Source organism: Megalops cyprinoides, chromosome 9, assembly GCF_013368585.1.
Source record: "Megalops cyprinoides isolate fMegCyp1 chromosome 9, fMegCyp1.pri, whole genome shotgun sequence".
Lineage (NCBI taxonomy): Eukaryota > Metazoa > Chordata > Actinopteri > Elopiformes > Megalopidae > Megalops > Megalops cyprinoides.
This window is the reverse complement of record NC_050591.1, coordinates 34,283,473-34,355,561: the sequence shown is the minus strand read 5'-3', so window position 1 is coordinate 34,355,561 and position 72,089 is coordinate 34,283,473. Positions and strand designations below refer to the sequence as shown.

The 72,089-nt window shown below is 43.4% G+C and overlaps 2 protein-coding genes across 3 annotated transcripts in view; one reads left to right on the top strand and one right to left on the bottom strand.

Moving 5' to 3' along the window:
- The window catches only part of LOC118783357 (homeobox protein PKNOX2-like), a 61,273-nt gene extending 39,086 nt beyond the window's left edge, over positions 1 to 22,187 (bottom strand). Inside the window, exons 1-2 of one of the 2 annotated variants that reach the window (XM_036537183.1) lie at positions 22,110 to 22,187; positions 3,250 to 3,332 (exon numbers count right to left, since the gene is read on the bottom strand). The gene's annotated coding sequence lies outside the window, so the exon portion shown is untranslated. Of the gene's footprint in view, positions 1 to 3,249; positions 3,333 to 18,025; positions 18,072 to 22,109 lie in introns of those variants that run through there. The other variant, XM_036537184.1, reaches the window with a different exon arrangement.
- A 21,744-nt stretch (positions 22,188 to 43,931) lies between these two features.
- Positions 43,932 to 71,573, top strand: LOC118783833 (HMG box transcription factor BBX-like). Its single transcript, XM_036537790.1, has 17 exons — positions 43,932 to 44,003; positions 45,449 to 45,522; positions 57,050 to 57,218; positions 58,460 to 58,732; positions 60,151 to 60,349; positions 60,460 to 60,527; positions 62,667 to 62,744; positions 64,904 to 64,981; positions 65,075 to 65,155; positions 66,234 to 66,299; positions 67,054 to 67,885; positions 68,333 to 68,471; positions 68,760 to 68,908; positions 69,076 to 69,165; positions 69,858 to 70,034; positions 70,651 to 70,855; positions 71,212 to 71,573. The coding sequence occupies exons 3-17, from the start codon at positions 57,060 to 57,062 to the stop codon at positions 71,297 to 71,299; spliced, it is 2,682 nt and encodes an 893-aa protein (XP_036393683.1). The 5' UTR covers positions 43,932 to 44,003; positions 45,449 to 45,522; positions 57,050 to 57,059; the 3' UTR covers positions 71,300 to 71,573.
- The last annotated feature ends 516 nt before the right edge of the window (positions 71,574 to 72,089 follow it).

The window sequence follows — 72,089 nt, the reverse complement described above, 5'->3', positions numbered from 1 at the left end:
CAAACTAATGTTCTCCTTAGGTCTTTACCTTAGCTTTTGTTTTATGTCTTTCTTGTTGATGAGATAGGTCTTCGGTCCTGTAATAAAATCCCATTAGCCGCTAATGAAGTTGAGACCATAGCATTTCAGCTCATTTAGCACGATTGTCTGGCAGCCATTAGCAGGGAGGCAATTACAGCCGGGCGGTGAGAGTAATTGGAAACGCCGGTGGGGACTCGGGCATAAATAAAAAATATTAAAACTAATAAGCTTCCGTTGAGAACGAGGGGGGCCACTGAGTAAAATCAACATAATTAGAATTATACTTGAGTAAAGACTTTGGGTAAATGGTCCAAGGTGGGGTAAGGGATGGAATTTGCAGTGCGAAAGATAATTCGTGAAATTCATGATTTAAAATGGTGAGAGATGTGGCTCAACCAACGCTGCACTTTGGTGTCTAACTGAATTCTTTAAAAAATGTCTATGCATAAGCACTCACTATTAGTTTCCAGTGGTTGATGACTGTCAAGATTTGAAAAAGAAAACAGATTTTTTTTTTTGCCGAGGTGATGACAGAACATACAGCACAAAGCCAAAATGAACTAAAAAATATAAGAAATGCAAGTCTCCTTAACAGCCAGCACAGACAGCCCAAGCACAACTGAAACCTAAAGAGAATGGGCTTGACTACTTCTCAAAGCTTATTTTGTATTGACAAAGACTTCTGCATTCAAAGGTGGTAAATCCATCAAAGTTAAAATAAAATGACAGAGAAATGGATGGGAAAATAATAATATTAATACTCTAAAATAAAATAAATCCAAATCCAAAAATGCTCTTTGAGTTTTAGGAGCAGGATTGGGTGCCAGATATCCTGTCATCTGCCCTTCCCTCCTCACCTCCCTAAGCCTTACAACAGGTGGCAGAAACCGGATCGATGCAGGCAGTATTAGAGGGCACCTCTGAGGGGGCCTGGGCAGCCTTCCCAGAGTCCCCTGGGGGGGGAGGGGAGAGGGCCAGCTGGACAGGAATAGAGGGAGAGCAAGAGAAAGAGGGAGCCTTTGGCCCGGAGCGAGCGGCCCTGGCACGGGGCCCTCAGACTCTGAAGGGGAAACGGGAGGTCAGCTCCCACAATAGCCCCGGCGAGTCTCCCGAGACCGGCCACAATAGCAGGGCCAGGTCCTGCTGCGAGCACAGCACTGGCTGTACAGAGGTCGGCACATTCAGCGCGATGGCCACAGCCACTTCCAGGTCCAGCCACCAGCGCGTGTGTGTTAGTAAGTACACGGATACTTAAAGGTCAAGTTACTGCCAAAAAAAAAAAAAAAAAAAAAAAAAGATCACAAATTAGCATGTGTGAAGAAATGTTCACGTGATTTCTGGTAATATGAGGTGCAATGTAACCAACAAAACCCAGATAATGAAGAACCCAGATGAAAACATTTTTATAAGCCTAATACATTTTTTAAAAAGCCTAAAAAATGTCCAAAATCTGCCTGACACATCTGACACAAGTTTAAACCCGCAACTTTAATGTGCCGGTTGAGCATCAGAGATATTGACTTTCCATGATCTGATTTCTCATTTGATCTCCCATGAGATATTGATTTGATTTATGCGATGCTAATATTTCCACTCTGAGCAACAGGTTCTATATTTTCATGCTTCCACTGTGCAGAAACTGGCAGTTTATGAAACCTTAGTGAACGAGGAAATCTCTCAACCATGAACATGAGCAAAGCACGTCCCCAAAAGGCCAATATTCACTTTGCCACAGGAATTATTGTTTTTCAGTAGTTCACCTGAGGCTGCTTCCACAGTAGACCTCAAGTGTATTTTAATTAAACGCACACACACCCAGTGCAAATGTCTCTGCCAGATTGGACAGACATGGACTCACAGTTGGGGGGGGGGCAGATGGGGGTGTATGGTTAGGGCTCAGTGACACTAACACTGTTTGGCGACCGAGGGCAGGGGTTGTAGAAGCAGAGGGGACATTGTGATGAGAAGGACAGAGCGGCGTACGAGTCACATTAAAGACATTATCGCCCCGCTGTTGAGCAGCTTTAAACGGAGGCAGCAGGCGAGTGGATGGTGGTCTAATGCGACACGCTGCACAACCCGGGAGGCTAATGCGCGAAATGGGGGGAGCGGAGGCATTAGCCGTGCTGCGGCCCCCCCCCCCAGCCACCCGCCCCCACTAAACCCCACCCACCCCACGCTGCAGGAATGAAGAAGCTTATTTGTCTAAAAAGATCTCCAAACAATGACTCTGGCTGACGGCGGAGGGGGTTCCCAGGATGGGGGGGGGGGGGGAGATTTAATTAGTGGGAATCTCGTTAGGGCTAACAAAATTATCCGTAAAACAATACTCGGCAGGGCCCCCGGGGAGTGCCGGGGAGCTGCGGAGACGGTCGGCTGCGTGCCACCGCGGGGAGGGACACGGGTCTTCTCGCTGCCCAGCTGCGTTTGCACTCAATTAAGGAAGCCCGCCGGCCTCTCTCTCCGCCCCCCCCCCCCCTCCACACGGCGCTCCACCCCTCCGCTTTTCGTCATTTCACAGTCTGAGGAGTAGCCTTCATCCCCCCCAAGGCTCACCATGCCCCAGCCGCTGCCCCCCCCCACCACCCCTGTCCATGCCACTGACAGCTCTCACTGACAGCACCGAGCCATTCCGTGTGTAAAAAGCACTTTCATAAAGTGGCTTCAGTGGGTCATGACAGCAAACAGCAAACATGAAATAACCCCCAGTATCAAAAAACTCTCAGGACAGAACCCATACTTTTCTGATGGTGCTGGATCCTATTTGGAATTCAAACGGCAAAAAGCTTGATCCTGACCGGTGAGCAAGTCTCCGAAAGTACCCAGGTAGTCTTGTTTTTTTTTTTCTAGCAGGTCAACGCTGGACCATGAAAATGCAGATCCGGTCTTTACTAAACCCAGTCAGACAATTTTGCGGTCCTGCCATTGATTTTTAGAAGCAAATCCACATGACTGCCAACATAATGGAAGAAATCTGATTTCCTGAGTGAGTGAGTTTTGTCACCACCTCAAGGTTAATAAGAAAACATCAATTTTGATAAGAAAACAGTGGAATATCGAATGTTGTATCACTGCATAGAGCAAAATAGTATGCACAAACAACAGTGTGCTCAGACAAAGTCATTTGAAGACAGTGACAGACTACACTTGAACCAAACCGATTAATCTCCCTTGGTTCTGTTCCCCCTGCACAACAAAAACTTCAAGTAAAAAAGTGTGATAACTTACGGTTAGTTCATCATCAGAACAGAAGATTTTAATGGCCTTTGTCTTCTCCACCTTATCTCTTCCTCTCATCCACCTGAAAGTGTCTGCAAAATAAAAGATATGTTTCTTATCAGCTTCACTGACTTCATCCAACTCATCTTTTAAAAAAAGTACATCCATATTTCATACTCAGTGGAAAGTTAAATGCAGAAAGGACGTCAAGAATTAATATTTGTTTTGGGAACACCAGGGGTTAATTGGAACTTCTTCCTGATTCCTTAGTGTACTCTCGATGACCTCCGCTAGTGTCCTGACCTACAATTAAAGTAGTAATGGGATAGTGTGCTTTAACTCTGAGAGTCTGTGTGTGTGCTGCTGACACAGCTGAATTGAGCCTGTGTGTGGAAAGTCAGTACAGTTGGACGGGAGAGAGGGGGGGTGAGGGGGTGGACTCGGCATCTCCATGTTTCCCACTTTGAGGGGGTCAGAGTGAGAATGTGGGTGGTTTTTGCAAAGGTTTCTCTGGTTTCTCCTCATTACAAAGAAAACATTTTATCCCCCCGTAATCCTTCCAGCAGCTACCCCAGCAGCTCTGGCCCTGCTGTGGCCCCATCCAGAGCAGATCCAGCCCCCCCCAGCCCCCTTGAGACAGACTTGCCTTTCCTGTTGACGTCAAAGTGAATTAGAGCGGCCCTCATTGGAGCGGCTCCCCCAGGGGGACGGGAGGGCTAATCGCTGTGTTCCTTGTAAACCCGCAGAGGAAGCGTTAGCATTCCTGGAGCACCAGCCAACCACAGCGCTCCGCTCGGCCCATGAATCCGGGCCTTCTGCCTCACAGTTAGCCCATCGATGCCCCGGCGGGGTTTCCACTCAAATCTGACTTATATTTTCCAGGACTTTTCGATGACATGTTAATGATCAATGTACGATTTTCAGCGCTTATTTTTTCTTTCTGCAGTACTCGGATTCTCATGAATTTGGGTTACTTTGAAGATGGAATTTCAGACAGAATTACATTTTGAGATGTACTGCTAGAAAAAAGACATATACTTGCCAATACACTTGGCAGCAAATACTAGTCACCAAGACGTTTTGATAGTGGGCGACTGTACAAGCCAGTGAAGTGAGATAGCTAGTTTGTGAAGCACACTGCCATGAGTAAACGACATAGAAATATGAAGGTCTTTTTAGATTTTGTCAGTTTTCCACTATTTTTTTAGGACGGCAAGACATTTTACCACTTTCCATGATTCTTCCATAATTTTCCACAATGAAAACATTTTAAGGACAGTAAGAACTCTTGGCTGACCTGCACAAACTCACTATTTCAAAGAATTCTGCCATTTTATAACACAAATGAAACAGAAAAACTCCTCTCCATATTATTTTCAAACTAACTTAGGCCATATCATAATACTTTGACAGTATGGACCCCAAAGATGTATTGTATGCTTATTCTTGATTGACAGCCATTTTGTTGCTTGTGTTCCACATGTTGTAAAAATAAAAACTCTATACACCACTGTCTGCAATGTGACACAAACCATAATTGGAAATTCACGCAGAAAATACAAACACCCCCATAACTTGCTCAAATTATTAGTGCCAGCTGGCATTCTCTGAAGCCGCGTGATTCACAGGCTGGAATTAGCCAATCTCTTTTAAGAACTGTGAAAAGGTTCTGAGGCAGTCACTGTCTGCAGTCTGAAGGTTTCAGTGCAAAGGCTGAGAAACCAGCTGAGGCAGAAATGAAAAGGATTCCAGGTGGACCTTGTGTCTGTTAACGGGGGACTTCACAGGTTTGAGAATCTCTCTGCGTATTCCAACAACAGGAAACAGATCTTCAGTCTCTGAACAATGTCATTTGTAATTCAGGCCATTAATAGCTGAGCTTGTCGGATCATATAACAATTGCAATGACTATGTGACACGCCAGCTTTTTTAATACATATTTTCTCTGTTCTCTCTGTCCTGAGTGCCCAGGTCAAAAAAGGCTACCGATTTTCCTTGATAAAGGAAAAGTGGTCAGAGATTTTAAAGTTAAGGCTAAAACGTTTCAACAGTGATGGTGACATCCTTATTATTATTACAATTATTATTAGTAGTAGTAATATTGGATAATCAGTAATTACTGTTTCATCTGATCCATAAGAAATATGTTCTTACTGTCTTCAGATCATCCTGCATTTTTGACAAATATATAAATATTCAGTATGAAGTGAAAGAGACAGCATTACATTATCCCAAAGCATCCTCTATGGTCATGAAGGACTTCTGATGAAAGAACACTAAAACCAAAATGCAGTATATACTTAGAAAAAAACACGAAAGAGCACTATAAAAACAATTAAGGAGACGTGTGTTCGTTCACAGCACCACATACGGAAGTCTGATAGGAATATAGAACAGATCAGGTAAACCAGCACAATCTCTCAGATTGAATACTGGTATCAGTGTCATGCCACACATGTGGTGTCAAAGCACAACAGCCTGCTGTGAAGTGCTTGCTAATTTAGCAATGATGTCATTAGCTCAATGCTGCAAGGAAAAAGACTCCGGCCATTTGGAAGAAGAAAACAACAAAAAAAAACATATAAATGTAAGGAAAGGCCTTCCGGTCGGAGCAATCTGGTGCACAAGATCCCGTTCTGCTGACGGGTCAAGGTCAGGAAATGGGAACACTGAGACTCATTTCCCACAATCCCTTGCCAACAATACATAACCCCCCCCCCACCCCCCCCCCCCCAACCCGGCTGCTCAAACTCTGCAATAAAACAGCTGCCTCTGGGTTTTCAGAACTTGCGTTGCCATGACAACGATCGGCTGATTCATATTCATAGCCCTTTCTGTTCAATAAAGGAAGTGACATTATGCTATAATTTAATTTCCATAACACGCAAGAGAAGAGTGGCGGGGCTCTCGAGTCGGAATGCCAGGCTTAAAAAGAGGGTAATTAACTTTCTATTAAAGGTAAACCAGCGTGATAGTCTGCCTCGTGTGTCAAAACTAAGAATAGGTCAGCGCTAAGTGCTGCGGCTGAACTCTGAGAATGCCACAGCAACATGGTCACCGGCAGAGGCCTGCAGGAATATATCACCAAAGCCATCATAAACACTGTCAGAGTTTGATGTCTAACCTAAATAGCAAATTACTTAAGAATATCTCTGCACCAGTGTCTAAACAGGAACTGAGTTTAGAGGCATTCTCTGTTGAAACTGCGCAGGAAGACTGAGGTGGGGTTTCTGAGAAGAACCAGTGAGTCACGTCTAGTCAGACTGGGACAATTTATACAATGCAGACATTAGTGGGTCCTGGGGAGAAAATCTGACAATACTGCGGCAAACAGGACCCGGACACGAGACACAGCTTCCCCAGGAGAGACCAGATTAGCTCTTCGTGCAAAAGATTTCAACGCCAAACAAGGGAGGCTAATTCAGCTAATTCAGGACTAGCATGCACCGGAGAGCCACTGCACTCTCTCCCTCTGGACACCTGCAGCGACTTCAGCCAAACCCAAGCTATAATTTTCAAATGTCCCAGTGGCACAAATATATCCCTAATGGTACAAATAGGACAAAATGGGCTCAGCTGCACTGTGATTCAGTGGAAGGCGGAAAGGGAATGTTTTCAGGAGTCATTCTGTGATTTAGTGACTCTGATGTATTGTAGCATAGTTGGCTTCTGTTGCCTAGTCAGGTTGCGCAAATTATTGTGTGGTAGGGGTTGAATAGTGTTATGCTCACACTCACTGGTCTGGGAGTGTTGTTAGTCTGGTCTGATACTCTTGCACACTTCTGTTCTTTTGTGCTGGAAGTCACTCTGGATAAGAGTGTCTGCCAAATGAATGCAATGGTATATATTACGTAGATACTACTGCTTGAGAACACATTTGGCTTTTATTGTACACAGCGCCACCATCCTCTAACAACTATTAACAGGGAGTTTTGTGTCACTGGGTTATTTCAATGGTAAAACATCATGCATTGCATGAGGGTATTAGCCCTCATGCTGTTTAGTTCCAAATAAATATTTCAATCTGTATGCATCTCCGTCAGGTAGTTGGGACTGTTGGGAGCTAAGCAGTGTGCAGGCTTAATTCTCCGATGCATTGATCCTAAGATGTGATTTGTGTATAAAAATCACAATTTCCAAAATCATTATGCATTCTACAGAATTCTCTGCAGACCAATGCCTGTCCTGCAAGACAAACCAATATTATTCCTTCATGATAAAGTTTACTTGATAATTTACCACTGTATAAAGGCTTCAAAGGGTAAGATTACAGTACCATGAAAGCTCCAGAATGCCTTTAATCACGTTTCGGCAGTGGGTGTAATCTGTGCTCCCTTCAAATTCAGTACATGTAAACACCCCCCAAATGCTGCCACATCTTCCCTGTTACGAAACGACTCCTCACAAATCACTTTGCATAAAACTGTGCCACAAGGTTTGAATCAAACAAAAAATATCTGTATAATCAGCACAGCTAATTAATAATAAAAATCATCTGAGTTTAAAAGAAACAAGCTACGAAACACATTAAATTAGTTGTCATATACATAACCTCTGACTTACTTCCCTGCAATGCTGAAGAAGGCAGAATTTTGAAAGAAAGTTCAGAACCTGGATCACGCTCATATGTGTAACCTGATGTGTCTTAATTCAATAACTGCAATATTTATTCATACTAACCCCTCAGTTCAGGCTAATGGGTGGATTTCCCCTGCTGCACTCCAAGAGGGACGGTTCATCAGAACATCAGAAACATTCCCATCTAGGCTGCAGCACCACCTTTTGAAAGTCAAATATCTATTATTTTATTATTTGTTACATTATTTCCCCCAGCATTTTGCAACATTATGGGACTGCTTTAGGACAATGCAGTAAATCCACAGATATACTACTGCTGCCATCACTCTTATCAGAGCAAAAGGAGATGGGATTTCTGCTCAGTTGTCTGGCGAGCTAATGGCTTAATTCTATCTTATCATTGGCACATCACTGGCAGTGTGAAGTCCTCAGTCCTGTGCCAGCTCCACACCAAGCATGCAGCCGCCCCCTCCTTGCCCAGACAGAGCCAGCTTCCTGTCCTGGGACTTTAGGAGTGAGATTTGGTGAAAGATTTCATCAGATTACACACCGATTGTCAACACTCGCCTGGTCTTGAAGTGCAGGGGTCACACAGATCCGCCACGCAGAGCAAAAGATCTGCTCTGCTGTCCAGAGCAGTTTTACCCCTGATGTATCTCTTACCGTTGTATTGTTTGTGCATTTTTTTTGATTTCATAAATGAACTGTACAAAGCACACATACATTTATAAAGGCTAACCCCGACTTCCCGTAGAGGCAGTGCGGAATTTCCCTTCAAGGGCAGCTTGTGATTGGGCTGACCAGATGCGGCTAATGCTCGCCTCTGGCAGCCAGCCAGTAGGAAGCCTCCCCTGCAGCCCCGGTCACTTTCACGCGGCGTGGCGTCTTTAAGGCCGCGTGAAAGCCGAGAGCGTGGCCGCAATCGCCTGTATTAAATGTCTATAACGGTTTATAAATACCCTAGCGGTGGGCAGCGTGTGCCAGGCTGCTAAAGAGCCGGAGCGCCACACTGGAGCGGGACTCAGAGGGCAGGCGTGAGCTCGCACGGCAGCTTTCACCACGGTTATCAACACCGCCTGACACGCTGGCAATCTGGGAGACACGGTGTTTTCACCAGGGGAAGGAAGGGGAAGCGTGGCCGCCGTAGCGTGGGGATGGGCTCGATCCCGGGGCACGCTCTTATACTCGCACGCACTGCCGCTGCAGCTGTTTGTGCTTCATTTTTAGCCCCAAGGCATCATGGGTCCCTGTCAAAGGGGCAGCACTGTGAGGCTGGGACTGCACGGGGGTCAACCCCGGGTCGAGCTATTCGGACAGGTCTACCCGGTCGCTCTCTGTAAGTGGGTCAAGTTCGGTTTGATGAGATACCCGATTGATGTGGCAAGCGCATTTCCCCTCTCTGATTTTCAGCGTTCCACATCGCCCATCCAGACAGCACCAATGCAAAGCGCTCTCCTACACGGGGGGGTGCCTGCACGGTTACGAAAGAGCTGCAACAGGAACTTCGCTCCTATCATCCGTGTCCACGACCTCTCCTCCTCCCTCTGTCGCCCACATAAACATTTAAAATTAGGCATTATACAGGAAACAGGGGACTATTATGGACTGTATAATTTTAATAAATCGTGGCACATATGTAATGCTATACACTGGCTCTGGCAGTCAGGGTGATAGATACAGTTAGATACATCTGGGACTAGCAGACTGGTCAGAGGAGAAGGTAACAGAGAGGAGTCTGAAATGAATAGCTTTTACAGTGATAATAAAGCTGGTTGAATCTGAATAAGCGGAGGGAAACTCAGGCCTGTATGTTTTGAATTTTATTGGCTCATTTATAAATGTCAGACATACAGCTATTAATAGCAGTTATGTGACACCATTTGTTTTTGTAATAAGATGCAGAATGTGACTCTTCCAAGGGAGAGAATTGTGCATAGCTATCTAGCCTCAATACAACAAAACAAAATAGCATAAGGATAAAAAAGAATGAAATGTATTTATTCATAACCTAACCATTAAAAAATTAAAATGCAGCTGCTGTTCATCTCTAATACAATGTTTTACAAATGCTATTTAGCGACAAAGTACAACATGATGAAAACAATGCATGACAGATTAGCCGGCAATAATTCCAATAAATAAATCAAGTTCAACCAAGATAATCAGTGAACAAAGGGATGTGAATATAGCATCAATGAATATTATTTAACCATTACAGATTGAAGTAATTTGTATAATAATATACTATACCAGACAATAACATAATGACAATAATATATTAATAATAAAAGAGAAGCAGAAACCCACATTTCCACACACACCACAGAACCAAATGGCAAGAGACTATTCTTAAAAAAAAAATCTTTGACAGGAGAATTCTCGGGCAAGAAATTATGTCCTTGACTGAACTCAGCAATGGACCCTATTGACTGTCTGTGACCATGTGATTCCTTTTTTAGCCAATGACATTTCCATGTTATGTGGGGGGCAGGACCTTTGGCAGGACAGAATGAGCTTCATAAAATGACGCAGAATGACAATGCACCACAGATGGTCCACGGGACACCACTTGTCTTAACACCGTTTCACCTCCATACAACTACAATGTCAGCGTGCCGCCTCTTCTAGGTGGACTACTTGTACCTGAAATGCAGCATGCATTTGATGCAGCATTCCATTTCTACACAAAGACTCATCACAGTTCAAGTCATCACTCTCATTACATACACTGTGATGTGAGCTGTGACGAGCGTGCAGAATTCATAAATTCAACTCATCCTTCACAAATTCAAACAACAAAATCAATACCCACATGAGTAATCGCACAGCCTACAAGCACACTGTCCAACCATGTGTCCTGGCTGCGGCAACGTGGCCATAGCTTAGCCTCTGCTGAGCCTCTGTGCAGCCTGATACACTAAACACAGAGAAACACTTGACCCGCTCAGCCCAGCTAGCGACTAGCTGCTTACAACCCTCTCCCTAAACAGTGTGTCTAAAGAGACTCAGTATGTCTGATAAACCACTCCAGTACTCCTATCTCTACCCAAGCTGGCAAAAGGCTGGTAACCTAACTTAGGTTAGCTCCAGGTCAGGCACTTCACTGTACGCAAGTAATACTATGTATATATAATAATGACTATATAGCTATATATAGCTATATAGGTATACATAGTAGTAATAGTACATGTAATAATATATGTTGAGGTATATAAATTAATAATAAGTACATACAGTTCATTCATCAGTAATGATACGTTCTGCTTAGACAAATTCACCCCAAACACCTCCCTGCTCTGTGAGATTCGGAAAACAATACGGAAGCGTACCTGTAGGGAGCATTGAAAACGGCACAGTAATGTGTTGAAGAAAACCCAGCTGGGTCCCAAACAGAGGATAGCGTTGTTTACTATTTTCCCCGTAAGTCAGCAGCCCTCAGGAGACAGGAAACAGAATGGCACTGTAGGCGCACACATGATAACAGCCTAATTACGAATCACAGCGAGGCATAACAGCAGCTTTCTGTGTCAATCAAAATTTAACTTACGTTCAAATCGGGCAAACTGATTACAAAAACAAGAGGCAGAACTGCGTCCCCCCCCCCCCAAAAAAAAAAAAAAAAAAATCTATAAACGCAGCAAAACTTGCAGGAGTTAAATTTCAAATAAACAGATTTTTCAACTCTTTCAGTGACATGTAAAAGACAAAAGGCAGTTTAGGGTATGTGTGGGCAGGGATGTTGAATGCTATGTACAGCAGGGCGGCAGTGTGGTGTGCTGGTAAGGAGCAGGGCCAACCTTTGTGACCAAAAGGTGGCTGGTTCGAGTACCCACTGGGATGCTGCTGTTGTGCCCTAAGGCGAGGTACTTGAATTGCCTCAGTAAATATCCAGCTGTATAAATGGATAAATTTTGTGACCTATAATGGTCGCTCTGGATAAGAGCATTTGCTAAATGACAATAATGTAATATAAGGTAATGCTGAAAGGTACATCCCCATTTTCAGCAGGGTGAAGACAGTCTCAAGGACAACAGCACGACAACGTGTGTCCCCTTGTCCGCTCCCCCAGGTCTGCCTCTATGTCTGGCTGACTCACCCACGCTAATGACGGCGTGAGCTAGAAGATCCAACTACAAAAGGCCTCACTGTTTCAGCACTGTCTGACGGATAATTATTTATTTATCTGCGTGGCCTTCGTCTAAGCAGGTAGGTCAAAAGGAGAGTGAGCTTCCTGTCTCCGGTAATGATGTGGGCATGCCGCAGAAACGAAGGAGCCCGCCGGAGAAATCAAGTGATGAAAGAGCAGCTCGTCAGGAACAGGAAAATCAGGGGTGAGAAACCGTATCTGTGTTAGAGAGGGACAGGTTAGAGAGGTATCTGTGTTAGAGAGGGACAGGTTAAGTCAGTGATGAGGTCTGCGGTTGTACAGTCGAACTGAACTCAGTGGTTACAGAAATCACCATAGATGGTGAAAACAAGACACAAGTAGGCCCCTGTTTGACTCATAAATTCCAGTTTGAATGGCAGTCTGGGGAGGGCTTTATTTGCTATGGGGGGTTTTCCTTCATTCCTCCTAATGACTGGAAGGAGAGCAAATAAAGGGGTAGCGGTTTTATTTTTTCCTTTCGCAATTAATTTTGTTTTGCAATTAGGAGGCCTCATTTGGTTATGGCCAATCAAGACATAAAAGACAAGATGCAGAGTGTGTTTGTGGCGTGGGAGAAATGATATTTCATCACCGGGCCCATGGGGGACGGAGTCCAATTATATTTTTTGAGATTGCAAACACAAGCAGGACTCAAAACAAAGCAAATGAAAGTGAAATTACCTTTGAACCCCAAATTAGCTTATGTCTCAGTGAAGGAAAGAATGCCTTTTTAGTTTCTATCACACAGTTAATCGTGCAAGACTCTACATCTTATAACCTAAATGACCAGTAACAACATTCCTGAAGAACAGCCAACAAGGCACAAATAAAACCTAAGAAACCCAGTCCAAATCAAGGACAGAAGGCAGCAACACTAGTCGTAATTTTAACTGTCTCAAGATGGTAGCGCCAGAGACTTTTAGATTACATAATGTCAAGAGAATCACCATTTTCATAAATTGTGTTGATCATCAGAATAACAATCACGCTATCATAATATTTTATTGCATGAGCATGAATGTCTGTAATTTGAAAGGTCTTTTTTATTATATTGCTGTTTTAAGGAGACGCTGGGTGTAAAGTGACACTGTTTTGACAGAGGCACGAGAACTGAAGGGTGTTGTTTGACACCTACGGGAGAGGTTGGGCAGCACTTGGGGGAGAGCTGAGCCTGGACTGAAGGTGTCCTTCTCTTTGAGATGATGAATGTTTTAAGCCTGTGTGAGCCAGAAAAAGAGACTACGGACAAGTACAGTTTCAGTTTCAAGGCAAATCATGTTTGAATATGCCATATTTGCCGAGCCATGGAATACTTCGTTTGCAAAAAAAGGAAAAATCTCCATAAAGGTGTCAAGTGGTTTCATAGGTGTTAGGGCATTTTAAAAAAGAGCACAAAGTGCTTCTCCCCTGATTCTGCAGTGTGGCCTTCTTCAACTGTTCGGAGCGTGGGGCCCCGCTCTGAAAACCTGACCGCACACTTGACTTAATTGCCATCTCATTGTTTACATTTTTACTTGAAAGGGTGGAGCTTATTGGCTGGAGTGCCATCCAAATGGACTGAAGTGGAAGAGGCGAGAGGGGAGACTGAGGAATGGCCAGATGTTACAGGGAAGCTGCCCTGGTTAGCTGTGGGAGTATGAAAAATAACCATAAAACAGTGCTGACAAGTGGCTTATCCAACAGTCCTACAATGTCCTACACCATTCATAACCTTTGTGTGTGTGTGTGTGTGTGTGTATTATATGTGTATTTATGTACTTGTGTGTGTTAGTGTGTATGTGTGGGTGCACACATGCGTGCGTGTCTGTGTGTGTATGTGTGAATTTGTGCATGTTGATGTGTCAGTATAGGCATGTATGTATGGGTGTGCATGTGTGTGTGTGTGTGTGTGTGTGTATGTGTGTGTATGTGCTCACGTGTGCACTGCAGAAACAAAAAAGACAGCCGCTCACCCTCTCACAGTTCGTCTTTCCTGTAATATTTTCAGAAGAGACATCCCTGTCAAAGCCTTCAGATCGCAGAGCCCCTGCCAATCACTGCCAGATCCACACTGCAAAAAATTCGTTCTACCACACAAATGGTGCTGGCAAAAAACATAACTTATAAAAACCAAACATAAAATAAAGTTTTTTTTTTATTTTCTTATATCTACATATTCAACAGTCTTTTCAACACAGTTTGAACTGTAGTTGCATGCAGTCAGTTTGTGGCAGTTTGGGGGTCATGACACCCACAACCTCCCCTCTTAACCCTCAGCTAAGTGATGGATTGGGGGGGTTAGGACCCTCTAAAGGACAGGCTTCCCCTCCGGACAATATGGGGATAGCCGGGGTTAGCTGTGAGCCTGTGAGTCAGCTATCTCTCACACTGCTGCCAAGGCTAACAGAGCCAGAGGATGTCCATCACTCTGTTGTGCTGGCCTTCCCAGTGACATCACCAGGGAAGATTTCAAGGATCTTACAGTAGCTCCAGTAATTAGCACATAAAAGAAGAATTGAAATGACAGGATAAGAGTTTTTCCTCATTAAAAAAAAATGAGAAAATTTCAGAAATGATATTTCTTTCTGTTGTTAAAGTTAAATAAAAAAATTGGGACTAATATTTATTGTATAACCTTAACCAATCAAAAATATGCCTTGGGGAAGAGAGATTGAGATTTGGCCTGTATTAACCAAAGAGCTTACATGAGGATGACACTAAATCATATCATATGCCACGGGCAGGGAAAACCATGATCTGTATAATCTCCTAAAGGCTAAGAACACTTCACTACCTTGTATAGGAGGGATATAGGAGGATGTATAGGAGGGATGTACCATATCTGCAACAGAAAACCGAAAGAAACGTGAATAGTGAAGTAAGATGGAAGTGGAAGTAAAATGTACTTTTTACCCAGTCTGATGCAGAAATGTAATGACTCTACAATTATGGCTCGCTGTTATGTGGTCATTTACGGTCAACATCCATTACTGCAGAGATGTACTATGGTGGTGTTGTCCGTGCCTTAAGATGGCTGTTTAAGTCAAATACTGATACATTACAAAACACTGCAGGAGGACTATCCGCATCATTTTTTGATGCCTGACTCTTCTTGTTTTCCGATAATATCCGTAAATAAGCTCCATAATCGAGTGGCGAGGTGCACCAATGCCCTTGTAGGACAGGAAACCCAAAGACCAACCACAACAAAACAATCTTCTCCATTAGTGACACCAGGTAACACCACGGACTGTGAAATGGACAGGAATTATACTGAGATACCACTCAGGATTAATAGAAGGGTCCTCTTTATGACATGAAAAAGGTAACAAATTCCTTCAAAAACAATGTCTCTCCCTTATCATCTATACCTGTATTAGTATTAGTATATCAATTTCCTAGTTTAAGCCCTTATTAAGGCAAACTTTAAAAATGTACTTTCAGTGTCATCCATTTATACTGGTGGATATTTTATGTACAGAAGGAGGTAAATGATCTGTTCAACAGTAGTGGCAAACCTGGGACACAAACCTAACAAGCATAGCTCCACAACCACTACACATCAGGAAACTGCAAATGCCCTGCTTAGGAGCATAGCTCTTTAACCGCTATATATCAGGAAACTGTGGTGTCTGACGACAGGATTCTGGCAACGGTGGGCCACGGCAATTTTTACTGTTACAGTAAATGTCTCCACTTATCATCTAACACAGCGTGATTTGAAAATACTGCTGGAAATAAACTAACCGAACTTCACATCTCGAAGCTACTGTTAACTGTGAGAAAATTAAGCAGCAGCAGGGTCCTCCCATGCTGTTTCCATGGGAGAAGGTATTTTGAGTTCTCTTCTCTTACTTAGTTTGGAAGGGAGCAGAAATGTGCTCATTTTGTACTGTGAAATGATTTCCTTTAATCTGCGACTGAATTTGGATCAAAAACATCTTCTGACATGTGATGCTCAGCAACGGCAGGGCCTCTCCGGCGTTATGAATTCAGGGATTTCCAGGTTTCATATTTCTCTCTGTGTAGCCGTATAAATTCATAAGGATTATCGGCATTCCACAAGAGATGCAAACGGAGATGCAAGAAGGTTTTGCTGCCTTATTCTAGGTCCCTGGATACAGCATGAATAATATAAACCGTTTTTTTTTTCATCCTTGTGCATTAGTAATTATTTCTCCCCACAATGTTTATTTTAGATCTCATTTCAAACGATATTATGCAGTTTGTGCACACTGTAAAAATATCTTTTTTGGGTGCAAAGCATATACTGTTTTCAAACAATTTTTTACATTTATTTGTAGAAACACACTGTAATATATATTTTAAGTGATAATTCAGAAATGAACATATATTAGGGTGTTAGACTACTCTTGCTTCTTAGGCATCTCTCTCTAGTGCAACATGTATTCATTTACTTACCTTTTTCACTCATTCAGTCACACAATTATCGCAGATAATTACCATTTAAATGCATGTGTTCGATGGGGCCACTGGATCCATTGACTATGATAACTAGGAAAACTAAACTGGCACTTATTTGATGAAGTAAAACAATGTACAGGTGATTTTAGTGTTAAAGGTGTATCCAGTCACCATACTAACCACCTTATTAGTCAGTTTTGCTAAATGTCCCTTTGTTGAAAACGACTTCTGCTCTCCTCCACTGGTGTCCTTGTTGAGTAAAGCCCTTTGGAATCAAATTTAAAGCTCAAATTCCAGGGGCTATGACCTCTTTGGTGTAACTGCTCTTTTCTCTGAGCACAGATCTAATTTTTATTGTTTAGTTATTCATGTTTGACATTGTGTAAGAAACCTAACATGACACTTGTTTAAATGTGTGACTCATATATGACGGCAAAACACGGGTTAGATGGAATAAAGCCTTCTCCTGCAACCACTGCATCAGCTCCCTCTCCTAAAATACCTCCCAGACACTGAATTTTCAGTGTAGTCATGTTAATACAGAGTTCGTGAGATGCAATCGGTTGTGCTGTGCTGGGACACTGTAGGGATGTTAGACAAGGAATGTGAATGTCACCATGATGTACTGAACATATGAAATATATGTTGCCTAAATATTTGTTATGATCTCCATGGTCTCTGTCAGTTACCAGTCACAGTTCGCGCTGTGATGCCTAACATGCTGTGGCTTAAAAGGCAACTTGTGTTACTGAAAACTGGTTATTTATTTCACCTTTGGCCACTCTCCTGTTTGACACATTGACAAGAGAAGAACACAGTCAAAGACACATTGTGTATTGCACTGCCAAAACCTCAGATCATCTGGGCTTTGTGATTTTATGAATGTACTCCTATTGATATAAACTTTAACTGAAAAGATAGTATGATTCATGGTCACCGTAACTGCGGCACTTGGGTCTGACTTTATTCTGGCTTATTTTTTTATTACTTTATACATTTTTTCACCAGATTTGCCTTTCAAAGTCCCTCTGCAATATTCAGAATTGCTTACAACACCACTCGGCCAGCACAAATGATCATTAAGTACCTGCATCGCTCGCCCAAAGTATGAATCAAGCAATCATTTTCTCTGTTACAGGTCCCTGATGGCAGAGAGGAGGGTGAGCCAAGGCAGAACTGCTGAATGGGTGAAAGGGAGTTCACTGCAGCAGTCGTTTCTAAACTGGGGTCCAAGAACAATCGCAGACCCACAATCCTCAGAGAGCCATCGGGATCAGCGGGGCTTAGCATTCACAGCTAATGGCAGCCCCTCCTGAAACCTGCGCTGCACCTCTTTTCCGAGGTCAGCCGTACGACGCTCCTACTCACCTCCGCTGCTTAGATGTTGTTTTGTGTAACGAGACCTCAAAAACCCTCTATAAAAAGCCCCGCTGACTTGGACCTCATGAATAATTCCAGCTTCGTCCCCTATCCCTCAGAACAGAATACGAACAGTCGCAGATGCCTTTCTCGAATGCTGTTCTGCACAGGGTCTGCAAAGAAATACTGCGCTAGCTACACAGCTGTTGTTCCACCAACATTTTAAACTACAGAGGAGTCATTTTTAAAAAATGCTATTAAGATTCAGGGGAAAAGAAGAAAATTCAGTTGACTTACGACCCCCCTGTTCTGCATAAGGTTTCCTTTTTTCTATTATTGTGATACAGGAGACTGCATCGCTTCATCAGGGACTCGATGAAGACCTGCAGGAATCACATAATTGCACTTACAATGGAATTTAGCCAAATGGCACGGAGGAAAATTTGAATATGCAAATGTTGTCTGGGTATTTTGTATTTGCTGTTTTGCCCCTAGGCTAGTTGTCCAATGACACAAATCATCAATTAAGATCCCAGCAGGGCTTGAATTTCAATTGACACAATCTTCTCACTGTCACACAAAACCGTGTGCTTGCAGCTGCATGAAATACTGATCTCAGAACATTTCCTTGTTTGTGTGTGTGTGTGTGTGTGTGTGTGTGTGTGTGTGTGTGTGTGTGTGTGTGTGTGTGTGTGTGTTTGTGTGTGTGTGTGTGTGTGTGTGTGTGTGTGTATGTGTGTGTGAGTGTATTTTTGTAATGTTTCTAATTGTCTAGCCCATTTGTATTTAAGGTCTCTGACTTAGTAAGAGTCAGAGAAATATCTTTTCAGAAATATCTTTTCAAATTATCTGCTCTTGTCCTGAATCTGGGTATTCAGAATGAGAGACTGTAGAAAGTGACCAGATCACATAATCAGAGATTCAAATGACATGACATAAATAAGAATGGATGCAGGAAATAGATGTAAATTTGGAAATAAATATTAATTTATGCATGTGACAAAGGACAGTTTTCATTAGACTTACAGCTGCACACAGACGCAAATAAAATACAGCATGCATGTTTGCTGGGTTTATGAATGTGCATAGAAATAATAATACAAAGTTGTTCCTTATACCTTTATACACATATAATGTGGATGCCTTGGTTATTATTGTTAGAGAAAATATTTTAGATTTCAAAGGTGAAAACCTTAATGCTGCATGATATCATCCTCACAGTATTCCATCCTGATACAACACTTTGATGTAAAGCAGACACAGTGGCATTTCCTACTGTAAGATACAATAGGCTGTGGGTTTGTGTAAGCTGGACAATTCATACAGCCATGCTATGAGGAGACCATTAATCTAAGTGGTGTATTCAGAGGCGGGTGATGATTGTTCCAAACTGAGGTTGTGGATTAAATCTGGAACTGGAGCAGGGCCGACCTTCAAATCTTTACAACAGAGCAACTTCCTTTCATTCTATATGCAGACAGTGAACCAAACACACTCAGGTTAAACTACAGTGGGTGGTTAGTGAGTAGATAAATTAAGTGTTCTACATTCCCGTGTGAAGGATTCATAAGGTTCATACATATGAGCTAGATAATGATGTCATGGGTCCTATATAATGGCATCAAAAGATTAAAATATGCAATACTCATGCCAGCTGGCAAAGCCTGGAATATGGTTTCCTATAACAGTCCACATCAGAAGTGGAATTACCCTTGCAAACCAAATCAAATATCACAGCAACGCTACTTATGACACTGATGGCAGGACAGCTCACTCTATAACAGTCTATATCAGTTGGCGCGAGTGTCACATTATGAACATAAGTGTTGGCCTTATGAGGCTGTAAGGTATTCTTAATGTTTGAAGGACCCATCACAGAAAGTTTTACCCTGTTTTTGAATCTTCCCATTGGCCAGCTTATGACCACATGACTGAGTCCTACGTGGCTAACAGGTCATTGCCCACCTACCCCCTCACCACACCTCTCCCTCTCACTCTCCTCTGCCTCTGCAGGGACTCATTCCCACCCATGCTGGCCCTGAAACACACTGCCCAGATTCTCCATATTTGGAACTGTGCTGAAACCATATACTTCAGCCTCAGCCAGTACTCTCAAATGTTATTGTTGAACCAGCCCTTTCCATGAAACTGGCCAGCATTTGTTTTGGACTGTATTATTTAGATGTGGCATATTACAGAGAGCTGTCAATTATTGTCTTTATTGTTATTGCCACTGTTAATTATTATAATGTTAACTGTTATGCTTAAGAAGTATTTACATAAATTTTGTTTTATATTAGTACTCTATATGAATATCTATTAATGCTCTGCCAAAATTATGAAATTAATACTACTACTACTCATGCTATTATTAATAATAATACTAAGGACAAGAATTGTTAAAGAATTTGGCTTTACAGTAGACTACATTAGCTGACTCTAACACATCCTTTAAATTCTTCTGTTCCTTAATTTGAAATAAATAAAATGCATTCATGACGATAGTTTCACAATTTTGAAAAAAAAAATAATAACGAGGAGTGACCACAAATTCTGCAAACCTCATACATGGCAAAGTACATTTTGAAACCTGCAACAGCCGTACTGAAGGTGAGAGAGGTAGCAACGCGTAGAAAAAGACAGGTCTGGGTGTTAGCCAGCCCTCATTCTACAGCGTGCCTCAGCGATAAAAATCCGGCATCTCTATAAATCGTGTTGATGACAGCGAGACCCCATTCTCTCGCCACAAGAACATCAACTTCCTCTAACTTAATCTGATACAGTAATGAACAGTAATTATGTAGTGTCAGAGTGAATGAGTTCCGGTACTTAATAGTTTGACAACACATACATGAGTGTAAATAAAGACGAAGAAAAAAGTTTCCGTTAACTTTGCGAACTGTTCTCAGCGTATCAAACGTAACTGGATGATCTTCGCTGCTGTCCTCCGCCTGGAAGACACGGGTTGTACTATTTGAGGGGCACTTTGTGGAGCAATATTACGGTGTCACAAAGTTTTTTATTTTTATTTTTATAATACATATTTACACGTTTATTCGTTTTAAAGTGAAAAACACCGACCCTTGTCTTCGTCAGACCTTAATTTATTGAAGTGATAGAAAGATTCTTGTACTGCCGTTTAGGTCCATCTTCAATAGTTATTAAAGATATCAAACTACAGCGTTCATCTCAGGTGCTGGAATAATTATTCTGCTCAAAATAATGTCGTTTAATTCAGATTCATAAATTGTATGAGAAAAAAATGTCGCGTTATGTGCACTGTTTGGCCCAAGTCTAAACATAACGCTTTTTATACAGTCACTTGCGAGAAGCTTTGGGAAATTCACAGAATCTCAGTTTCTGTATTCACCAATCTTCCCCAATTACTCAGATTTACTTAGCATTATACAATACAGGTAACATTGAATGTGTTGATTGTAAAAGAAATATAATAATAAGCATACTCTAAGGAAACAAAGGGAAAATTAAACAAATAGCGGATGATTATTGCATTCTGTATGGAGCAATCATCGTCATTATTAAACAGCGCGCATATTTTCTTTGCGTGATTATAAATAACATAATCTGTTTGCATGGACTGCTGTGAGCCTTGAAAACATGCAAAATGACATACCTAATAAAATATATCAGTATGTTGCATTAATTTCCTTACAGTGAGAACTCGCCAATCCTTGAATGTCATGACAGCTATTTTCTACGGAAATATTGTAGAAGTGAAATGTTCGCCCCAAAACAAAAGGTTGTCAACGTATAAAGTAGCCAATTTTTTCCGATACAGCAAGCTAGGTATACTAATGCCTCTAATGCAAACTAATAAACGTGATAAACGTCTTCAGTGATAAAAAGCGCAACACAGTCAGCATATTACCAACACATAAAAACGCAGGTCGCAGTAAGACAAATATAGTGAAGAATTACGCATATGAACCAAAATATGCATAACGTGGTGATTCAATGTCATATTAAGCGGAAAATGTGACAGGAATCTATTTTTTGCATTTAACAAAAATTAACAAAGGAATAAAATAGGATGCCTTCTAATTAATCCAATTTTGCGCCGTACTTCACTCCTGCAGCACACAAAAATGCATTTCTTCCCACTGATATCCTCTTTTCCTCTCTCACTCTCTTTCTCTGCTTCTCTCGCTCGTTCTCTCTCTCTCTCTCTTTCTCGCTCTATCGCTCTCTCCCTCTCTCTCTTGCTCTCCCTCTCTCTCTCTCTCTCTCTCTCTCCCCCGCTTTCTCCTGGTCCTGTCTGTATGAATAATGTCCTGCCTTTTGTAAGGAGAGCGAGGAAAAAAAGACGCCGCAGTCTTAGCGCTAGTCTCTGCACTGACATTGAAAATGAATGACAGCTTACCTGAATGCCAATCTTCATCAGACTGACACTGGCCAGACAACAGAGCCTATACTCCCCAGCACAACCAGTGACGTTCACCATGCAAGACCCCTCCCACCATCCACTTTCTGCCTGCTCACTCCCCTTTCCCCCCTGATGGCGATGGTCCCCCCCGCCCATAATAGCACACGCGCAGCCGGAGCCGCCGTTCCATCCGCGGAATCCGCTAGCCCCCTGGCGGAGTGATTTGTAACAGATTTTACTCTTGACTTTTCCGTGCGATTTCATCTCAGATTCTGCGATAAACTGTCAATCACCGAAAATGCACTAAGCAGGTGTCCCTCCAAGTGACATTAGTATTAGGGGTTCACAGTTAAGCCTTTTATGATAAACCAATTTTTTTCCACTTGTCATAACGGTTGGAGTCCTGAGAATGAGCAGGCTACATTCAGAGAAGTGTTATACCTTCTTATAATAAATTAAACTACTTAACTGTAAAATTAGGTGGGGATATGGGCCTATTCTATACCAACTAGCGGCAATGCCCATATCTTTCAGCATCAAGTGATGTTACAGATATGTCATGTGATACCTTTGTCCCTAAGTTTATCAACAAATAATCATAGTTACATTTGAATTGACTATGGAGAGGAAGTCTGAACTCAAAGGTTATTTGGAGGATCTGATCCCTGAATAATGGGAGTGGTTTATGTTAAAAAGTCATGTGTATTTCATTTAATATTGTCAGACAACAATAGGAATTAGAATAGACCTTGTATAGTTGTTTAATTTTTTTTAAAAGACCGTGGGTTAGATTTAAACCCCCTCCCCTCAGTCTCTGTCCTCTTGATTCCTCCATTTGTCATCACCATCATCATCATGATCATCATCACCAACATCATCACCATCATGATCATCATCATCACCATCATCATCATCATCATCATCACCAACATCATCATCATTATCAGCAACATCATCACCATCATCATCATCATCATCATCATCATCATCATCATCACCATCATCATCATCACCATCATCACCATCATCATCGCCAACATCATCATCATTATCAGCAACATCATCACCATCATCATCATCATCACCATCATCACCATCATCATCACCATCATCATTATCAGCAACATCATCACCATCATCATCATCATCACCATCATCATCACCATCATCATCATCATCACCATCATCATCATCATCACCATCATCATCATCATCATCATTCAATAAGTTGAGGTGATGCGACAAGCAATCATTCCAGCCCCAAAAGAGCACTCTGGCGCCAATCATTGCAAACAGATCCCCGAGCATTTTGCATCTGAACCGCACTGGAATGAAGAAAGCACACACAATCACTTACCAGGAATGAGACAAGCATGTGGACAGCACTCAGTGGATAGCACTGCATTCGTGCTGCGCGCCTGGACACACCATCACAGCGTTTGGTTGTGTTTGCATTTTGTGGGCGTCCGTGCCTCTGTAGGGTTTCAGAGTTTTAGAATTTAGTGCATTTTCCCTGAATAAGAGAAGCGGCCCCCTGCAGAACGTTTGCTGGTGTGCTTGTAAAAATACCAGGTCTGGTTTATCTCCCCTCCACAGCAGCGCTGCGTGAGAGCTGTGTACGCTCCCTCTCAGATCTGTGCCAGGACAGCCGGCCGGATTTAGCAGGCGGCTGTTCCAGGGACAACAGCGTCTGCAAGCTTTTCCTTTCACACGAGAAAAGACAATGCTGTCAGTAACATCTAGCGCTGCACGCTGTGGACAACAGGCCCTGTTTCAGAGGGTTCATAATGTCACACCACATCATAAGATATTTATGATGTTAGACAAAAGCAGAAACATGTATATCAGTTACATCATTGTATGACTTGTTAGGGGTATTCAATTAAACAGTGTTACAGTGGGTTCTACAATGCAAGCCCATTAGCATACAGGCTACACATTTACCAAGCTTTCTCATTATCTGCTGCACTGGAGGTCTTGGCAGAAAGGTCATGATGTAATATTTTATATGAAGATGCGTAAAACCTCTGTGTATGTAATAATATATAACCAAACAGTACTTGATGAGGCCAATGATGTAATGTTTTCCTAACATTCTGATTCATTCCTAATGCTCGTACAACTGTTGCTGGTACCAAATAGTTTTGTGAGAGATATTCAGCTGTTCAGATAGTCAGCTCCTTTTCATTCACCCTGAAACTTCTGTCTCTGCCGTTGTTGAAGGAATAAGTGTTTTGATGAACTAGCTATTTATGAATATTTTTGAGAGGATGTGCTCCAGAACAGAATATTCAATACTCAGCAAAATAATGCAGACAGTACTGGAACCTTCTGTTACCATTGGGAATATCTTAGGCAAGGAGGTGTGTGTCTAGGATAGCAGGAGTGGAGAGGCTGAATATCTAGCCATAATAAATAGAATATCCATGGTTTTGCCTCCTGTTGGTTGTCTGGATACACAGCAGGTCGTCTGCTTGAGGCCAGACATGATTCCAGCCTGCTAAATGGCAGGCGTGACCTCCAGCAAAGCATTATGACATCATATTAAAATCACCATGCATTCCGTGCACATAATGAAAAAAAAAACTGTTCTGAGCAGTTGAAACAATCTGGTGCCTTAACATAAAACAAATGAAAATAGATTATTAAACTGACGGGCTTTTGAATGAGCTGAATGCACTGATACTCAAGGGACAGGACTGATTTAACACAAGGTGCCCACGCAGTGGCAAAGGGGCAAGATAAAATAAAAGAGAGCGACCTCAATGTTAGAGTGAGATTTTAATTAGTGAAGCCCAGTACCAGCCAACAGTAGCTAATAAGGTGCTCTAATGCCAATATCACAGTGCATACCACATGCTGGTACAGCCGAGCAAGCTCCGCTACAACACGTTTCAACCTTATGGCCTTCCCCAGACATTGATCACATGTCAAGAGTGGATCCGACTACTGAACTTTCATTTTTAATGATAGATACATCTGGGACTTCAGACGTCTTTGATCATGTTTCAGGTCAGTTTCATTCAGAATGAATTATTCCATTCGCACCCTTGTCGAATACTGTTGTGTTTAACGTCAGAGTAACACCGGCTGGCTATGGTTTGAGAGGTCGATAGTTGGCAAAACATCCACGTGATGTACAAAAGTCAGCCAAAGGTCATGGGAGGAAGCGTTGGCCTCTCCTCATCTAAACCTGTAGTTTGCTTGCTGGTCAGCGCTGGCTAGCTGCAGCATTAGCAGGCTGGTGTGTAAGTAATGCCTAACCTCTCTCTGTTTAACAAAGGCTGAGAATCAGAGCGCCAATTACACCGGCACCAGACCAGGGGCCCCCGAACACGGCGCTCAATGCCGCATTAATAAAACATGGCCTCCGCCCCGCGCTCCGCCGGGCGGGTAATTGGCTAATTAAAAAGTGAGATGCGTTAAACGAGACAGCGTTGCGTGCGCCGGATACACCCCCGTGGCCCCCTGTCCCGCTTTCGTCTGCGGTCGGAGGCAGGTTTCTCGGCCCTCTCCGCGCGGCGGCGGCTCCGATCTGCGGGGAGCTCGTTTGCGGTGTTAGTATTCCCTCCCTGTCCCTCAGCTCCCCGGCTTTAACAGGCAAGACAGAAAAACAACACCTGTCAAAGTCGGGCCTTTGTCTGACCTGTCTTTGGATATAGCTACATGTGGACTTTTTACTGTGTTCTGACACCTCTATCAAGACTTTACTCTCCATGTTTCTTCATTGATTTATTTACCCGCTTATTTCGGTGCATTTTGCTGTTTTTGTTGAATTGGTGCCCTCTACTGACTGCTCAACAGGAAATAATGTTCTCTTTAAATAGTTATTTGCAAATATTTTTGGATATGTTTTAGTAGGTGTTTAGTCGATGGTTTAGTGATTTCATTGCAAAATAAATATAAAAGTAGCTTTTAAAACTGACAGTCTGTATTTGACAGTGACAGAATGCTTGAGTGGGAATCTTTACATAATGTATTGGGCACTCACAAAATACATAGTGACCGCTTTGACAGTGTTTGACAGTTATGGGTGTCCAAAGCTGTGCCTCAAGATCTGGTGTGTGTGTTGATTTATGAACTCCCAGTCGCGTACTTGCTTCAGCCTCTCTGGAAACAAAAGATACACCTACCTTAAAGCAGTAATGCTACAAAACCTGGCAACTAAAACAACTGAGCCATATGTTGCACCTTTTTCATTACATTACACCTGTTGCTGTGTCACTATGGAGTTCACCAGTGAGCTGTTTAATCAAATGAGAAAAAAAAACCTGGGTGGTTCAAACATGTTACCTTAAGCTGACAAAAAAACAGAAGGCCAAATTTTTATGGCTCCAGGTATTCTCAAGTACATCCCACACAAACTGAAACTTTCATTTCTATCTGCTGCCTCCAAAAATATAGATGTAATACAACGCAGATGTGATGTACTGACAGCCAGACAACTGCACCCAAGCTTTGGGACAGTGAGAGATTGTAGAGCAAGGCAGAATGAGCTAAAATAAGTCAGTTACTGTAGCTAGACAAGACTGTTTTCAGTACTGAATGCTGAGAAACCCGTGCAGATTAACCTTACAATCTACTGTTCTCTTTACTCATAGACACTAATACAGAGGCAGTTTTGAGGCAGTTTTGTGGCATAGAGTTCAGAAACAAGGCTCATAACCCGAAGGTTGCTGGTTCAAATTGCTTTAGTAAATATCCAGGTATAAGTGGATGAAATGTTATCAATGAGGTGGTCTGGAGAAGGATGTCTGCCAATAAAACAATGCAATGTGCCATAATCAGAAGTGACGATGTTTTTATTTGTTTCTGTTGCTGATTGGCTGACAAGTGCACAGGTACAGTAAGCAATAACTGCAGTGACAGAGAAACTAGAGGACAGGGCGGTGCTGTGGCAGAGTGGTTAAGGAGCAGGACTCGTAACCGAAAGGTTGCCGATAACATTGGGAAAAAAAAAGCAATGCTGGATAAGTCTGCTAAATGCCAATAAAAATAGAAAAAAGTATAAAAATCTCCATCAGTCATGCAATTTGAGGAGCAACGTGGGATAAAAACGTACATGGCCAGTTTATTCAGGACTGAAGGGTTGGCAGGGCAGAGATGTGCCCTGCCCTTCACTATGCTCATATTCTCATTCACAAGTGGCTGACATAGTGAAGTAAATCCAGTATTTAAACATAAGCATCATGACAGCACTTTGCTTAACAGATGCCCTTGCCCAGAGCAGCTTGTACAGCTTATGTATTATGCATTTATGAAGGTGGGTCGAACCGAATGCAGGTGAAGTGCTTTGCACAGGGGCATGACAGCGGTAGCCCACCTGGGGCCTCAAACCTGACACCATCTGGATGCAAGCCCATTTCTCCCACACCCAACACTCACCACCGCTGTGAGAGTGCTGCGTTCCTGACATCTCTGGTTGCCGCAAATTCCTTCATCATATTAATTATCAATTATTTATAGCTGCAATTTAATTTCACCTTTTGGTCTAAGCGCCCTAGTGCTTATTGCACTTAATTGCCGTCTTTTGAGATATGCATCCCACCAGCTATTGCCGATCTGATCAGATGTGTATCCATAGATCCTTCGCTTCAGGCAGGTGTGGTGTATTTAGTTTCAACCTTTTGGACTTGACTTTCTTTCAGGCTAAATTTTGAGGTGCCCTGTGGACCTCCAGGACTGCAAAAAAAAAAAAAAATTGAGAGAGATGAACACAAATCTTACAGCAGTTGTTTTCATTCATTTTTCTTTCACTTGTACAGCTGTTCATTTATGTGTATTGAGCATTTGTGAAATAGATAATGAGGTGTTTATGTTAACAAAAACCTCACAAATGTCTTCCAAAAAGTTTTCAAAGCATTGGTTAGAATCCATTTATCCTTTCATGGTAAAAATATTGCTGGCAGTGGTGTCATGTAAGGTTTTTGGCATACCTGACATTGACATGCATCAAAACATTTTTTCACTGTCCAATTAGTGAGATAAATGTATTAGAATGACTTGGTTATTTGATGTTACGTTCTGTCTCTCCCAACGCAGACCACAGCTGGCTGATCAGGCAGGCTCTAATGACATCTGGTGGAGAAAATGTCTAAGTTGCTCTGAATAGTGAAAGATGAGAATTTTGAGCAGATGGTTGAAACAGGTTGAAACTACACTGCCCATGTGACCTCCAGAATACCCATGTGACCTCCAGCATGCCCATGTCACCTCTAGAATGCCCATGTGACCTCCAGAATGCCCATGTAGCACCTCAGCATCGTAAAGCCAACACATTTCGATCCTATCACCATGAGAATTATCCAATCAAGTGGCCGTAGCAATGGCTACACTCACCCCTCCCAGTGGGGCCAGACAAGCACCGCTCACCTGAGCTGCGTTTCTCGACTGCCTCCTGCCCTGTCAACAGAGCTGGGGAGGCCATCTACCAGAATCACGGTGCTTACAGGGAATAACATCACTGCAACAACAAAAAATGTTCACACAAGAAGGTGCATGTTACTCACCAGACATAGCACCAATACAGGCAAATACAGAGCAGCAGTGTAGCGTAGCGGTAAGGAGTAGGGCTTGTGACCCGAAGCTGTAGCATCCTGGTGGGGCACTGCAGTTGTGGGTGAACTAGGGGAGGGTGAAATGGTTTGGAAAGGTGGGGCATGAGCAGAGAAAAATGGGGGGGGGGGGGGGGGGGGGGGGGATTAGGGGGGTGCTGGACTAACAGGCAAAATAGGAACCAAACAGGCAACAGTCCAAAGCAATACAAATAAATGTGTCCCTCCATTTTACAGCTTACTGCTGGAGGGAATTTCAAAATGAAGGCAATACCATCTAAGGGGGTATTCCAAGCAATGACCTGTTTTGCTGTGGAAAACAGCACATCTGACAAATCAATCCCACATGCAATGGTGTTTCATTTCCTCTTTAAGATAACACAAAATGAAACACTGGTCTAACAGACACAATATTATCAGCTACACCAGCCGAAAAAAAACAGCCACAGGCTTCGGTAAGATGGAGACATCAGATGAAGGTGATGAAGCAAGCCAACAGAAGCTGTGTACTCTCACACCGGCTTCTGTATGTCCTCCGCTGGAGAGTGGCTGAGTATTTCCTCGCAGTGGTCTTTAGTGAAGCAGGTGGAAAGCACTCAGCTGTGTCTGGTGAACAGTGATAACACAATGTGCGTTTGCATTATTGTGAACAGTCTGTCACTTGTTAGATGTCTAAGAATTGCTGTCTTCCGTTTCCAACCTTGTAAATAACTGAGCTCATTGATCAATTCCATTTCATACAGCTTAACTGTTTAATTGGCAAGTGGTAATTGTCTTTGTCTATGTGAACCAGCCCATTGGTTAATGAGCCACACCTGCCTAATTAAAGGCCTGTTAAATACATGTGTGTAGCTAGAGAGCAAAGGGCTCATTTTTTCTGCAGGTTGCTCAGGCTGTTCTTGTTTGGTGGTTAAAATATTTTTATGCTCCCAAGCATATTGTTTGTTTTTTTTTTTTTAACACTTCACAAAACCAAAGTTAGTATTCTATATGTTTCTTTAAAACAGAGCTACTCTTTTTTAATTGCTATGATTACACACACACATTTCTATCATTTACTTTCCAAAACAAACTTGCATTGTTTTAGAAGTTTTACCTATTGTCACATTTCACCATTACCATCACTTGATGTTCTTTATTGAAATCATGCACTACAAACACTAACCAGAACTATTTTCTTCTACAGATTCATACAATCCGTCAAACTAATTTTATCACAGAAAAATCCAGTTTCCCTCATTGATGCACTACCCTTTCCTTTAACAACCCATGGAGTTGCTAAGAAGACGCTGAAAGAAATTGAAACACTGCCACCAAAAACTCCTGTAAGTACTACTACTTCTCTCCCTAGTGAACACGCATCACAACACATGCACACAATTTTAAATCCTACCACATACAATTCAGAAAACACGTGTTCATTTTTACACTTCCACAATCACTAAAATCACATCTACTCCATTCTCAAAATGCCTATTGTAACACATCCTGATTCTCATATCAAACAAGTTACTTTCTGTACCATGTCTTAAGTTGTATCTACTTTGCCTTGATTCCTTTTCACATGTAAACAAAGAACATTGTCTTTGAAACCCACTCTTCAACTTCCTTATGTAATTCTATAATTAATGTATTACAATAAAATCTTTTTCATTCTCACCTAATGCAAAACATAACCTTCATGAATTTAATTTTTTTCCACAATTTCTCACAGATGACATCACTGTTGGGAACAATAACCTATCTGGCTCCTGAAACCCCTGTGCACCATGTTCACGGCCACGACTTGGACTGCAGACAAGCGCAAATCTGACAAGACAACAGACGTAACGCTAACACTTTGGGGACCCTTAATACACAGCATTACTGAAGGACACTTGTACACAATCGCACATCTCAACATGCAAATATGACAACATAACATTAACAACAACAAAGGACACCATATTCATGCTTAGGAAATGCATAGCCACACGCAACACTTCACATACACATACATCATAGCAACCAACTATCACTGCAGCACAACTTTTCATAGCACGTCAATGCCCATCCTGCTTCAAATATCCACCACCACTTCATGCAACACACAAATGTACACACTGTTTCACAGCACATCCCACTTCAACGTATACGATCACAATGCATGGCACTTTCAAATTAACACAAAACAATGCAACACACAGTATGACACTTTATTGACAGGCCCTGCACTTTACTTCACCATTTCCAACAACCACATTATACACATGTCCAAACAACCATCTTCCTCCCAAACAAAATCATAACACTATTACATTTTTTACCATCAGATTCAATATTCAATTTTCAATTTGTTACTTTAACAGAAGGTTTGTACAACTCTCTTGTGCTTTTTCTCTCCTCATCCTTCTCACCATCTCATTATTGTATTACCATTCTTCTAATTCTTTATATTTACAAATTCTCTCTCCTACTTTACAACTTTAAGTCTACTAACATTTATTTGTAGAACTACAAGACTTTGTGTATTACTCATACCATTTTTTCCATGTAATGTATTGCATTACACCTTTGGGGCTTGGAAGCACCTGAAGTAGCTTGTGACCTCTAGGTGTTTGTGGGTTTTTAATTTTTTTTTTTTTTGCAGTTTCTCTTTCTATTCTGTTCTTGTGAGACGTGTTGGCCAGCTTCTCCACAATTACATTGTGCATTTGAATTACATTTAGTTGTTTTGGCAGTCTTATCCAACTTGAGTTACAAGTCTTGCATGTCACCCATGTATACAGGTGAATGGCAGTGCCCAAGTGAGGAATTGAACTGGCAACCGTTATGAGGGTGTTCCTTACCACTGCACCACACTACCACACCCAGTCTAGCTTGTTGCATTTGGTCAGAGGCACAGACCAGAGATAACATTAGCACAATGAAAAGCAGGGAATTTGGTGGGGGGACCACTGGTATTGATGCTACCTTCATATTAGAATTTTTTAAATGCACATTCAAAACTGAGATGTCTGAGCATGTCGGCATGAGCCACATTCCCTATGTGTGAGGCACCTGCTCGGGTGTCTGACAGCAGTGTTGCATAGTGGTAAGGTGCAGCTCTGACGAAACCAAAATCTTATGCCAGAACAGAGCCCTCAGCACCACAGAATGGACACAATCTGAACTGTAGCACAGAGTGCACACAGTTCAGCCTGCTCCTCGCACTGTCCCTGCTCCTCACACTGCTCCTCACACTGTCCCTGCTCCTCGCACTGTCCCCTCTCCTCACACTGCTCCTCACACTGTCCCTGCTCCTCACACTGTCCCCTCTCCACACACTGCTCCTCACACTGTCCCTGCTCCTCTCACTGTCCCCTCTCCACACACTGCTCCACACACTGTCCCCTCTCCACACAGTCCCTGCTCCTCACACTGTCCCCACTCCACACTGTCCCTGCTCCACACACTGCTCCTCACACTGTCCCCACTCCACACACTATCCCCGCTCCACACACTGCTCCACACACTGTCCCCACTCCACACACTGCTCCACACAGTCCCCTCTTGTTACATCCCAGGTGGGTAATGGCGTCCAGGGGTACGTATATGGGACGCAACACAAAAGGAAACAACCAGACACGGGAGCAATATAGGGGAGCACGATATATTTACAATATTTACAAGACGATATACAATGACAAACATTCACAGGGCAAACAAAAAGGGGGGAGGGAGGACAACAGACGGTGCCAAAGAAAAGAACAAAACAAAACCAACCCTACATACCTATACAAATCCAACTAGATACAAAAGCAAAAGGGGTGGCAGAGCCAAACGAAACCTACCTACTCTAACTTAACCAAAAATACACAGGAGCGGCACCCGCCTCTAACCTAACCCTAACACGGCGAACCCTCACACGGGGATCCCCCAGCTTACCTGTCCTCCTCCCACGACAACCGAAATGCAACCAAATCTGAGACAAGATCCACAACCAAAGTCAGTAAACGATGCAATATCAAAACACGGTATAGGCAAGTTTGTAATAGAAATGAACACAACGGATCAGAAGAGAAAACAGCGAGACGATCACCCCAAGCATCCAGCATCTTTAAATCGGGGTGCCCCGTTTTCTGGTTGGCCGAGCTGGAACGAGGAGGCGGGGCGCAGCGCCGTGGGATACCTGCGTCAGGGGAGAGAGCGGAAGAGAGGGGGGGGAAGAAACCGAGACGCAGGCGACCCAGACTCCACACGCCCAGTGCGCAGCACGTAACGCTCTCCACACACTGCTCCTCACACTGTCCCTGCTCCTCGCACTGTCCCTGATCCTCACACTGTCCCCGCTCCACACACTGCTCCACACACTGTCCCCTCTCCACACACTATCCATACTCCTCACACTGTCCCTGCTCCTCACACTGTCCCCTCTCCACACTGTCCCTGCTCCTCACACTGTCCCCTCTCCACACACTATCCATACTCCTCACACTGTCCCTGATCCTCACACTGTCCCCGCTCCACACACTGCTCCACATACTGTCCCCTCTCCACACACTGCTCCTCACACTGTCCCTGCTCCTCACACTGTCCCTGATCCTCACACTGTCCCCGCTCCACACACTGCTCCACACACTGTCCCCTCTCCACACACTGTCCCCTCTCCACACACTGCTCCTCACACTGTCCCCGCTCCACACACTGCTCCTCACACTGTCCCTGCTCCACACACAGGTACCCCATCTACCACCTGAACCACATATTTGCCAGGGTCATCTATTATGAAATATGTCTGTGATTAAATGTGTATGTATAATTCATAAAGATGAATAATCCAGAATAAATTTGTGCTTGAGTGTTGTAGCTATAATGAGCATAATATCTTATCAACAAAGCATCAAAATCCAGTGGACCACAAATTTTCTTTTTTGATGGGGAGGAATGCATGCTTAAAGGTTTGTAAAAAATTCTGATCATAGCATTTTGTCATATAATGTAGTGAAATCTGCAATTAATATTTTTTTTCCTTAAATGTTACATCTTAAAGTATAGCCAATGTAATTTTGTCCCCACAAATGAGTCACCCAGGCTATTCTGTGCGAAATTATTATTCACATTATTATATTGTGGGATCATTAAGTGCTAGAAACCACTATATTATATTGTATTGTATTGTATTGTATTAAATAATATTATAGCACAGTCTTACCATCCTTCCTCATGTTCATGAGTGAATGCAGCTTAGCCCTGTTCATGCCTCAATTCTTCGAGGTGCAGGCTGCTCTTGTGCTACTTTACCTGCAGATGGCAGTAACGAGGCAGTTCTGAAATCTCCTGCGTGCACAGGGCTTGTGTGAGGTGGAATGTTTGCCGGGGGCAGGCTGGGAGCGTGCAGCGATTTTGCTACAGAGTCTTTGTTCAGAGCCTCTGAAATCTCCCAGACTCACGCCCTGGTTCCTGGAAAGCTGCCGTGGAGAGGGGGGATAGGAAGGACTGCTCTAGTGGGGCCTGATGTGGTATGCAGGGTGGGTTACTGGGTACCTCACACCTCACTGGGTAACTCTCAGCTCATTCTGGCACAGGAAGTGATGCTGACAGTATAGTTTGCAACTGCTGATGATGGCCATGGAATCTATTTACAAATGTGATACATTCCACAAAAAATCACTATGTATTTTTTTTTATTTATGACCCATTGGTGGTTATCTGTCTAATTTTTTCTAGAACAAGATTTAAGTATGAGAGGTTGTGTGGACTACATGGGGTGGGCCAGTGTTGTCTTTCATTTTGAAAATCCCAGCAAACATCGAAAAACCAGCCTAAGTAGGCAAAATGACTAATACAGAACGGTAGCTTGTGCCTGAATAACAGCATGAAATGAAAATAATCCTTTTGCAGTTTAAGGCAGACAGGCTGAATGAGGAAGGGTAAGCAGTCTGGGGGCCCAAGCTTTCACTAAACTCAGGCATTTTGGGTAAGAAACAGGCCTTGTACACAGAGGGTTGCAGATACGGCTTCAAGTCATACCTGTGAACTTCTTATTTGACTTGAAATGTGACAGCAAATATCGCCCTATTTTAAGAGGGCAATATGTAAAAAGGTATGCCTTGTACCGTCAGCCTCCCTGGATGAGACCAGGCCAGTATCATTAGGCACAACTCGTCCTCCCGAGCCTCAGGATATGAGGGTGCCTGGTGCTATGCTGCTTTTAAAACTCCCTATTTTCTGATGTTTCACATGGCAAACCGCCAGAGCTTTCTTTAAGCTTGCTTGCATGCAAGATGTCTGACCGCAGGAGTCATAGTGAATTTCTAAACGAAGGAAAGAGAGAGAGGTAGTACCTGCACATCACGACAATAAAGCATTTTAAATTGAGCTGAACTGTACAGAGAGAGAGAGAGAGAGAGAGAGAGAGAGATTTTAACACAAGGCAATGGAGCAATGGGGTGTGAACAGTGTTCTCGTCAGTCCTGGCTGCGCTCTGATTGGCCAGCTGGGGATTTCTAGGTTAGTGCTGTAGGGTGCTGCTCTGATGATCTCTGCATCACCGAATGGCCCCATTCTACCCTTCCTCTCCTTCCCCTCCTTATCAGAGGTAGAGCCATGAGAAAACCTCAGCTCTGACCATCGGGATCCATGAGAACTGGGGAGTCCTCACTGCCACATAACCCACATGTTAATGAATCTTCCCCAGGTAACTATGTTTAGTAATGTTTCAGATGCAACACAGGCATGACATAAGACATGACAGAGTCTTCTGAAAGATCTGATTTTGCAGCCTTTCACTGTTCAAGACTTATACTCAGACTAATGTAATGTACTATGTTGAAATGTAATGTTATACAACCTGGTTCAAAATGTATTTTTTTAACTCAAAAAAAAAACATAAACACAAGAGTTCATTTAGATGTTTTAATTATTAATATAGGTATTCCATTTTGAATATCCATACTATACAGACATAATTTAACTTACACATATACCAGATATGGTAATTAACATATGAGAACATTTCATAATTGGGTTAAAATATACCTCAGAATTAAATTTTAATTTCAAACTCCAGTGTTTATTCAAGGATGGAGCAGGACCACAACTTAATATATAATCTATCAATCCATATGTATAAATAATAAAACACGTTTATAACTACAGATGTGCTAAATTATCTACATTCCTCAAAAATACAATCTGGATACTTTAGAATTTCCAATAAGATGTTGAAAATATTTACGCAATTACTTAACTCATAATACTGTTTACATAACCATGTTATATACAACTGCTATTATTCGTCTTACATTAAAAATCTATTTGACACGAAAATATTTAACTATGCCCGTGGCTCCATATCACCACGCAAGCCTACTTTCGTAATCTCGTTTGTTGCGTTACGCATTCTTCGTTCGATTTCCGCCACAACCACGTTTCAGAAGTTAACAGCTGACTTGCAATTTCGCAGCCGACCGCACAACACGCATAGGCCACCTGAACACCGACCGCGGGGGCGCTGTTGAGTACACAAGCGCGTTGGAAGCAGTCGGTAAGTACTGTATGTGGCACGTCTGCAGAAAGGTAACTTCGGAAGTCGGAAAGTACTAAATCTGATGAACTCTGCGCAATACCGCCGGCATGGCCTGTTTACGTGGCTGAGTAGAGCTAGGGATTATCCTGAATGTAGATACCATGCATGGTAAATGGTATGCATTTGCTACATTGTGTCATTTTTAATATTAGTTATATAAATGTTGACCGGTCTATTATTGCGCAATGACAATATCAAAAACAGGAGTTCTGTAGTTCACTGTAATTTATTACTAATGGGTTTTGAAACAATGAAGATGACTAGAAAAGACAAAAAATGAAGAGACTGAAGGCTGAAGCGGGGTGTGTGCGTAAAACTGTCCGGTACGTAGCCACGGAAGTCGTTATTTGCCTGCACCTTATTAACGCCCGATTTATTTTTAAAGATACTTCTTGTGGCAAACGGAATGAAGACCGGCGTGGCAGACTGTCGACCCGGGTTGTAATCTATCCAATGAAACTGGAGAGTATGTAAATAAACACGGTCGACTACAAATGACGTAACGCCGATGGCCGGCTCACGTTCAGAGTCAATGGGATACCTTTCCCGTCTCGGAAGAGTTACGGGCAGTTCATGTGTGATTGCTGCGCCGGCGTTAACGTGAGAATGCGCTGCATTGTGACCATCGCCTATGTATAACCGTTGTATGCGGTGTTATTTCGAATGATCCATCATCCCCAACGTCTCAGTAATGAGTGAATGATATTATGTGTAGACGATCAATGTAATTTTCTCTCTGTGCACTTGCCCGCCCCTCCACCTCAGAACAGACACGGCAAGGGCTTAGGTGGATTTTAGCGGCAACACAGTGGCGTTGTCCTTTTAACAGCTACACTGCTCTGGCGTTGAGTTCAGGATTAGGGTCATTTCGTTCCGTTTCGTTGTATTTGCCGGAAACTCTCCAGCTGTAACAAGTTGCTTCGGGTTTGGCGTCACGGCAGACTTTTATGCATACTCTCTGGCACGCCCAGACTTAAAAATTTAATTAAAGGAGGCATTACGGTGTTTACAGAGGCTCCCCACGTATCTAAACAAGAAATGACCTCAAATCAGCCATGCCCTTGCACTCCATTCGGTGTCTCTTCGTCTTTCAGCAATAAACATAGGTTAGATTTTTGTGTGCAACCACGTTTTTTTTTTTTTTTTTTTGATAGCGTGATAATATTTTTCTTGAAGTGAAACAGACCTTGCCGATGCAAGACCTCTCACTTCACTTTTGAAATTCTGCTGTTTTTACAAAAAGCAGCCAGTTGTATTGGTCTTCAGAAACACGAACATAAATTATGTCAAGGGAAAATACTCATAATATACGATGCATATTCCCCATAGCTTACGTCTTTTACAAATCGTTGTTTGTTTCCTAAAAATATGCTCTTGTCGAGCGTGACTTAGGTAGCATTTAAAGTTATGTATTACAGGAGCAAGTATCAAGGATACAATGTCTGCTCCATCACAGAATTTGAATTTGTAACTTTGTTGCTTTATATAATGAATATTGTTTAAATGTTCCCGTGCATTGCATTGAAACTTTGTCTGGTTTTGATAAGGGCTTAAAATGGCACACTACAGACAAGGCACACATGGGAATATAAGCACTTTAAATTGGATTTATCCTCCTTGTTTGAAGATTGGAGTGGCTTTTTTTACTCTGAATATGTTGCTTTGCAATTGTGAGCACAGATCAACAAACAGAAGTAATGTGTAACAGTTACCAGTAGAGGGGGCCAACAATATACTGTAAATACCAGTAGATCCTTTATGCAAAGTATAACTTATGGGTTTTGAAATATAAGTGTATATCAAATATTGTTCTGTAACCATTAATGCAATCTACAACTAGTTTGTAAATATGATTCTATGTACCGTTTATTTACAATCCTGTCAAAAACCTTGTTTTTTTTTTTAAAACTTTTGTCACTATGTTACATTATGCCCATTGTTAGGAAGCAGCAAGGATGTTGATCTCAGGCTTTCCTTTCAAATGCAGGTCTATATTTCAAATTCCTATAGATGTATACATTTAACATCATGTTGGAGGTAGATTAGATTTCATTTTTCCAAAATATTCTGATCAGAGCCATTAGGCATAATGCAATCATTATACATTCATTATACATACATTTCCTGGTGTCAAGGAATCATTTTTCAGTTTTTACCTAAATGGTAAATTCCTTCTATTTTTTAATCTCTCCAGAAAATGCCCTCTGTCCAGCACTTTGTGACATTTCACTCATGAAACTTTACTACAGCAAATACAGTTTGATTCCTTGATTGATGATAAAGATAGCAATGAATTATAAAGATAAGATTAAAGGCCATCTCAGTGGAAGTACTGTGTTCATTCATTTACTTTTGAGTCAGTCTGTCTTTGCTCAGTAAGACTTCTGACATTACGTGGTCAGATTTGTCTAAAAGTAGATGTTTTTCTCCCTCTCACGATGGCTGGTGTTTTTTCAGATACGGTTAGTTATCTTTCATCTTTTTGTGCCAACCCAGAATTCCATTGGCTATGATCACAACCTTTCATTTACATGATACAACCACAAAATAGGTCAGATATCAAAGTTCAAAGCATGTCCCAATGTATTCATTTAATATTGCAGAATGTGCATCATTAATTGCAAAGGTATTTCAGTCAATTCTCCAGAAATAAATATTTCTTTTTTAAGATTTAGCAATGCTTGTATTCTGTAAATGATTCTGTAAAAGAATCATGGTGTATGAGGTGTCACAACAGAACTTCAATTATTCATATCTAATAAAAAGTCATTGGTATTAATCCTTATGCAATGATTATTTTGTTCAAATGAAAACAACAAAAATTTTGGAGAACATTTTGGAGGTGTATACTTCCATATACTCGTTTTGCACAATTTTATGAAGCTACAATGAAATGCTTCAATTTTGTGGGCCATGGTTACACAGCAAAATGTAGAACAGAAAGAACTGGTGTGCTTACCTTAAATAACTGTACAGTACATAACATTACATTACATGCATTTAATAGATGCTCTTACACAGAGCAAATTCTAGCACAACAAAACATAAGTGTATCCAGTGAATTTAACAAGTGACACTCCCAGACCAGTGAGCATAACACTGTTCGAGCCCTACCACAAGTTAACTTAATAGAATAATACAACAGTCCCTAGAACACAGAATCCAAAATACATCACAATACTACACATAAACAAGTATCAAATACTAAAGGTGTCAAGTGTTAGGGAGCAGGGATTTAAGTGGAACCGAGATGCAGTCTGAAGAGGTGGGTCTTCAAACCCAGGAGGAGAATTTCCACACAATCCCTACACAATTAACCAAATCTAGATATCACCTGTATTTATCTAATACACAGAGATACAGTATATATCGCATGCTAGCTGGTGTATGAAGCCGGCTTTCAAAGAAATTAGTGTGCCATGCTGCACTCTAGTTAGCTTAATCAGTTTACTGCCTGACTGGGTTAATATAGATAGCTGCAATAGCTAATGTCTGGTTGGTGTGAATTTGCACTGTGGTTGGCTAACCAAAGGCAACTTTCCAATCTTTTCGCAGTCACTTCTGTTTGTGTCTCTGACTGCTAGGCAGGAGAAATCAATACCTGTTATACATACAGGCCAGAAGGCAGCCAGAAAAAGAAAGACAAACAACAAAGACTATAATTAAACCATACTTCAGGAGATACGGATTTCCATACAATCAAATGGTTAAAGTTGGGCTTGATGTGGTTATAGGGGTACTTTTACTTGGTTTGGAGTGTGCCAAAGGGTTTACACTTGAAAACTGGCTGAGATTGTTGACCCCCCCCCCCCCCCCCCCCCCCCCCCCAATTTAGCCAGCATAAACCTGGAAAAGAAAGGGGGAGATGGGGTGGAGGAAGGATGCAGTAAATAAGTGACATGGAGAGGAATTGATAAGTGGGATTTTTATAGTCATGGGCAGGATCGGTTTGTCTAGATTTGGTTAATTGTGTAGGGCTTGTCTAAAAATTCTCCTCCTGATCTTTGTTTGAAAATTTAATCTTGATCTCATAGTGGATTAATGTTAGATAGGCTAGCATTTAAGAGGGAGGGGCATGAGTTTATACATTTTAGTTCAACGTGATAAGACAAATGGATTTTATCCATAACTACATGCTATGCTAACATCAATTATACTGTCAAAAGATACTGGAGTTACAATACTTATCATCCTATGTGTAAAGTCCACTGTTGCAGAACTGCTTTTTACCTTTTAGGCCCAAGATTTGACCTAAGAGCAAATGTACTTTTTATTTACTTTCGCAACATTGCAAGTCCAGCACTCATTCATTAACTAACATGTTAATAAGAAATGTAATACTTGCTTAAAATTGTTCAACAAGGCTAAGGACAATGCATTGTGCTAAGACTGAATTTGGGCCTTAACTGCTGTTTATTCCCAAACTGTCTGATAAATACGGTCTCAGACACAGTCCCCTCCCTCACTCTGCCGCACTGTAGGCCTGTGGTTTTGGCTACAGATGTGGTGTCATATGCTTAAGCCTAAATATATATTTGAGCAAGCGATTGCTTATGGGAGTCAATGATGATCAGCAGTTTATCATAGCTGTCTTACAGTACCAATTTACTAGCATGGTATGCATGCATGCATGCATGCAATCACTTTTTGATTTGTATACAAACAGTCGACAACTCCGGCTGCTGTAGCAAACAAGATGGTTTGTGATGAAATAGCATAGACACTCAGTTTTTTAAAGAAATGTAGGGAACATGTGGACGCTGTACATGTTTGTTGAAATCAGGGAAATATATCAATGGCTGCCAATTAAGATGGAATGCTGTCATAGAACAAAAAAGGAGAGCAGGAAAATGCATGTGTGAAAAACTGTGGATTGAAATAGACTGCCGATCATCTGTGGCAATACATAGGAACTTCTGCCGGATAAGGTTTGGCCACACCAAGCGCTAAATATGTAACCCAGCTAGGCTGGCACCCTTTGGGCAATTCATAGCTAGTTACATTACAATATTACATTACATTACATTACATTACACACCTAATCCTGAGATAAGCAGACGTGCTCTCCCTGGATAGAGCCACACAGAAGTGTAGGTGGTGTCAGTCTTACAAGAATGGGGAAAAAAATGCCAGCAAGAGGTCAAAGGTGATCCGGAGATCTGATCTGTGAGCCCTCTAAGATCCTTTTTACCTTTGCTGCAGGTTCTCACTATATGTTTGTGTTTGTGTGTGTGTGTGTATAAACATATTCATACATATGGAGCTTGGTTTTACAAGTACAGAGCAATAAGGTAATATTATTCTATTTAAAATATACCTCTGACTGTGCAGTTTGTGGTAGAGCACCAGTTTCATCCTTGCTAAGGCTCCATGTAAAATGATCAAAGGATGAGTCCTCTCTGATCCACTTGCTGCTAATCACAACTCACAAAAACATGACCCGATTCATTCACAATCCTGTAACTGTGGAAGGTTCGGTACGTTTTTCAAACAGCCGAAACTGGCACTATAACAGTGTTGTCAGCCGTGATTTGTGGGTGGGAAGGTAATGACATGTTCCAGTCTTGATGGACCATATGGTTGGAGTGCATCTCAATTTTTGGGCAACTTGATGTACAGTACAAGTACACACACTTGACAGGACTCCAGTTCACCACTGGGTTGCTGCCTTTGTCTATCTCTGTAACGCTGAGAACCAAGTGGAGAGAAAGTGGGCATGATATTTCAGTTCCTCAGATCGACTTGGCTGGGGATAGAACTCACAACCTCTTTGCCCATCAGCAGGGTCTTAGATAAGATACAACTCTCGATTGATAGACCTCGGTACAATATATATGGTATACTACTGTATGTGGTCATACACTGACATGCCAGGAAAAAATGGCTGCCTGAATGTACTCTTTTTTCCCCAACAAATCACACACACACAAACACACACACAATCGATGTTCATATATAACCAATTATATTCCAAACCACTTTGTCTCTTGTAACTTTGTCAGCTATTATCAGACCTTTGAATCTGATAGCCAAAGATCTACCTGAGAGGAACTGGCACTGTAACTACAGGGATTTGTAACAATATTTTATGCTGAAAAGCTAATGAATATAACCACAGACTTACCTAATGAAATGGGTGAGATATTGCCTATCAACCACTACCATAGCATAAACTATAAGAAAATTATATTAAAATCAGCAATCATACAATCAATATCAAATCCATACAACTAAAATACTCACATTTTCAAATCAGAACCTTAGTTTGGTTGCCTGTTTTGTGTTTCAGGAGTCAACAACAACAACAACAGTAATAATAATAATAATAATGGCCATAACTGGGTAACTTCCTTCAAACTCTAAGTCAGATGATGTCGATGTGCACTAAAATCAAATTTGATCTTACACAAGGTATCTAATAAATGTCACATAATATCACTTCGAACGGGCCACTTGTGGTGGGGGGGGAGGGGGTGGGGGGTGGTGGAGAGAATGCACGACATCACATGCAAAGAAATGTACGCTTTCTTCCTCAACGATACGAGTGAATGGCCCCATTGACATTATTAGTGGATACCTTACAGTATACGTAGAGTACGATTATGAAGGAGAAAAAAAGAAGCCTGTACAGTACGAGGAGGTCGAATTCTCTGCTTGCCACAGCACTTACGCGACGGGTTTGTGTTATCGCGGACTGGACGGTAGTGCGATGTCGCCTCCATGACGCTGTCCTGCCGTTTGTAATTACTTTGGCGAGAGCTAGATCGCACTTCCCTTACCTGGTCGGTTGTGTAATGTACATGTCCATAACATTATGAAGATGTTGTATTAATCTCCGTCTCTCGACGGTGCCCTGTTGTAAAGGGCTCGCTGTATGGGTGATTCCGACTGTCTTTCAGCCCCGCGTCCAATCACAACGAGCCTTACATGGTAATATATATATTTTCGGTCAGTGCATGTACAGTACTGTATGTTGAAAAAAAAACTGTTCAGAGAAACATACGGGTGAGGGTGATAGCGCTTGGCAAAACGGCTCTTTGGAGCTCTGCACTTTTTCCCCAATAAAATATCCGACTGGTCGCTCGTAGGTAAGTACTAGCTAGCGAGTGTACTTCTACTGTTCCACGCTATTTTCCAAACACTTTCTCCCCCGTCTTCAATCTCTACCAACACAACAGCCGGGAAACCAGCTACACTAAGTAGTCACACACGACAAACAGCGCGGTGGATAGTGGCTGTCTACTGGCAAAGCGTAGTCATCATTTTCTCGCCCTTCTTGGTGACAACTCCGTTGTGACTTTTTACAATAATTGCATTGCAAGAAAAGTTCACAGATGTGCGTGTATCACAGAGAGAGTCGGAATGACCGTATTACTTGACTACAGGCCAGTCACTGCCAAGCTATGAACATCCACATTCAGCAGGCTACACAAGATACCGGAGGGAGTGCGAGAAATAACATTTGAACGAACGGTAGGGGTGGCAGGAGAAAAAAAGAGACGAGCTGAGAAAATTATTCGATGAAACGAAAGTACTGGCACACAATCTGAACAAGTGCCCGATTTCCATTGACAAATGTTGCATTTGAGTTAGTTTGGCGACTTTAGGCAGCAGTGTTGCGGAAGGCAGCTTCGTCTTGCTGAAAGAAGAGTGTTCGGAGATCGTAAGCTTGCATTTGCGTTAATGTACCATTGGCGTAGAACTACTGTTATGTTAGGTCAATAAGTTAGGTGGATGGAATGAGAAGCTGGAACGAGAAGGCCGTGGTGTTTGAATCAGGTTTAAGAGGTAAGTTTTTGAATTTAGAAGCCGACATGACAGAAATATTGCTGCTATTTTACAACACAGCAAGATCCGAGTGTCGTTTTATCACGAGCACTCAGTAATCACTACAAAAAATGTGCCAGAATATTGTTACACCGCGCTGCCAGCGGGGAACAGCGGGTCGCTTTTAATTGTTCGTAAATTATTGCTCGTTCATCACGGCCCTCAGTCAACAAAATAATGTCGTAATAGAAAATACCCGTCTAATACCGCGCTGGAACACATCTTTAATAAGTGCCTGGTAAATCAGACGATGTTAAAGCTGGAGACAATATGTACGACACAGCCAAGCTAGAGCTGTTTGCTTTCCTCTGAGGGAAGCGGTATGATCACTTCCCCTCATCGAATGTACGGGCATGTTGTAACTGAATAAATAAAAAGAGACGTCAATCAATAGCAAACGATTACATTTAGCTTTTAAAAGTTTGGTTACAAAAGTGAGGAGATATCGACTACAAAGTCGCCCCCGGTCTATCGAAACCATTGCAGGCTGAGCTAATGACACGTTCAGTAGGCTACACCAACTCGCAGCAGGGCAAGCGACTTTTACTGAATCTAACAGATCAGAAAGAGAGATCAGGGCAATTGAACTTCATTTTGCAGATATCTGAGCCGATAACCCTCAGTTTAAGTAACGAAAGGGGCCATACTGTCGGAAGGGACATATCTGCTGATGAATGCATTTGCAGAGTTTGACATGAGTGAGATTTAGGCTACTGTTCATTTTCCCCAAAGCAAGATGGACTCTTTCGCTTGTCTGTCTTGTCAGACCCCAGATCGACATTTTGCACAGAGATGCAAATTTGAGTTCGGACCGACAGATATTACAAGGTCAAGTGAACTGAATTATTATTCGGTCGAGGGGAAACTTTTGGACTGAAACGGAACATTTGCGAAGAATGGCTTCATTCCCCCTCGCACCGTGTAAAAAAAGCACCTCCGGTTTGCTGCCTGCTCGCAGTTCGGTCTTACCTGAAAACTGCGACCACAGCGTTGCACTTAAAGCCTAGTCACACTTTGAGAATGAGAGCCTAAGGATACCGTTTGTTTTTGTGTTGTGCAAATGTGACTTTAAGGTCGCCATTCATTAAGTTCCTAGATTTCTTCAAATGACCGAGATACGAGATCACCTATTATTACGAGGTGTCAACTTTACGCCTCGGCTAAGGAAATTAAAGGGCGATCATTCGTGTAGTTTGATTCGCTACCATTCTGCTGTGATACATTCCTTCCAAAGGTTATGAAGTTAAGGCCACATTAACTCACAAATATTGAGAAATAAATTCTGTATTTTGCGGACTGTTAAAATGGGCGGGGCTTATGCACACGACGGTTCGGTGCGGTCTGTAGCAGGGAATTAAAGTTATGATTATCGTTTCACTTTTTTATACATTTGTATTTCTTTGTAGGTCATCATCCATCGAAAAAGACTTATTGACAGAGTCATCTTCATCTTTCCGATATTTCCATTTTCTGTACTAAAGTAAGTACACCCGCATTTCATGTCATCCCATTAATCGTGTTCCACGTTTGTTTGTAACCGTTTGTCAGAGGCTGAGTACTTTATACTACTTTCTATAAACGCTACGCAGTAATGCGTGTAAAGAATATATAGGATCAAATATGTAATATAATATCGTACGTAATAAGGCACGTTATACCGCACAGTTCAGAAATGGTCTGCCAGTTGTTTTTGCCGGCTTGCATAAATATATATGGCAATTCATGCATTCAAAACATAGGTAGGGCACGAACACCTATCCGCAGTAATTACAGGTGCGAGGTGGGAAAAGTAACCGCTAATGAAAAGAACAGCAGGAGCACGCTGTTGTGAACACCCAAGTGAACACAGCTTAATTGTACAGAGCAGCAAATAAGCCACCTGAAACATGTCCTGTAGGTTTTATTCAGGTAAACCATACATTTGCTGTTCACAGCAAGACTGTCTTTCTTTGGGGAGTAAAAACTGTTCTGGTCCTGTTCCGGTTAACAAGGCTGAAATAGTCTCGGAGCCTTGAGTTTGGGATGGTCACACATTATGATAGATATAACTTCAAATAGTGATTTGTAGTATTTTCATCACCGTGCATCACGTTTTCAGAATGGCTGGCGTTAAAAATGAAAATACTGCAGTGATGGTGAACTTTGAACTTTCAGAGCACAGTGGAAAATTTATACAGAGTACTCATTCAAATGTGCACCAATGTCTGTTGAATGAAATGAGCTTATTTAGATGTTAGTAGGTACATACAGAATAGAGAACATGTCACCCAAGTGTCAGTGTTTTGTTTTCTGAGCTAGATGCAGACCGGTGGTCCATGTAGGTGCCATAGTGGGTTCTTACACTGGGAAATTATCTTAAGAATTTCAAAGGATTTGGACTAGTAAATGGCTAAAAGGTTCAGTGCCTGAGAATGGCATTGTTTCTTTTGTTTTGACCTATTGCCCATCCAGTATGACTGAAGTTATCAGGTGTGTTACTTCCTTGAAGTGTTGTTGTCTTCAAATGTGTTATTATGTTTATATGTATTTTTACATACCAAAAGCACATTTTCAACAGAAATTTTGGACATGAGAATAAAAATCATGACAATAACCACATGCACATGCACACACAACACACAGACACAAACATTTCCTGCCATGAACAACTACTTTTGATGGACACTATCAATCCAGAACAGTTGTTCAAGGTAGGAAATGTTTTATGCTACTTTGTTGTAAATCTGTCAAAATATTGTCAAAAAATACCAATCACTGTACGGGTGCACAGATTTCTCTTGAATAACAGCTCAGCTCAGCTCTTCAGAATCGGATTGGATGAAGTCGAGCCCAAAACTGCAGTGAAGACTGATCTACATCACTGCACCAGTTAGGATCCTCACACGTCAGCCTACTAACAAGTATGATGCAAAATATGTTAACATTTGTATAGTAAAAGATAGAGAGTTCATTCTGCAGATGGTCTTACAGTTCTAACAAACAGTGTCCTACCCTTTTACTGTGGAAACTGAGGTGTTGTACATTGTTTCAGGGTGTTTTAGTAGTGTCCTGGGACTGGACCACACAACCTAAAGGTACGGCGTCTCATTGAGTGGAAGAAGTCTGAAATTGCAATGAGAGCAGGGCAGAGTATTTTTGTAGGTTTGGAGACTGCACTATAGTTTATTGGAAAGTGGGCCCGTTTTTGATTCCTTGCATATATTACTGCATAGAGTGGCTTGGGTTCCAGGTATGTGCCCGTTGCAGGGTCGTGTTTGTCTTCCAGTATGTATATGCATGTTATCAGCAGGTTTTCATGAGAATTTCCCCATTGTGACATCATCAATATAAAAGGTGATCAGCAGGAGGTTATAGCCATCAATACATGACCGGCCTTCAGGTCATCAGTGGGTCATCCTGCCCAGTCATGTTTTTTTTTTTTTCTTTTCTAACATCACATTTGCTTTTTTGGGTTTGAGGAGATTTAAGTTTTAGAGTAAGGGCTTACCTCAGCACCCCAGTGACGATTTACACAATGAGGTAAAAATTTTCTCTAAAAAGAAGGGAATGGCTCTGCACAAATATCAACCAGGACTCATCTGCAGTTAGCAAGTGGGAACAAAAACCATAAAATTACACAAGAACAAAATATATGGATTGTGGAAAGATGCATTTATCTTGCAGCAAGTGGATTGTAGAACCACCTGTCTCTATCAGCTGAGGACTAAATCTGGGGTTTTTACCTTTCTGCCTACTTACCACTCATTAGCCCTGGGTGAAGTTTTGTGGGATGTTTTCTTATTAAGGGTCCGGTTTTATTAAAGATGATAGGCGGCGTTTAGATTTCTGAGGTTGGCCAGTTTTTTGTATTCAGAATCCAGTTTTATTAAAGTAGATAGGTGGTCTGGTAGTTGTCTGGCCAGTGCGTTGAGCACTGTTTCTGTTTAGTAACTGAGGCTTCCTTTGTCAAGGTCCAGTCCGCAATTGAAAATGAAAGTAACCGGGAAGAGCTGGGTAGTGCGCTGGTGTGGTCAGCAGTAGCTCATGCTTATTCCCAGCAATTGTAGAATAGAGGAGGGTTGGTCTCAGGTCAACAGGTTTGATCTCAAACAGTTTTTTTTTTTTTCGGTTTAAGTGCTAACTGCATCCTAACAGCAGATGTTTAGTCTTGTTGGTCAGGGGTCAGCTTGTACTGTGGTGGTGAGGGGACTGTGAGTTTTGCTGTTTGCATGTCCTCTTTATAGCTGTGAAATGGTTACATTTGCAGGACAGTTTGTCCTGTGTTTCCGTTTTCATCCAGGAAAAAAAAAAAAAAAAAAACAATAAATGAAGATGTATTGGGTCTTTTGTGTCATATCCCCTTTAGGGGAGCAGTTAGACAGGAAAACCAATTGATTTAAATGCTGCAGATTTTTTGGTCTCTGGTGTCCCTGGTCTGACATTGTGCAGCTGAGAAGGTAACTTAAGAGCTGTGATATTGGCTTTATGGTAGATTGATATGAAATGAATAGGTTAATGAATAAACTGTTTTTCATTTTTTTTATCAGTTGAAAAATGACTGTGAGGTGTAGAAGGATATATATTCAGAAAGAGAAGAATTGTACTTTTCACCACCCCTTTTTATCATAATTTATTTCTCATGGGTAAACTACATGGAATACACGCTGTTTACATCAGCTGTATGTTTATGGGTGCAAACGTACTGTAATCTTCATGTTAGCATTTGAACAGGAGAAAAGAAAATGTACAGTTGGGTAAAAAAGTCTCTTTAGAAAACGCTAAGAAGATGTTCATTTGACCCTCCATCCTGTTGCAAGGTACACAGAAAACAGAGGTCAGAGGTCAGATGTAAGGAATGATAGTTATACACACACATAGGAAAATGATTGCGCTTGCTCAGACTCAGACAGACCTGTTGTCTTATAGTCTGAATCTCTATAAAGGTCTGCCATTCAGGTGGTATGAATGTAATTGTGGTCCACTTTTGATGTTTCAAGGTGATTTTCCATTTTCTAGCCCCACTTTCTTGGTCCGTGGAGACTGTTTCTGTGCAGGAGTAAGTTTCGACTAATTTACCACTGCACGTGTGACACAGCAGAATCTAATGAGGAGCAGATGGCTGGAGTGGCTCAGTTGGCCAGGTGTTCACCGTAAGAGCAGGCCGAGGATAAGGGAATAGAGAATGCGAAGTTGACGTCGCGCCGTGTTGAATTTTGTTTACGCGCCATCTTGTGAGGATCCCGCTGCCTTTCTGTTCGTGAGGTGGAGGCTGTGTTTTGGTTTTCTGGTTTTGGTGATTCTGAAAAACGTCGCCATGGTAGGTCAGTGCTGCTGCATCAAGAACTGCAATAGTAGGCCACACCATCGTTCACGGAGAAAACTGGACAACGGAATACGTTATTTCACTTTTCCTACGTGGAAAAAACACGAAGGGAAGCAGGTTGACGAGGTGACGAGACGACGCCGGATGGCGTGGGTAGCTGTAGTATGAAGGAGGTCCAAGATTATAGCAAATCTTTTTTATTAATAATGCGACTGATCAAACCCACTGCCTGTGACTCAATAAAACGATCAAATTGCTGAATGTTTTTGAAAGTTTTGTATTTTGTTTGGTTTAATAATTGGGCCAAAAAGAGGAATGCCACCTTACCTTTGCGAGTATGACTGTGCTCTTGCAGTTTGCCGGCTTGTGAATTAGCAGTTCTTGCACCCAGCCACTGCAAAACTTGATGAGTTTCTAGGGATTTATAACCTTTAAACTCATGCAAAGTGTATGCACTCAGTCCAAAAACGAGGTAATTTACAATGACCGGGTATGTGAGTGGAGGTAGTGCATCGGGGTCTGTAATCCAGTCTTAGCTGCTAAGTCATATGGATGTACGTTATTTATCGTTGTTAGTTTGTCCGAATACCGTTGCTTGGCACTGCAATTTAATTTCTCGGTAGGGTCCATTTTCTTCCTCTTTCCCCTTCTCCATCTCTTCCCTTCTCCATCAAATTTAAACGATTTAAACAACTTTTTAGCCAAACAAAACAAAAAGTATGCAGGTAACCACCGTAGCAGACACAGGTAAACAGAGCACGTTCCTCACAAGATGGCACCCCCGTCCCAACATGCAACACGGCGTGACGTAGCTTCACATTCTCCATAGGGGTAGGTGGGTCAGCCAAGGCTTCCTCGTGTAACTGCTCTCAGGCACCCAGCAGTTTGTCAGGTACCCCATGAGTTGCTCATCCTCAAAATGGTGGCCACACTTCTCCACTGCAGTTCTCTGTGTGCCTTGTAGTTAAAAAAAAAAATAGCTGTTAGCTGCATACAAGTGTATGGAAGGGCTGTGTTCGTCATGCCTTAGTCAGCTCTCCTGTGGTAGTGCAGAAGTGGTTGTGTTGAACTGACCCCCGTGTATATAATTGGCGATTCCAAAACAGGTTTGCTTAATGGGGGGGGGGGGGGGGGGGGGGGAGCAATAACAAATAAGGAACACGTATTGCGAGCTGACTGAGAAGGTCGTTTTGATTGCTTGGCTTTTGTGCATATATTATCTCAGCTTTTAGCTTGGTTGTTTCACCAGGCGAGGCATGGCTGCTAAGCAAGGGTACGGGGAAAGAAGAGCAGTCGAAGAAAGCAGATTTTGAGATGAAGAGCTATGGGTGTTCTGTGCTCTGCTGAAGGGGCAGTAGCACCTGCAGTGTTGAGAATGTACCCCATTGTGATCATAATTGACTTTATTCATGATCAGCGTCATGTGGTGTTATTTTAAATGATTCGTCACCTTGAATATCTACAGACACCAAAACCTATGCAGCTCCAGTTGTATGTTTTTTTCTCTGGCTGGACAACACCCTCCTCTCTTCCCACGTGCTTCAGAGCGGACATGGGCAGGTGTTTGATTTGAATGGGAATAAATTGGAGGTGTCCTTTTCTGGATCTGTTTAATGATACGCAGAGCAGGATTAGGGTTGTTTTGCCCAGTGTCAGCTGTCTTTGACAGAAAATGGCAGCGTAACCTGAAGAAGTCCCATTATATACTTGTATGCATTGCTGAACGTCAGTATTTGTGTGTCTGTCAGGTTTAGTGTCTCGATACACTTTTACGCAAACTTCCGTTTTTCTGGAAATGCAAATACAATAGAGAGATACAACTTACAAAGCAGGCTTGTTTCCCAGTCATTTTGGTGAGCTTGCTCATCCGTGTTTGCAAAGAAAGCCATAACACGTGAGTTTAATTGTGAGTCAGAGATTGAGGAAAATGATTGAATCCAGTCCAGATTTTTTAGTTCTGTTAACAAAACCCTGACTTCAATTCCTCACTACAAATGCTAAGGCCCACCCCGTTGAATTCAGTCCGGCGCATTTCCACCAATGTCTGCCCAATTCACAATATTGACGATTCATTCAGGTCAGCATGGTTCTGAGTCACCAAACTCAATAAGCAGAACCGCTGCAGTCTGTGTGTGTATTGGTGATAGGATAAGGCATTTAAATACAAGTGCATGCCCTCAAAAGGATCACAGCTCATTAAAACAAAGTGCTCTCGACAAATTTGGGTGATCATAGAGGAAGCCTTAATTGAAATGAGGTGTAAATGATGATAGCATTTTCCTGTTTCCACTCTACTCTAAAACAGCAGACGCAATTACTCGGGATGCAACAGCGGTTCATTGGGCCAGCACGAAGCAATCACCAGGTTTATGATTCATCCAACATCATTAACTCTTTTTTTTCTGAATCAGTGAATCCAACTGGAACAAAATCGGAGGCCTAAAGAACCCAAAGCACTGAGATTACAGTCTGAGTTTCTGATACTGATATCACAGGTCACTTAGAGCTGATTTCAGTTTGTCGAAATTATCCAGTTTTACAGTCAAAATGTTTTTCTTTTTTTTCCTGTGAATGCAAATTTTTCTTCTCTAGTTGTCAAGGTTAGTACATTCATGTCAAAGGTCAGATCCTTAAAGTAGCTGTAAAGCTAAGCTTACTGCCTAGAACCTTTTCATGTTGGTACAACTCTGATTATGACCTGGCCAGCCAAGCATATTCCAACTACAACAATGGTTTTGAAACAAAGATTCAAATGCATGGTTGCATTATGGTATTCGTGATGGAAAACGTCCAAGAGGTCTATTTTGGGAATGTGTTAAAACGTCTGTGCCTAATAACACCATGTGGATTCCATCTAGGTCAGGCCTTTGTGAGTCTGGTGCGTCCTCAGTTCTAGATGGACGAGCCCTGGTTCTGGGCCACGCTGTAGATCACGAGCGGCTGGCCCTCCCTTTGAGAGTGGGTGCGTGGGGATCTGGCGGGCGCTAGCGGCTAACATGCGTGCGCATGCAGATGTTGTCACAGTGCAGTGAGATGGGTTGGCGCGTGTTCCTGACACGGTCAGTTGTGGTCTGTATGTTCAGTTGTTCCTGTGACATTGTTGGATGCACTTTGCACCATCACACTGAAGGTCCGCCTGGATGAGAGAGTCTGCTGAATGGCTGAATGTGAAATGCAATGGGAATGTCGGGCCCAGTCGACTCTGGTCCTGGATATGATCAGTTGTTTTTCATTGTTTGTCCCATCCAACCTCTTGATCACTTCATTTGATTAATTATACCGGTAATTGTATGCAATGAAAATTGATCCAGTGATGTAATTGAGAACTAAGGTTGCACAAATCCAGTACCATCTCCTGCACTCCAGGGTCAGGGTTACCTACCTCTGGGGTAGATGTGTACATTCGGTGGCTTAACTAGTATTCGAAATCCAATTGCATCCAATAAGCTCACCAGAAAAACATCTTACACGCAGAGGTAGAGCTCTGTATGTTTCTCTAGAGTGGTCTGGGGCAGTACGTAGGTGTCATCCCTTTAATATGAACTTTTTTATAGTACACTAACTTTGGCATTGGTGTCCATTTTTGGAGTATCAATGGTAGTCATAACGCTCTGGTAGTTACACGGGGTTGCCTGTTAAAGATTTTCAGCATGCAGGTATTCCTGAGAGGAAGAGTAGGTGTTTTGAATGGCACCAAAATGCAGAGATTCAGTCTCTTTGGAATGAAGAAAAGGAGCACTGTCTTTTTGTTTGTCCTATTGGGGATAATAGTAGTGTCTGTAATAAGTGATTGTGAACTAATTGTAGGTGGCTTTGGTTTAAAAGCGTCCACGAAATACCAAATTGTAAACTGTAAATTGTGAACTCACATGTACCATGTGTTGAATGACTGGTGAATCATGTGGTGGTTGAAGTGATGGTTGGAGTGATGGCTGACACCAGCAGCAGCAGTATGTGATGAAACAAAGTCATTCCAGTGTTCTGAGAGAGAGAGAAACAATGGAAATGCAGTCCCCCTAGAGAGGTCAGTTTGTTTAAATGTGGTTTGTTGTGTTTTTGTCTGTTGCCACTTACCACTCACAGTTTTCTCCTTCCGTGAAACAATTCAGAGCATAACACCAGCTTGACGATTTCATGTTTTCCTTGATCATATGATATATGCATACAATATTTTTCCCCTCACAGAGAGGCAGTGTAAAGATGTCCTGCTGAAATGTTTGATGTGATTTATTTAGCGTAATTTGTACGGTCTACACCACTGAAAGCAATAAGGCGCACTTAAAAAGTGAACTTGGCTTTGTGTCTTAGCCGGCTAACATTTTTAAGACACCAGCTCAAATCTTTAGGGCATTCAATAATCCAAGAACAGTTGTGTGGAATGGGCAAATTTTACAACCTGTTTGCACAACTCATACAGAATACTGCATTGGTTTGGTATGAAACTGGATTTCCATGCCTCCTTTATTCCACTGAAATTTGAAGTATTCCCTTTCATTGTGCATTTTTTGAATGGTGACCAGACAGAACTCAGACGTGTTTGTGTCTTTCGCTGCTGTTGAGTTCTCGGGAAGCACTTTATCCTTGACTGTAATCAAAAAAGGCGCCGCACTCGGTACGTGTTTTGTTGGTGGGCTGTGAGCACCAAGGCCTCCTTTTATACTCTTACTTAACCACGCAGTGCAGCTCGTAGCCTCACGTTCACGGTGAAGAGGAGAAGCGGTCAGTATACTCTCAGTCACGAAATCACCCTAATCCTCATACGCAGACAATCCACTCGATGTTTTCCCGATATCTGCGCATGGCTGCTGGTGTTTGCAGATGCAGCAAGAGGGCAGTATAGCAGAGGAGAGCTGTTCTGAGATCTGTGTTCAGAGCCTGCTTTGGGGCCTGACCAATGTTGGATCTCTGGGCTTGAGAGGCTAATCCAGTTTATAGTAAGTGTTCTTTTAATAGTTATAAACACTTTGGGTGGGGGCAAAGGCAAACAACAAGTAATAAATGCAAAACAGATCGTAGTAACTAAGAGTTTGTAACTTGTTCAGTTGAATTTTCCACTGCAAGAACCTCCCCTGTAATAAATTATGCAATGCAAATAGAACAATCAGTAAAGCAGGAAGTAATTATGGGCATGTATCAAACCAGCGAGGACTGATTTTGTTAAATTTTAAGGCATTCATTGGCTGATTTCAACAGCAGAGCGATTTATCTGTTGGGCTGTAGTCTGGTTTCTGCCGTTTTATTGCATTGTTATTATTAGTAGTAATAGTAGGAGTATCATTATAATTAGTGATAGTAGTAGCAGTAATTATTCATTTATTTATTTGATCAGTGGGCACCATGATCCCAGCCTACATTTATATAAATTTCCTATGTAGTCAGCAGGATATATTATTGCTGTAATTCACATTATGCACCTTGATTAAGGATACAAAAACTGTGCCCCACGGTAGGGAATGAAACCTGCAACTCTCCGAATCTAAGCCCTGCTCCTCTTAATTTGAGATTTTGAAACTGGAGCTGTGATTGTATGTGCGGTAGCATGGCAGAATGTGGCGTGTTACTGTGGGTGCAGCGTGTGATGTTAGCATGTACCCCACTCCTGACTGCTGCTACACTACAGAGTACTGCAGAAACTCTTCATGGGGTCTTCATTGCAAACTTGATGTAAGTGATTGTCTTGGATGAGATGATGCCTTTTTGAAGCAAATCAGGGAAAAAATTAAGCATTTTAATTGTAGGTTATTGTATTAACTAGGATTTTTTTCTCACTACTAAAATATTTTCTCATGGTTGGTTTCTTGCTCCTTTTGTTGTTTGAGAGTTTGGGTCTGCTCAAGTGGAGACAAGCTTTGAAAACATGTGTGATTTGAAGTGTAATTATGACGTTTAATGTTTGATGCACGGGAAGCAAGGAAATAGATTGCTGGGAGCATGTCTTTCTGTCACCGGCTTCTTTTCTGCTGATTCTATTGGATTGTCACTTGTCAGGGCCAGATCCAGTGCTGAAGTCATGTCTTAGTTGGAACTCTCTCAGCAGAGACGAGGGTGGCTGTGTTGGTACAGGTAACTGGAGCGTCTCATGCAAACACGTCACCTCTGAACAGAGGTTCTCCTCGGCCACGCCCACAGCAAGCCCTGTCAGTCCTCAGCTGAACGATGCCCTGGGAGGGCTCACTGCTTCGGGGTGTAGGGGGTGAGTGTGTGGGAAAAGCTGCAGCAGTGAGATGCATTGGGTGCCAGTGTGTGAAATGAATCTGCACCTCTCAGCTGGCATCTACTGAGCCTTTGTGCTTTGTGTATCAGGTTCACTGGAAAGCAGTGTCCCTAGGATCCAGAAGATGAGAGGGAGTTCTGACGGGTCATGCAGATCTTATGGTGACTGGTTATCAGGGAGTGAAATATGCAGGAATCAAAGGGCCATCCGACAGACACAGCCGTAGAATGGCTGGTCATTGTTATTTAACAGTAAACAGTGCACTGTCTGGTAATAACTGTATGTTAGTGTGGGATTAAAACAACTCCTACATGTCCGGTGTTTTTGCTAAATGGTGAGGATGTGTTTTTGATGAGAGTACACATCAGCTGATAAAACAAAATTCTTACATATTTATAAATATGGTCTCTGTAATGCATACATAGTCAGCACAACACCAGACTTGTCATGTTGATAAGAACAAATTGCATTCTGTTTACATTTTTTTGTTAGACTGTAGATTGATTAAACCAGACTCTGGGCTTCCTCCCTGATTAAACCAGACCAGTTGTGCCATATATGGCAAAAATATGGCCTAATTGATCTCTTTCACCCAATTAATCTGGTGTTTGGCCGGCGTTCAGATTAATGACATCACTGTGGTTGTGTTAGCGGAATCGCGGCGGTGGTTCATTATCTCGAGCGCACTGAGAACAACTGCGACCGTGACGTCCCTGCGGGAAGTGAACCGTGTGGAGGGGGGAGCTGCAGCAGCGGTGGCTCTGCCCGTGCTTTACTGTCCCCATGAACCGCCGGGAAGACTTCAGCTCCTTGGCTCTCTCTCCCGCTGGCTTGTGCTGATTGGCCGATTACAGCAGAGTTCATGGAGCACGCCGTGCCCGTGCAGATGTGGTCATTAAATAACGTTCGGTTTGAAGGGGAAAATATAGGGATCGGTCTTAATACTGCAGGGTGTGAGAGAGAAGGGGAAGATGCTCTACAGCCAGTTGTTTTTCCCTCTCTTGTCAGCTGTGCTGGTTGCCATGCGAACGAATCACGTTTGCTCAATGGCTAAACACCCTGCAAGTGGCAGGTTTTGCTCTCACAGACCTTCAGCCAAATGTGGAGGTTTTCCTGCCCTTCCTATTTGTGGAGGTCAAGAACAATGTGTCATGCCCATCAGTATCAGTCCCTCGGGATTGGTTGTTCATATGTGGTCATGCTTTATGACATCAGCACAATGGAATCTGTTTTCCCCTATAGACACTGAAAATGGAACTGAATGAGAGACACAAGCGTAGCTTTACTTAGGAACGGTGTAGATGACTTGACAGGTCTTGTTGAATCATTGCCAAAGCAGTGCATATTTGCATACTGAATACCCGAGGTAGGCCTTGTTGTGGAGGATTCAGATATGTAACTCACTGAGAGGGAGTGTGCGTTAGAAGCCTGTAAGCAAAGTGATAGGGCCGTTCTGACCTGTTACCCCACCCCCCTGCCCCGCCCTCTCAGGGTCAGTATCATGAAGGCTGGCGGAAGGGGGGCGGAGCCACAGTCTGAGGGGGGCACGGGCGGAAAGCGACCCAAACGCAAGTGTCTCCAGTGGCACCCACTCCTGTCCAAGAAGACCCTGGACTTCTCCGAGGACGAAGAGGAGGAGGATGAGGAGGAGCCGGACAAGGTGAGTGGTAGGCCGTGTAGTGAGTATAGACCAATCGGAGGCTGATGGTGTGAGTGGGTGGGGGCATTGTAGAGTGTTATGGAGGCTGGAGGAATTCTAATATTTGTGCAATATTGTCCTGTGCATTCTAGACATTGAGGTCTGTGGGGCCAAGTGAAATTTTGAAAGGGGCAGCATGGGCCGATTTTAATATTTTTCGTAATCTCCTGGCCTCCAATGTCCAGTTGCCGGGTGCTGTATCGGCTGTGAAACGAAGATGAAAAAGTGATACCAAAAAAAAAGATAAAAAAGATTAATTTTACATGTTGTGTGAGGGAGGTGGCTACTGATGACACAAGTTAAAGCTGATCATACTGCAGTTCTGCCATGGACAGAGGAAGAGAGAGGAAAAGAAAGAAACACCTAGCAACCAGAAGTCTCGTATCATGGATCAAAAAAGAAGTAAATAATGCACCACCAGGGTATCTTGCAAATTGTCAGGCCTTGTGATGAGACACAGAAGCATCTGTATGTTTTTCTGGTGGGATGAATGTCTGTCTGTAGGTCAGGAAAGTCCCTGTACTGATGGGAAATCCTGCACACCAGCTTTTTACACCTCTGTCATAAGCACACGCTGACAGAGCTTTACAGTGTTCAGCACAGCTCCCCAGCAGCGACTGGGTTGTCTCAGCTGAAGCCTGTGACAGGATTCTGCTCTGTTTGCAGTGCACAGTAGCAGATAGGTGCCTCTCTGTGCTGCAGCAGCTAACATGCAAACCCTTGTGCTTCATGCTTGGAAGGTGGACCATGCAAATGGGCACGTGTCTCTGAAAAAGCTGCATTCCTGTAATAGTCTATAAAGCTGGATTCTAAAAATAGAACATTTTTAGATTTATGTTTATATGTTTCCAGGTATTGAAGTTCTGTAATTTTGTTAATTAAAAGTGTGATGCATATGAGTGAAAGGGCACCTCGCGGCACACAGAGGGCTTAGATGCACACGTATCGTGTGGCGGCTCAAGAAATGAGGCTTGAGTTTGGACAGAATATTGAAACCACGGTATTTCAGTCGACTGCACACCAGAAGTGATTTAATAAATCCAGATGTGAGGGTTTCCTCAGCTGTTACCTCAGAGGAAGTGTGTAAGGGAAGGGCATTTCAAACGGGGCATGACCTTACACAGAGGGGTGTTGGCTGGGGTGTGTGGGCGTGGCTCGGGGTGTGGCCAGCCTGAAGTCTGGGTGTGTCCCGCCCCCTCCAGGAGTCCTCGATGCTCTGCGGAAAGAGCCGGGGCCCGGAGCCGGAGGCAGGGGCCACGGAGGAAGAGGAGGAGGATGGGGAGGAGGAAGAGTCCTCGGAGCAGCGCGCCCGCCGGCCCATGAACGCCTTTCTGCTCTTCTGTAAGCGGCACCGCTCGCTGGTGAGGCAGCAGCACCCCCGCCTGGACAACCGCGGCGCCACCAAGATCCTGGCTGATTGGTGGGCCGTGCTGGAGCCCAAGGAGAAGCAGAAGTACACCGACATGGCCAAGGAGGTACCCCCACCCCGCCCCGCCCCGCTCCGCCAAAACGTTACCTCTGCGTTATTCTCACGTTACAGACTGCTGCCCTTTAACTGTAAATTCATTTTATTTTTTACAACGGAGCGGCAGAATTTCCTCTCCCTGCTGGCAGGTCTGGTAGCCAGCGCTCATCATGCTAATAGCTCTGTTAATAGCAGCAGGCCTTCCGGCTTTGACACACAAAGGAATGCGAGTTTGCCTTCCAGCCAGCAGCCGCAGTGAGCTCACATCCAGCAGCAGCGAGAGCCAGTGGCCAGAGAGAAGGGGCAGGAGAGCTTTCAACCCTGAATAAATAGCTGCCATTTCAGAAAGTGGAAGACGTGTGTGAGATCACCAGATTTCAGATGCATGTGTTCAGTGCTGCATGTCTGAATCCAAACGTAGCACACCTTCTCTTTTAATCCCTGGTAGCAGCCAGAACATTGAGGCTGCTGTGATGGTTGCAGCTGTAGGCCCACTGTCAGCGTATTGCGCAGACGTCTCAGTCTGGCTCGCCGGAAACCAGACCTGTAGTTTTCGGTGATAAATTAACGCAATGAAGTTAGCCTTTTGTTCTGCGGTTGCTGTCGTGATTAGTTTTGATTGTGAAAATGCATTTTAGAGCTTTGCAGTGCTTCTCTCTGCTGCTTTGGTCTGGTTCTGTGTAATTTGCTCCTGAGTTTGTCTGGTCCAGACAGACTCATTTTCATGTTGGATTATGGGATTAAGAGATGGCTAGTAGTGGCGGCGGGGAGCGAATCACGAGCTGCCAGGTAGCGTTTAAGGCGGGGCAGAGGGACGGTGGAGAAAGCAGGATGAGGAGTGAAAAAGGAGTAAAAAGGGCCACACAGCTTCTTCCTCTGTTACAGTTTGCATGCATTTGTATGCGTACGTCCTGTCCGCTGTGGTGTTGATGCTACAACAAAAATGTACCTGGCGAACGTAAAGCACTTCCGTTCATTAGAGAGAGATCAGAACAAGGCAAGCAGTAGTTTGAAGCCTGTCACGCATGTGATTGGACTCTCACTCTTAAGGACTCACCTGCTTACATTTCACAAGACTTCTATACAGATTACTTGGGACTGGAGTGATAACATTAACCAGAAAATTAGTTCTGTTAAAAATATAAATCAGCAGGCAAGATGTAGAAGAGAGGTGAGAGATTAGAGATAGATACATTCTGAACTGTTAGTCCTAAACTACTTTCAGTGCATACTCAAATGTGTTTTCTGTAATTAGAAAATTAGTTTGGTAAAAAATACAATGAAAGCCATGTAAATCTGTAGGTGAGGTAGAATTATATACTGTACTATACACCCTAAGGTGAAACATTTCTAATACATACTCATGTGGTTTTTCACTTTACACACATTGAATCTGTATGAAAGCATTGTGCTTCTCCTGTCCTTCAGTACAAGGATGCTTTCATGAAGGCCAACCCTGGGTACAAATGGTGCCCACCAACCAATAAGCCAGTGAAGACCCCCTCCCCTACATCCACCTCCCGCAAAAAGGCCTGGCCTTTCCCCCCTGAGCCTTCCAAGGACTGCTCCCTCTCCAAAAAACCGCCCCAAGCCGACAGCACCCCGCTCCTCAACTTCGCCATGGCAGGTAGGCCCCCGTTCAGTCCCACCTGCAAACCGAGAGGAAAGGGGGCCTAGTGTGCACTGTCCTGAGGACCTGTGTCCCCGTGTCTGACCCGTTCTGATGTCCTTCTGCAGATCCTACAAAAATGGGAGGCCTGAGCATGCTACTGTTAGCAGGAGAGCACGCACTGACAGCTCGAGAGGTAAGCGCAAAGTTGGAGGCCCTCCTGAACCCTCCGCCTTGCCGTGCAGCATTAAATTACATTATTGTCATTTATCAGACACTCTTATTAAGTAACTTACATAGGTTACATTTTTTTTACATGTTACACTGTACATTTAAACAGCTGGATATTTACTGGGACAATTACCTTGCCCAAAGCTACAGCAGCAGTAACCCAGCGGGGAATTGAACCAGCAACCCTATTTTTGGTTATGAGCCCTGTTGCTTACCACTAAGCAACACCGCGTCCCTGTGTAGCACAGCACTTATACTGGCCAAATACAGTAACTTTGGTTTTGCTAATGGGTGGATTCTAAAGCGTTACATTAACATATGCATCTTTATGGTTACCCAGAAAGGGCCTTGTTCAGTTGACTTTGAATTTTCATCAATGAGCACACAGCCTAAACCACTGGGATGCACAGCTGGGGGTGGGGGGTGGGGGGGGAGGTGGTGTGGGTGGTCAGGGGAGAGATGGGAAAGGGGAGCTTCCTCACATTCAGAATTCTGCTGTTATACCAGAGTCTCACTACATATTAAAAATGACAAATACATACAGCTTCCAGAATGGAGAAGTCAGAGGCTTGCAGAAACCCTATTCTAATCCCAAGAAACAGATCAGTGAGATTGAAAGGCAGTGGCCAGCTAAGACGTTAATATTGCCCTGTTAAAAACTACTGAATGTGGAGCAGTATTAATACAGAAATTGAATGCATTATATTAGTAATATATTTTATGTGTTTCCTGAGGTGATGAGATTATTGAGTGAAAAGTTGGTTTTAGACTGCCTCCTCCATGGAGCCCTCTAAAAGCTCTTCCTGTATATGCACATTTTTATTGCACTGATTACAATGAAACAATGAAAGCTAACGGCGTTCAGTTTGCCACAAAGGGATCATCACAGTCATGTTAATAAGAAGAGCTGTTGGTAAAATGCAGAGATATGTGCAGAGATCTCTCTGCGTATGCAGCACGCAGTTCTCATGACCTTAATGAGCACCTGATTGTGGCTGGAGTTAACAGGACCTGGCAGCGTGTCCAGCAGCTGCAGTTTGCACAGTGCACTCCAGGAGACCCTCGCTGACAGAGCTCTGTGTGTGTGTGTGTGTGTGTGTGTGTGTGTGTGCGCACGCGCTGTACCTGTGTATGTGTTTGAGATTGTGCTGTAAACAAGCATGTGAATTTGTGTTTCTGAGTGTTTCTTGTGTATGTGTTCATGAGCACGTGCACTTTGTTTGTATATTTGTATTATTGTGTAAGAGAGTTTGCTTTTTTGTGTGTATGTGTGTGTGTTTATATGTGTGTGTGTGAGTCTGTGCTGGTATAATGGCGTACATGGCCATGTGTGTGAACCTTTTTGTTTGTACGTATATTCTTGTGAATGTATGTGTGTGTGAGTGAGTGTGTCCCAATAGTCTATCACCTACACTGCTACTGAGGGTGTGGGTTTGGTGTGCGTTTGGGTTTGTATCTGCGGCTGAGAATGTAGGTGAGGGTATGACTGTGCAGCGGGGGGGGGGGGGGGGGGGGCTGCTCTCAGTATGTGTGTGCAGGCTGTGTGGTGCTGTGGAGCCGGTGTGGGGTGGACACAGCTCCTCACACACCCAGCCTGGGCCCCCTGTCGGGGCGGGGGGGGCAGATTAATGGTGGGCTGGGGGGGAGCAGGCTACGCGCCCAGCTGCACCTCTGCATTGAGCCACAAATCACCCATGGCGTGCGCAGGCAGTAGGAGCTCGGCGGCCGCGCAGTTAACCGCCGGCCGTGTCGCTGCGAGCGCTGCGTTAGCGGGCGGAGCGCTGAGCACCAGCGTTGCGTTCTCACAGCCTGCTGCTGCACCCTGCCCCGCCGCTGCTCCTCACACTCCACTCACCCGCCTCAAATTGATCCTAATTGCTTCAAACAGCAGCTGCCACGCTGCAAGTGCCACGGGGGGGCAGTGTGGAGCAAGACGCAGTAAGAAGGCATTCATGGGCTTTATGAAATGGCGTTGCATCCCTTACTGTTGTAATGGTAACGTATAAAGACACAGATAAAGAAGAAAATATATATTTTGGGGGAAATATTCTTTGAGGAATGAGGTGTAATATATTTTGAATTGCATTTGCTCTGCTTGTACTAGATCCCCTCAAGGGCATCCCCAGTGACTGCAGACTCAACCAAGCAGAGCACCAAGTCAGCCTTATTCCAGCTCGCTGAGGTAAGAGGTCAAAGGTCAGCAGAGTACACGTTGCAACTGCAAAAAAAAAAAAAAAAAAAAACCAGGATCTCGCTGCACTGTAGAGACCAAACCATGTTCAGCTGTAAGGAGTCCCTTGTGAATGGAGCTGTACAGTGCCCTAGCAGGGCATTTTGGGTTCATTTCCGGTCTCTTGTTTTCTTTCACCTTAAATGTTGTTTGAGGGGGTTAAAAAATAGCTGACAATGCTGCTTTTGTATCTAGTTCTCAATGACTTGAGAAAGCACAGAGGCTTAACTCAGATGGCATTGAATGTGGCATGAATCAGTGAGGTAAATGGCAATGATTTGACTTTGATTTTGATTTTACCGATTTGTCTCTTGATGTCATTAACTAATACCAGTAATGTAATGTGTCTGTCTGCTGGAATTTATTTTACTAAACTGTAGCTGTGTGTATGTGAACAGTGATATTATCACCCCAGAGATTTACAGTACCAGTTGAAAGACATCAAAACTATGAAATAACACATGGAATTATGCAGTGTTTAAAAAAAGTGGCAAACAAATAAAAACTATCTTTTATATTCTTCAAAGTAGCCAAAACATTAAAAAAAAATTAAATACATTATTTTGCAAAGAAATTCATACATAGGCATCAACCACACCATGTATATTTGTCTAAGGAACAAATTCCAGGAATTTAAGCATAAGTCTCTAGATCAAAATGTCTTTGAATGCACATTTCCCATTGTCTTAATCTGGTGTGTCCAAACCTTTTGCTGGTACTGTACTGTACATTTCCTTAGATTAATAGCTTGTCCACTGTTCTATCACTTCTCTGAAAGAGCATTCAGAACTTGGATTTACAAACGATACACTAGCAGTTTTCTGCATTTTGGTAACTGCCAGCCTTCCCCTGGGGGTGTTTTCAGAGAGCAGTTGAAGAGAGGCATGGGAAAGCAAAGAGAGACAGAGGCCCAGTTTCCTGTCTGGAAGGGAAGTGGTCACTGTCCCCTGGGTGAAGGGTTGATAAAGACACTCCCCACTGTGTGTAGTGCTGCCAGGTGCTCTCTGCTGATTTTAAAAGATTATAAATGCTAAGATTCTGTGAGAGGTGTAATCCTGCGTACTCCAGATGGATATTGGGCGCACACAATGAAAAAAAAAAAAGTACTGTGCTTAATATGTTTGTCCCTAGCGTGCGGTCCTGAAAGATTAATAACTCTTTTTGACTCAGTCTCTGTGATCACACAAAGGCCACAAAAGATCACAAGCATTTCGCGGGGGGATTTTCTGTTTTGGCCCAAGCTGATGTCATTTATTCACTGATAATTGAGCACTTTTGTGCCTCTGTGAGGCTATAAAAAGATGCACTGTATACAGATATACCTACTTGAAAGGCGAATCTTAACAGGCTGATAGATTGCTCATTGATCTTGTTCTTGAAAGACAATCCAAGCTGAATCAAAGGCACATTCATCTGAATCAGGCTGTTTGTTAAAGTGCAGGTCAATATGCAGCCTGGAAGATAAGCTTAAAGTGTACAAAGTGTGAATCAATACGCATGCCCAGTGAGTGAATCATTTATTTTGGTTTTGGAGTCATACTCATCAAGTAGTAACTAGACAACTTTGATGCATTGTCAAATGATTTCTGAGGCGTATTTACTTAGATAAACTTGGATTTGGGTTGATTGTGCAGTTGGTGGGGGATTGCGCTGGGCAGCAGTTGGAGTCTTTAGGATCAGACCCAGAGGGGAAACAGAGAGATGCCATTGATAATGAAACCCAGCACTCACACAACTGCTTCAGCAAAAGCAACAGCTCTCTGCGCAAACTGCAGTTTTTTTTTTCCATTTGAAACCTTTCCATCTGTTCTGGGCGCCACTTATTCTTAGATTCTGATCTAGAGAATCAGACACAGAGCTGGGTCAGGCTTCATTTTGTGGGCCACAATTTAAGGAAATTCCATTTAGTGTGGCACTGTAGATGTTTCTGTGTCTGACTCATATGTAAGTCAGTGAAACATTAACCTGAAATGTCCCGAGAGGCTCACCGCCGTAGTGCAACACCCAAACAGGACGTAAGTGGAGATTTGGTTTGGCAGTGTCGGCTGATCTTCGGTGATTTGGTGGAGGTGGTGTTTGGAATGAAAGAGACGGTTGTTTCTGCTTTGCAGATCTCCGCCGGTACTCCCCAGCCCACTGCCGCAGACACAGCCACGGAGGGGAAGGCCTCCCAGGTGGATCTCTCAGAGGTGAGGCGTCCTCAGGTGGATGTGCCTGCAGGTGAAGGGACCTCTGACCTATCAGCTCCATGTGCGATGTGATGTCATTTCCTTCACCTGCAGATCTCACCTGGAACGTCACGGCTGGGAATGACCGACCCGCCTAAGACTGCCGAGGGGTCTCCTACGTTTCAGCTGCCGGAGGTATAATTATTACTCACCACAGCCATAATGCATTACATTATTGTCATTTAGCACGCGTTTTTATCCAGAGTGACTTACGTAGGTTAGAATTTTACATGTTATCCGTTTGTACAGCAGGATATTCACTAAGGCAGTTGTGGGTTAAATACCTTACCAAAGGATGCAGCAGCAGTGCCCCAGCAGGGAATCAAACCAGCAACCTCTCGGTTAGGAGCCCTGCTCCTTACCCACTATGCTATACCCAGATACAGCCATACTGCTCAGAGGTTGTATGTGGGATCACTGAGGTCGACTTGTAAGAAATGTTCCATTCCAGCCTTTCTCCAGGCTTACACTGGCTACTGATGTCTGGATGAAGGAGAGGATAGGGTCCTCTGCTTATTTGAGAATAGCAGTGACAGTTTGTTGAGGGAGTGGGGAGGGGGTGACTGTTCCATCCCAGTGTTCCATTCCAGCTTCCAACAGAACGCTGGAGCGTTCTGTTCCAATCCCTGAACTTCCATTCCTGCTGAGGTGATTGTCTCAGCAACAAAGTAGCAGTTCCTCTGGGTGTTTTCCTCAAGCGACTTCAAGTGCAAACTTCCTTCCATTCATGCAAATATGGACAAATGCCCTGCTCTGATCGCTAATGCTCTTCTGTATAAAATACAATGTTACCACTCGCTTGGATGGTGAAATATATGTCTGTACTGAGAAGTATGATGTTATTTTCTAGTGTGATTGGGAAGAATGGTAGAACAGGGTCACTTGCATCTTACAGCTTTCTAAGGTCAAATTGCACCCCCTTACCTTGTCCTAGTGCGAGGGATGGAATTAACTTTCTGTGTTAAGTCAAAAAAAAGCTATGTGAAGCACTGCCATTTTCGTCTTTACTGCTGTTGTGCGTTTTTGTAGGGAGTTTGACTGGAACTGATAAAATAAATGTCCAATTTCGTTTGTGGGCTGTGGACAGGAGCAAACAAATCGCATGACTGTGATAATGCTAAAATGCTCTGTGTGCAGGGGGACGTTCTGTGCTTGGGCATTTGTGCTTCCCACTCGCTGTAGAAATGATTGACTTCATGGTTTTTGTGAGCAGGTCTCCAACAGTAGCCAAGCAGAGGGACGACAGTGTGGCCAATCAGCTCTCTTCCAGCTGGCTGAGGTGGGTAGCTCCAGGCTCACAGTGTGACCTCTCCTCAGACTCAGCCTATGGGCAAGGGGCACAAGAGTGCTGCGTTTAGGGAGCTGGGGTGTGGGCGGTGTGGGGGGTTTGGGGGTATTGAGAGAATTACATAATAATTATGTTAACTGCATAATTACCTAATATATGTTATTATGACCTGATTAGAGTTATGTGTCATAATTGCAAACACAACATTTTTGTGCTCAAAGTCGCTCTGGATAAGAGTGTCTGGTAAGTGAATTTAATGTAAAATAATTTCTGCCATCTGCTGGCAATAGGCAGCAGTGCAGGTGTGCTATCTTGTGGTCATATTTAAGCACACACGTTCATTTCTTACTATTAACTATTTATTTGGATGGTGTTACCTATTTTCTAGGCATACAAATACAATGTAGGACAATAAATGACAATGAAGGAATTGTTAAATGGCTATTTGCAGGGCAGCAGTGTGGTGTTCATTACATTAGTGTCATTGCGACACTCTTATCCAGAGCAATTTACATAGGTTACATTTTACATACTATGCATTCATACAGCTGGATATTTACTGAGGCAATTTTGGGTGAAGTACCTTGCCCAAGGGTACAACCACAGTGCCCCAATGGGGAATAGAACTGGCAACCTTTCAGGTACAAGCCCTGCTCATTACCGCTACACCACACTGCCGCCCAGACTTGCTGTGGTGCCACTGCAGTGTTTCACCTCTGTCTCGCTGCTTGTGTGGCTCTTTCAGATGTGCCTGGCATCTGAGGCAGGGAAGATTGAAGTCCTGTGCCCACGGCCAGGAGGGGACTCCCCCGCTGCCCCACCCACGGGCATCGCCACGGAAACGGGCTCCAAGGAGCAGGCGGGCGGCGCTCAGGGCTCCAGCGGCCTCCCTCAGTCCCCGCCCTCCCCCTCCTCCTGCCTCTCGTCCGTCTCCGCCTCCTCCACCCCGACCGAGGCGAGCCCCCCTCCTCCCGGCGCGCCCGAGAGCGCGAAGAAGAAGAAGAAGAAGAAGAGGAGGAGGGAGAGGAGCGGGGAGCAGCAGACGGAGGGCGGCAGCCCGAGCCCCTCCTCCAAGGCCTGCAAGCGGAGCCTGTCCTCCGAGTCCGACCTCGACAGCCTCATCGACACCATCGACGCTGTGGCCAAGGGCTCCTGGCGGGCGGACGAGGAAGAGGACGAAACCGCCAGGAAGAAGGCTCCCCCGAAAACTGAGGAAAAGGCCGGCCCTGGGGAGCCCAGCCCGCCGAAGAAGAAGAAGACGAAGCCCAAAGCGAAGAAGCCCTCCCAGCCCCAGGTGAAGGAGGAGGAGGTGGAGGCAGAGGACGGGCCTGTGGAGGCAGGCGCGCTCGCACCCTGCCCAGGGAGCGAAGGGGACACGGGCGAATCCGCGGTGAAGACGGAGGGGGTCCCTGCCCCACCCAGCCCCCACGCCGTCCCACTGAAGACGGAGGACACGGCCACGCCCAAGCCAGAGAGCTGCGGGTCCAGGAAGTCAGAAAGGACCTGCAAGGGCGCCCTGTACAAGACTCTGGTGTCTGAAGGAATGCTGACCTCCCTGAGGGCCAGCGTGGACAGAGGTCAGCCTCTCACCCCAGCATCTCCCTCACAGTCAGGGCTCCTGTCTGTTTGTGCTGAGGCATTATGTCGATGCACATTACTTGCTGAACAGATAATACGTTGAACATTTAGCTCCCGTTCTGAGTGAATTTTGCATGACTGGCTCTGTGCAGTGTGCTTGCTGCATCCATGTGTGCATGTGTGTGTGCTTAGGGAAGGTGGTTCTGCCACAGTGCTGTCTTCTTATGTGGGGAGGTGTCTTTAGGTTGACGGTGGAGTGTGTTTAGCGATTAATCAAGGAGATTGGTCAGGACAGTCTGTGTGGTCACAGGGGATTGGCTGCAGGGTGGTTGGTGATTGCTGTGTGCTCTGCAGGTAATAGAAGCTGATTGGTGAGGGTAGTGTTGTGATTGTATGTGATTAGCTGGTCGGGATGTGCCGCAGGGTGATTGGTGTGTACTCTGCAGGTAAGAGAGGCTCGGGTCGCGGGACTGTCTCAGACCTGGAGAGCAGCTGGACTGATGAGAGCTGGACGTTCACTCAGTCAGGCGCCAGCAACGCCAAGAAGCTGAAGAAGTCAAAGTCGAAAGACGAGTCTGTTCCTGGGTGAGTGCCTTCATAGCGGTGTGTTTATTTACCTCGTCCTCACAGCAATATGCATCATCGCTACACACAAAGCAGTATTACCTACAGCAAATTGTTTGTTCCAACACAACAGTGACATTACATGACCTGATAAAGGTGTTGGCCAAAGGTTAGTTAATGGTAACTCTGGATTCAAGCTGAATTGGTCCAGCACTGCCCAGGAGGCCTGGCTGGTTGTGTGTGAATGGGCTTCCTGGATTCTGTAGCCTGGGATCTTGCTCATCATACCCATCTCTCCATCCTGCACAGCCTAGGGAAGCTGGAGGAGGAGTTTGAGAAGAAGTTCAACAGCCTACCCCAGTACAGCCCGTTGACCTTTGACAAGAAGAGCACCTGTGTCACCAGGAAGAAGTCATTCAGCGGGAACGGAGTCCTGGAGCAGCCCAAAGCCAGCAGGGGTGAGCAGAGAGCATTCTGGGAAATCTGCCAGAACCAGCATGCCCCATAGTCTCCGCAAGCAGCATTTACAGTCAATATTTTGTGTGTTATTTTCCAGTATCTGCTGCTCCTTTAACTTAAGGATGTCATCAGTATCACTCAAAGCTGCATGTTTTTTTTACTATAGGTTCATCTCCATCACAGAAAAAGAATTTATTCCACAAGATTGTTAGCAAGTATAAGCACAGACCAGAGAGATCCAGTTCCTTGGAAAAAGGTGATTTGGAGCATTAAGGTCATATTCTTGTGTGTTTTATTTAAAGGCTGAATGTTTTTTTTGCTTGGAAGTGTTCTTCAAGTCTGGTCAAATTAGGTTGTATTGGTAGAAATGCTTTTTGTTGTTGCCTTGGTATAACAGAATATCATGCTTAGAGCTGAAATCTGGGTCTGCTAATGGAGAGCAGGGCACTGTAATTTGATGCTGTGGTTGGTACAAACAAGGCCAGATGCCTAAAGCCTCAGATGTTCCTGGGTGTAAGTTCATGTCTTGATGTTTTGCATCTCCTCATGAATTAAAGGTAAACACACACTGTTAATCCAGTGCAACCATCAGCAGTACTGTAACGTATTTACAGCCTCCCATCATATAGTATGCACGCTGTGACATCATTGACATTTAGCGGATGCTCTTTTCCAGAGCAACTTACACAGGTTACACTTTTTACATGTTACCCATGTATACTGCTGAATATTTACTGAGGCAGTTGTGGGTTAAATACCTTGCCCAAGGTACTTGGTACTTGGTACAAGGTACTGCAAGTACCAGCAGTGCAGCAGCAAATCGAACCAGCAACATTTCGGTTACAAGCCCTGCTCCTTACCACTATGTTACCCATGTTTCCCATGCCCCATAGCAGTTAGATTTGCTCTCTACCCAACAATCAGGTAATAATATGTGCGTCTCTGTAGCCATAGTGACTGAAAATGCATCCCAGAAGGCCAAGCAGCTGGCCCCGTGCAACAGGCCCCCCGCGGAGGGACAGGGCGGGACGGAGGCGCTGGTGGGCAGCCAGAAGAGGAAGGCCAGGAAGAGGAAGATCACCCACCTGGTGCGCACGGCCGACGGCAGGGTGTCCCCTGCAGAGGGTGAGTGGCATGGCTGGAGGCCACGCTGTCCCATGATCCTCCAATCCTCCAGTTGGCAAGATTTACTCCTCCGCAGCTGTGAATGGTTGTGACTCATAATCGTTTAATCTATTTTGTAAATGTCAACAATGCGCGCGCGCACACACACACACACACACACACACACTACATTACATTACATTACAATCATTTAGCAGCCACTTTTATCCAGAGCGACTTCCAGCACAACAGAACATAAGTGTATCCATTTATCCATTCAAGCTGAATGATCAACAGTGTCAGACCAGGCTAACAACACTCCCAGCCCAGTACATGTGAGCATAACACTACTGAAGCCCTACCACAAGTTAACTTGTGCTCTCTGACTAGGCAATGGAAGCCATGTACACTACCATACATCAGTCACTAGAATACAAAATCCAAAAACATCACAATACTATATGTAAAATAAGCAGCAAACACACACAAAGGCACACTTACATATATTTGGACAGAAACAGAAATGGATCAATAGAGATTTTATTATAAAACAGTCCTTAATAATGCTGTTTGCTCCATAGCTGTGAAGGGACTTGGCCATGAGCTTGCTTTGAGGGCTCTGCTTTTCTGTCAGCAGAGAGCAAACCCAGAGAGCTGATCCAGGATCAGGATAAACAGCCATCACCCCAGAAGACTTTATGCAAGGAGGGAGGGTCGCAGGAAGATCCGGGGCCGCGTGAGGCGAGCAGCGTTCCTGCGGACGGGCCCGCCGTGTCCGACCTCCCGGGATTCTTCAGCCTGGCGGCTCTGGCGGAAGTGGCGGCCATGGAGAACGCTCACCGGTGAGTCACACAGCGCCCTGCCTCTGCTCCCGCCCCGCAGCAATGTCACACACTTTATTATTTATATATTTCAATATACTTTCATATAATATCTATTTCATATAATCAACATATATTAATATTTCAGTCAAAATGTAATGTAAATGACAAAAATATAGTTTGATATAGTATGCATTCATTTAATATAGTAAGCTTCAAGTAAAATTTAAGTTATCTTTTAAAAATTAAATCAAATATTGCTCCACCGCATGAACAGGTCTTTTTTTTCCCCTTAGTTATGCATACATGCTAGGACAGCTAACAACATTAGCCTCCTCCTCTCTATAGAGCTTTATAGTTTCTCTTGTTTTCTTTAGAGGCCAGCATGCTGCCAGCTTGCCTCGTGAGGGCCAGTCAAAGGACATGGCCCAGACCCCAGTCCTCATCTCCTGTGCCGATCAGTGAAACGCCACCCTTAGGACACACAGACATGGTGTGCATCCCTGTCCTAACCTCCAAGCCATGACCTGTGAGCGGAAGGTCACTGTGGGGAAAGTAGCTCTGAGTGACGCAAGCTCAGATCTGGGCTGGGTGGGAAAGCAGGCCTCTGAACACCTTCGGTACAGAGAGGACTTCTGTGACTTCCAGAGGCTCTGCCTTCCAGCCTAGGGAGCGGCCTCCACAGCCCCACTGCATGGCTCTTCCACCATGGTGGCTGTGGTGGATTTAGCATGAAGGAATCCTGCCAATCAAAGGTCGAGTTTGCAGACAAAAAATTGCATTTGAAAGACTGAAAGATCTCTGCTTGGACAGGATGTCCTTCCCACGTGAATTTCTTTTTTCTGTTATTCTCTGCCTGATCTAATCAGCTCTTGCGAGATCTTGCCTCCTGTTACCAGATGCTTTTAGTAGAAATAAGTTCCACTGATGTCCTGAACTCCCTGCTGTTTGAAACCAGACTGGCACACTAAGGGTTGATTATCTTCAAGAACTCTAAATGGCTTCCAAATATGACCTCCTTCCCTCTGGGTGAGTTCATTATCAGTGTCTCGGGGGACTGTGTAGAGGACTACACTAGCAAAATAACTCACAGCACTTTCTACTAATACAATCAGCTGTCCAAATGCAAACAAACCCTGTCGTTGTTAAGCTTGGAGCCATAGGTGGTGAGCTTGATTGCAGTTGGATAGCATCATGGTGGATTTTGTGAGATGAGGGCATAGTGATGATTATGGTTGAGTAATGATGCTTGTGT

What these genes read in the sequence shown, in the direction of transcription:
- LOC118783833 (XM_036537790.1), top strand. Translation starts at nt 57,060, where the DNA reads ATGAAGGCTGGCGGAAGGGGGGCGGAGCCACAGTCTGAGGGGGGCACG. An exon ending in CCTCAACTTCGCCATGGCAG is followed by an intron (nt 60,350 to 60,459) that starts GTAGGCCCCCGT and finishes GTCCTTCTGCAG; the next exon opens with ATCCTACAAAAATGGGAGGC. An exon ending in CAGGGTGTCCCCTGCAGAGG is followed by an intron (nt 70,035 to 70,650) that starts GTGAGTGGCATG and finishes TTCTGTCAGCAG; the next exon opens with AGAGCAAACCCAGAGAGCTG.